General features: G+C 42.9%; 1 protein-coding gene across 7 annotated transcripts; it reads right to left on the reverse strand.

Moving 5' to 3' along the window:
• Positions 1–1,518: 1,518 nt before the first annotated feature.
• runx1t1 (RUNX1 partner transcriptional co-repressor 1) lies at positions 1,519–59,724 on the reverse strand. 7 transcript variants are annotated; one of them, XM_058619356.1, is made up of 12 exons: positions 56,161–56,339; positions 25,485–25,588; positions 23,935–24,072; positions 21,827–22,068; positions 19,346–19,435; positions 16,038–16,219; positions 12,749–13,011; positions 11,278–11,375; positions 10,523–10,724; positions 9,924–9,992; positions 7,411–7,643; positions 1,519–5,991 (listed from the first exon to the last, which is right to left on the reverse strand). In XM_058619356.1, exons 3-12 carry the CDS (start codon positions 24,047–24,049, stop codon positions 5,611–5,613), a joined length of 1,875 nt encoding a protein of 624 aa, XP_058475339.1. In that variant the 5' UTR covers positions 24,050–24,072; positions 25,485–25,588; positions 56,161–56,339; the 3' UTR covers positions 1,519–5,610. The 7 variants fall into 7 exon arrangements, with proteins under 7 accessions (XP_058475339.1, XP_058475340.1, XP_058475338.1 ...); XM_058619357.1 differs by lacking the exons at positions 25,485–25,588; positions 56,161–56,339 and adding an exon at positions 59,609–59,724; XM_058619355.1 differs by lacking the exon at positions 25,485–25,588 and having other exon boundaries at positions 7,411–7,601; positions 11,287–11,375.
• Positions 59,725–72,089: the final 12,365 nt, after the last annotated feature.

Consider the following 72,089-nt stretch of genomic DNA (forward strand, 5'->3'; position numbering starts at 1 on the left):
ATGACGTTTTTGACCAATTTTGGACGACATACTATACTATGACTTTTTTGACTGATTTTGGACGACATTCTATACTATGACTTCTTTGCCTGATTTTGGACGACATATAAACCTATGACTTTTTTGTCACATTTTGGACGACATACTATACTATGACGTTTTTGGGTGATTTTGGACGACATACTATACTATGACTTTTTTTTCACATTTTGGACGACATACTATACTATGACGTTTTTGACCAATTTTGGACAACATACTATACTATGACTTTTTTGACCGATTTTGGACGACATACTATACTAAGACTTTTTTGACCGATTTTGGACGACATACTATACTATGACTTTTTAGACTGATTTTGGACGACATACTATACTATGACTTCTTTGACTGATTTTGGACGACATACTATACTATGACGTTTTTGGGTGATTTTGGACGACATACTATACTATGACTTTTTTGGGTGATTTTGGACGACATACTATACTATGACATTTTTGACTGATTTTGGACAACATACTATACTATGACTTTTTTGACTGATTTTGGACGACATACTATACTATGACTTTTTTGACTGATTTTGGACGACATACGACTTTTTTGTCACATTTTGGACGACATACTATACTATGACCTTTTTGGGTGATTTTGGGCGACATATAAAACTATGTATGATATTTTTGTGACATTTTGGACGACATACCTATGACCTTTTGGGGTTATTTTGGACGACATACTATACTATGACATTTTTGACTGATTTTGGACGACATACTATACCATGACTTTTTGACTGATTTTGGACGATATACTATACTATGATGTTTTTGGGTGATTTTGGACGACAGATAAAACTATGACATTTTTGTCACATTTTGGACGACATACCATACTATAACGTTTTTGGATGATTTTGGACGACATACTATACTATGACTTTTTTGGTGATTTTGGATGACAAATAAAACTATGACATTTTTGTCACATTTTGGACGACATACTATACTATAACATTTTTGACCGATTTTGGACGACATACCATTCTATAACGTTTTTGGATGATTTTGGACGACATACTATACTATGACTTTTTTGTCACATTTTGGACGACATACTATACTATGACTTCTTTGACTGATTTTGGACGACATACTATACTATGACTTTTTGGTGATTTTGGACGACATATAGTCTCTGTGCGGTACAATTCATTTGAATTAAAAATTATCTTTGAATATATTTCAATATTTTTCAAAATTAAAAATGGACCAAATAATGTTTGTTGAACATTTTGAAGATTAAATGAAGTCTCTGCATTTAAGTAGAACTAGTGAAAAGCTGGTTATGTGTGTTTTTTTTTTTACTAGTTTTCAAATCACTTTATTTGGGAATTAATTCATAAAATATTGAATATTTTGAAAATTACAAAAGATTCCAATTAGAAGTTTGTGGAACTGGACAAATAATGAAATAATTGCTGCCGAAGAGCAACATGAAGAGTGTCAAATCTCAGGTATTAACATATTTATTACACCGTAAAGAGAACAACAATACCAGAATTATACTGCAAATTTTCACAGACTGACAGACCATAGTTTACAGCCCAAAAAGAATAAAAAAAAGAAACTAAAAGAAAAAAAAAATCAACAAGAAACCACAGTTCTGACATAGTAGACTGGAAAGCTCTCTAGAGGACACTGACCCTAAGCGATGGAAAGACCGCTCAGTGTCAGCCTACCACTAACCTGTGGTTTACATGTCTCAATTAAGTATTGCACAACAACTTCAAATCATTTGAACTCTTTTTTTCCACAATAAATTTTCTTAAGAGAATGCAAAACAAAAACAAAAACAAAACAACCCTCCCACCCAATAACTTCAACTCACTCCCCAGATTAATGCTACGGCCATTTCACTGTTGGCCCCACATTATTATGTCCCCAATGTTTCCTGTTGAGTAAGAAATTTAAATAACATTTCCTCCCATTGTGAAAAACAGGCATGCCTAAATTCATAGCCTTAGTCTTTTTTGTTTGTTTTTTTTGTTCTTTTTTTTTTTTTTTTAGCAGTTTTTCCTTTTTTTTAATATCCCCCTTTTGAATTTACCTCAGCTGACAGGTTGACAAGCACTTTAGCATGTCTTTACAACAGAGAAGAGAAAAGGAGAAATGGAGGGGACACAGGGGAGAAAAAGAGTGAGAGCGAGAGAAACACTTCTGTAACTTTAGTTTGTGCCATTGTAATAGGATTCAACAACACCTTTCTTTAAAATTAGCACTTTAGAAAAAAAAAATATGTTCAAACACTTTTGATGTAATCTAGAAATGCCACAGGCATAAAGGAACGTAACAAGTTTGTTTCCCCCCGTTTTTGTTTTTTTTTCTCATTTCTATTCATTTATGTTTCATTTATTTATGAGGTCTGCATTGTTACCAAGTAGTGATATGGTTTTGCAGCTGTATGAGCTTCAACTTTGGGTTTATTTTCCTGTTTTTCTTGTGCCCATTTGGTTTCAACTAGACCAGTATCAGTGCCATGACTGACGCTCTTTTCGTGCTGTAAGAGGTAGAGTGAGACTTGTTTGCCACCGAGGAATTTGTAGCAAAACACACATAGAGGAGGGAAGAAACTAAGAAAAAAAAGCTTCTCAAAGAATCACCGAGCAATAATATTTGTCTTCATTTTTTTTTTTTTTTTTTGTTTAAACCCAGGTTTTGCCCTGATAATGATGAACACACATTATTTGTTGTGTACTTTCATATACACAAGTGTAAAAACAGCTTGGCTGTTCCTTCACAGCTTCTGAGGAATTGTGAGTCGGGTGTTAGACACCTTTTTGGATTGTTTAACCCTTTAAAAAAAAAAAAAAAAAAAAAAAGCAGGTGTGTAGTTTAGTTAGACAAGAAGGGAGAGTTGAGGAAGTACAGAGGGACAAAATGGCCCAGAACCTTTTTGGGCTTCCACTTATTCCTTGAGGTCAGAATTTGCAACGCGCTTCTGTGTAGCACCAAGGTGTTTTGGGGTGAAGAGCCTTTGTGTGCGTCAGGGTTAAGTGCTCTCTTACTGTGAATAAGAGGTTTGCGTGAGGATTTACAACAAAGCTGTGAATGATTATCTATCCAAAAAAAAAAAAAAAGAAAAGACATAACTCTGATATAAATAAATATAAAACAGCTGTAAATGGTGTTGGGAGTGAAAGCTCCGCTTCACATTCACCTCTTTATAAATAAAGAAATTAACTGCTTAAAGCTGAAATGGACATTTAATCTGTGAAATGAGGAAATGCACACGAGATATCGAGGGGAAAAATGGTCACAGGAGTTATGAGTGTGCATGTGACATTAGTTATTATTGCTCCAGGTAAAATGTAACACTGCTGTAAAAACGTCCGCTGTGTTCCATTCACACCTTCCTCACTCCACAATGCAAGATGAGTGCTTCCACTTTCCAGAATAATAAAGGATGATTTTCATGACACTAGACGTGGATTTGTTCTGTGAATGAGCAAACGATGTCTGGCAGAAATAAATAACCAAATTGTTTTTATGCACAATCAAACCTCTACTGAAACTTTTTTTTAAATCAGGATTTTGGTCCTTGGTGTCAGTCTTTGGCTGTTTTTTGTTGTTTTGTTTTTTTTAATCTACTGTGTGTGTGTTACCTGGTGCTTTGCAGTGTTAAAGCTGTCAATCGGAGTCTACACCTCTGTATTTGGAAAGTTCCTTTGTTAAGAGTACGTTTTTTGTGTTTTGTTTTTGCCTTTTTTTTTGGTCACTTTTGAGTTTTTCTTAAAAAATAACAAACACTTTAACAAACGCTCAGTAATGTGCATGCACTGTCTGTAAGTTTAAATATTAGGGAAAAAAAAACAAAAAAAACAAAAACAAACTTTATGGCTGCTTTTCTTAGCACGGTGAGAATAACAATAATAATAATAATAAAAAAAAAGTGGGTTTAGTGATTTTACATCCACCCACCCCACCCCACCCCAACCCAAAAAAAAAAGTAAAACCGGATTATGCTACCACTACATACAAAATGGCAGAAGAAGTATGGCTCTATACCGACAACACAAGTATGCTGAAAAGAAGCATGCCGAAATAACCTCTGCGACAGTGCAAATACATTAATGTATGTCCCGTGTACAAAACATTTAGATAAGCATTCCGCGCAACATGCTAGTTCTCAGAAAAGATCAAGGTCGGACTCAAGTAGCAGCTCTGAGATATAGCTTCTGTCTTTTTCTTGAGGACAACGGGAAGTAAAACTTATGGTGACTACGAGGGATCTACCACTGACACACAGAATAGAAAAGCAGCTGGGGGGGGGGGCGGGAGATAACACTTCTTCTTTTTTTTATCTCTTTTTGCACCAGCTAGAGAGAGAGAGAGAGAGAGCGAGAGAGAGTTATGAAGGACTGTGACTGGTTGAAGCTCTATGCGTCGTCACAGCTGTCCAACACATACAATAAATAACCATTGATGACACCACAGGACAGAAGTCTTAAACACCATGACACCGATACAAAAAGAACATGAAGAGACATGAAGATGTCTCTCAGGGTCGAGACAGTTGGGGGGTGGGGGGCGGTGGGGGAGAGTGTGTCCCAGTGTGCTGCCTGCGAGGGGACAGTCTCAGCGGGGGAGGGCGATGACTTCACTTCCTGTTAGAGAGAGCGCCTGTGGCCCACCAAGCATGCACATGTGAATTGTAGTCAGTACACCCTCCACATGTGCAGTGGGCAAAGTTTTGTATCCTCTTACATCCTTCAGGGAGACGGATTTGTATTTCCCAGCCCACTGACCTGGATATTATTACAAGTGAGAGGGAAATAACATTGGTTGAACAGCTTGCTCTGCTTGCAATCTGCCGCACATCTGCCCATTTCACGGCAGTCTGTGGACCAGAGATTCACTTCATCCCTCTCCCTTCTCCAGGCAGCAATTTTGTTTATGTATCCATTCATCAGTGTTCCTGTCACTTTTTAAATCTAATTTCAAAGAAAGCTGAACGACATTCCGCCAGCGAGTTGTATTCCCTTGGTATGTTGCGTGGTAAAATGCCTTGTTGAGGTTGACAGATCTCGTGTCCCGGGGACATAAAGTAAATAAGAGTTAATTCAAGGATGGAAGAAAAGAAAAGAAAACAAAAAAAACAAAAACAACAACAAAAATAGAGGGAGGGTCCGATATACTTGTTTAGAGTTCACGGCTATCTCTGCTCAGTCTCAGTCTCGTATTTACAGGAGAAAATAAGACAAGCTACAATGACGGCAACAGCAACAACAACAGGCACAATGACAAACAGACGACGAGAATAGCAAGTGTAAAGAGAAAAGGATGTCAATATTTAAATTCACTCATTCAAAACAAAGAATATCTTTGTGTTTCTTTAAAGACGTGACAAGTCAATATGACCTGATTATGGACCTCCTCCTATGACTGCGCTGCACGATAGACAGAAGCAGCGCCATCTATTTCTGTGAGCCACGGTAGCTTAGCATCTTTGCAAGGCAGTGTAGACAGTCATGCTGTTTGTGGGGGTGAGAGCTGGCTGTTAGCCCTCCTGGGCCTTCGCCTCCCTCCTCGGTTTTCGAGTCTCTTAACGTGGTGTGCCATCCAGGGCGGAGGAGGAGGACGGGGTGCTGGGAGTGGAGGAGCGAGGGGTCGCAGCAGGCGGGGTAGCAGCCGGACTCCCTGTCCCGCTGCTGGGAGTGCAGGCTGATGAGTTGATGGGAGCAGGGTTGTCTGACCCCGGGATGCCCCCCTGCTGCTGACTGGCCTGCTGCTGCTGCTGCTGCTGCTGCTGCTGTTGCTGCTGCTGCTGCTGTTGCTGCTGCTGCTGCTGCTGAGCCTGCAGGGTCTGTCCACAGACGTGGTGGTGCTTCTCCCAGTCCTTATGCTGGCAGAAGGAGCCACAGTAGCGCGCTGTGTTGCAGCCGCTGCATGTCTCGCTGGCCTTACGGCCACAGTTCCAGCAGCTCTGACAAACAGAGAGAGACAAGATTAACTAACACAAAAAGGAATTCGGCAGCAGGATTCAGTGTGTTGTTATGGAGCTGATAAATATGAGGAAACAGCAATGTTTTATTTTAACACTTTAGGAAAATGGAGTGCTGTGGTTTAATGTGTTGTTGCCATAACAAGCTAATCCTAGTTTTAACGTTACTAGTTGTTGCATGTGGAAAAAAAACGACAAAGTTTGCTAGGCCAAAAAGAACGTTAATCTCGTGATAAAAAAAATTGACGCCGTTAAAATGGGTTCGTGTTAACGCCGTTAATAACGCGTTCAACTGACAGCACTAGTCATTACTATGTTGCATTTGTTTTTGTTACCTGGATACACCTGTATCTAAGACCTTAAACAGACTTTTAACATTTATACCATACCATGACCATACTCTTACACTGTTACAAGCAGGATATGACATTAAAAACAAGATGTTACTACCAAAATATTACATACTCTATTGCCATACTGCTATTACCCAACTGTAATGTTAAGTGTTGTGATTTTATTCCATGCCATTATTCACACTAAAACATAATCATATGTCTAATGAATGACAGCAGGCGTCAACCAGAGTGTGACACCAAAATTAGTAACATACTACATCAGTGCACCAGTCTGCACATTAACTGAGCAGGCCTCTGCTTTTACAACACTTAAGCTAAAAACCAACCACAGAAAAGATCAAAAAAAACCATCTCTGAACACACTTAGTGCCTCTTATACTGTATGTCGTATAGAAACCGCTGCATATCCACAGGAAACACGAGGACAAGGTTACGAGCAGCTTTGGAAAGTTCTCCTCTGGGGCGCTTCTCTCTCATAAACATCGCTCCAGCAATTAATGTCAGATGTGAGCCATGTTTCCTTCTCACTTAACTTATTAAACGTCAAGGTCTCCAATGGTGATTAGCAAATGAAGGCTCCTTCCTTCTTTTTCTTCCCCCCCCCCGCTCGACTCACTTGGTGACCCTATTTCTAAACACGCGAGCTACTTTGGAAAACAGCGAGGGTACGAGGCGCTTGATTGACCTTGTTCTACTTTCTTTACAGACTGACGATCAAATAAGCGCTTCCATATTTGAAAGAATGAATTACACCATGATTTGCTTGTACTAATCCGGACGGAAACAAACGGAATCCGTGTAATTCGGGAGCCACTAGAACAGATGGCAACGACGTTTTTCACATTTTTCGGCTTCATAAATGTGAATATTTTCTGGTTTCTTTTGCTCCGTATAACAAAGAAATCATTAAAAGTGACTCATTTTGGTTTGTAGACCAAACAAGACGTTTCCAAAACATCATAATTTCCACCTCGAGTCGCAGCCCTACACGGCACCGCAACTGCGACTGAAGGTTTGTTTTGGGCGTATCTGTACATGTCCCTACCTCACTGGAGTCCTCCTGCTGGTTGATTAGGGAGAGCGCGTCCTCGGCCGCCTGCCGCTTGGCCTCAGCCACCGTGCGCTCCATCTTAGCCCGCTCGGTGCTGATCATCTCGTGAGCCTTGCGCTCGGCCTCTGACACGGCCTTCTGCAGCTCGGACATGGCCTGTCGCTTCACCTCATTCACGGCCTCTTCTGGAAAGAGTGTGGATACAGAGGAAGTCAAGCCTCCCGCACCTGCAATGTAGTTTGCATATATCATCCTGCCGTTGGGACTTCATCATTTCAAAAGAGCAGCATGCAACATTTAGAGAGTGCCCGCATGCTTGTGTGTGGGACACAGTAGGTGTTATTTCTGTAAAATATAAAATAAAAATCTCTCATGCAAAGGAAAGGAAATTAGCATTTTATAATTTGTTGAATTTAGCTTCTTCTTCTTCTTTGTTTTTAAACCACACAAAAATACCTGCCTGCGTAGAAACAGAGTGACATATTTTGTTCATTTAATTCATTATCTGGAATACAGAAACAACCAATGCTTTCACAGATCTTTAAGTGAGGATAAGAAGACATACTCTATCTAGTCCTTTCCTGGAAATGTTGAGAATAATTGCAAGTGGCAGTTATAAAGTGTTCAGCTTTATTTAAAAAAGACTCCACTCACACCTGATTTAACTGAACATACATTTCCTAAAACATAATTCAGCTGTTCATATTTGTCAGCCAAACATAACTGTATCTAACAAGTTTTTCCACAAGATTTAATTTAATCATTAAGATCCTCTAATGTTTTAATAGAAAGGAAAAAAAAGAAAAGAAAAAATAAATCATCTTATTTGAAGAAACTCTCGTCCTCTCTTGATTTGAAATAATTCCTCGGGACAACAGCGTGAACCGATTAATCCCAGGTAATTGCTCAGAAAATGTGCACGCGTGTTATTTTATACTTGTTTTGTGGAGTGAATAACCTTGCCGCGCGGGTGTTAAGCGGTGGAATTCCGACTGTATGTCAAAGCAAAAGGAGGGCTTTTTGTTTGCTCCCATCAAGCCTGTAACTTGACTAATTGTGTATGCAAATCAGGCAATTTATATTTAAATTATGCATTTCCATTGTGATCCCAGAGGCCCATGCGGTGAGGGGAAGTGGGAAACCGGTAGGACACCGTGCGAGGTGCTTGAATATTTATCACCAACTGTAAACATTTTGCCCATTTAAAACAGATGTATTCACAGCCACACTCCATTGTGTCAAAATCCTATTTTGCAATCCTCACCGGGTCACATTTAAATCAGCCTCTTTAAAGCCGGAATATGTGCGACTGAGGAGAAAGGACGGCATGAATACTGAGAAGAGAATTAAAAATCATCTGTTTATCAAATTTACAGATAAAGGATGAACTGTATACGGCTTCTATGTCGAACAAATACGCTCCACTTAACTACTTTTCCTTCATACAAACGGCTCTTTCGTTGCAAATGTAAACTCCATTTCCAAACCAGACTGAAAGACAGAGACATTTTCTCTTCATCGTAACTGAGCACATTTTTCTTTTTCTTTTTTTAAACCCGGGTGGTTTTGTCTTTAACCTACTGTGCTGCTTGAAGTCATGGAAATTGCCCTGGTGCCGTGTGATATATGCCTTGTGCATGGAATTGTGATTACACACCAAATGCCTTAGATGGAAGATCGATCAAAACTGGTGAGGAGCGCTGAAGTGCTGAGGAGCAGACAGAGTCCCGGTGGTGACACTCAATTCAATTTAAATGCATATTACTTGTTCTGAGTATCTCACACATCACGCTTGGTCAAGCAAGGGGACAAATTCTCTCCTCCAAGGGGTTTGAAAAGCAGATCTACTCCATCACTGATCTTGAATACAAAGCGGATTCCTCGAGCATCAAACACTTGAAAGAAAAAATTCTTCCAGTTTTTTCCAGGACGGCGATAATTGTGACTGCAGCTGTGCCCGTGAGTTTAAAAATGCTGTTTGTGATCACTAAACATTTAATGGCAACTAATGAAAGCTGTTAAAGAAACAAATTAGTTTCGATATTTGATCTTAACTGGCTCGACAAATTTACCACGACAATTTTACATCACTTTCTTGGATTGAATAGCTGCAATGTTTATTGCTGTGGGGAATAAAACAATGCCAAAAGTAAAAGGATACCAAATCTTGCTACTGTACTCTTAACAGCGGAACCACTGGACCAGCTGTAATAGCTACTTAGGTCCGCTCATTTGACGGGTGCAATAAAATCATTTTATGACTTGACATCATTTTGGATTGTGGGTGGTGTGGCGGTGAAACCTGTTTTTTTTATTTTTTAAATTTTCCTACTGTATCAAATATAAAAGGTTGATCCTGCTCTACAGGACGAGATGAGATGGGAGAGAATGGGATTTAAAAAAAAAGTACCTTTAGTTATCTTGGTGACAAAAGTCTTTAAACAGCATGAGACATGAAAATGAAAGAAGGGAGAGATGATATTGACTTGTATCAAATTGCAACTCACCAGCTTTCTTCCAGATCTCTTCGGGGACATAGCCAGACACAGGCCGGTGCATCAGCTCCCTGTGAATTTCTGTGAAGACAAAAACCGCATCGACCATCAGAGAACAAACAATAGCTTGCGTGACACAATGTTTCAGACTGGAGAACAAATCTGCCTGTTTTTGTGACAGATGCAATAAACTAGTGAGGTGTAAAACAAAACGCAAAATTATATGTGGCAATCAAACTCAACAGTAGAGGGCCTAGAAGTGAACCCTGGGGGACTCCACATTTAATATCAGAGGGACTCATACATTTGGATAAATGAGAGAAATATCAATCCCTTCCTGCAGACCACAGACTGTTAATGTTGAAATTTCATATCTACTTTTAAACCTACTACTACTAGCTTGTGTTTTGATAACTGCATATTTACAAAAATATTATAGTTTTTATAATACATGTGCAGTGAAATGTGCCTTGTGAAGTAAAGAGTATTTTTCTTTTAAATAAAAAGCAATAAAAAGTCTAAATTTCTTAAAAATGTAAGTTGAATCCATTAAATTCAAAAATTAAACTGGTGTTTTTGTTGTAGCTTCGACAATGCGACCCCCCCCCTACCTGGTTGTGTTGCATTTTCCTGTGCCGCGGGGCTCTGCTGCCTCGACTGCCCGCTAGCAGCAGCACCCTTCTTCAGCTCCTCTGCGTCACTGTATCGTCGGATCCAGTAGTTGAGCTCCTCGCGGTCGGCTTCCTGGCACCGCCGCAGTACAGTCAGCGAGCGCCTCGTTTTCTCCACCATGTCCATGATGCAGTTCAGCAGCTGGGGGGGGGCGGGGCGGGGTGAGAGGGAGCAGAAATGCTGCTGAGTTTACACATAGACATTGTTGGATGTATTTTAAGCTGTTACACTACTCGTGTATCCTCTGTATGTTGGGAAAGGAGAGGTTAATGTGATCAGATTTGTAAAAAAAAAATCTTACTCCATTCCTTCAGTTAATGTGCAGCTAAACAACAGTAAGCTGTGTGTGTGTGTGTGTGTGTGTGTGTGTGACACTAGATGTGTTCATATCGTCATAAATCCACGTACAAAAAGACTTAAAGAGGCTGAATGAAGAGGGTGAAGACACAAACATTGCAAGGATGACAAACACATTCGCATGCAAACATGCACAACTCAACTCTTACAACTCTGACTGACAGTTTTCACACACACAACACAGACTTCTCACAACATGTCACTGTGAACCCCCGCACAATGACATACGGTGTTCTCCAATCTCCATATGATTTCAAAAACGACTGAGATGAGGACTTTGACAAGCTGTTACTTACAGCGACAGAACTGTAGGGTATAGTAATAAAAATGTTATTACTTTTCTTACATGGTCAAGGTGCTTCCACTCCTCAGCCCACTCTCTGTCCGTCAACCGATGGTCAATCACTTCCTCCTGCCTGGTCCCTGCATGCATACCTGTAAGACAGACACGGAGATAGACAGACAGACAAGTAGAGAGATAAATCATTTGAAAAAAAGATCAACATGACACACAGGATCAATATAATGATATAATAAATAATAATAAATCTTTTTTTTCCGAAGGCAGGACTGAAATGACTGAGCTTCATGTCCAACAAACATCTATCACGAGGCACGACGTTCTTAATGTCTCTACAGCTTCATCGAGGGTCCACACAGAACAAAAACACTGTGCCTAAAAATCTATTTCTAATGTAATGTAAAATGATTAAACAGTATCAAGGGCCTTTCTGCATGGAGTTTGCATGTCCAAAAAAATGCAATATGGGGATTAGGTAAATTGGACGCTCTAAATTGACCGTAGGTGTGAGAGTGAATGGTTGTTTGATAATGGAATAATCGGTTTAATGTTTTTTTCATGATTAAAACCAGATTTCCGATTGTTTAAGCTTCTTAAATGTGAATATTTTCTTCATTTCTTTGCTCTGGATAACAAAGAAATCATTAAAGGTGACATAGACCGGAAGTTCCAATTAACGCTGCGTTTGTGTGTGTATCTGCGTCATTACCTCGTTTATGAAACCCTAAAGTTTCAGAACAAACAGTTCAGCCACTGCTGAGAAAATAGTGTTGTATTGTTTTCCTGGGCTCTGCGAAGCGGATCGACACTTCCTTAATTTGATGTCGTCATCAGAAATCCTCACCACCGTAGCGCCTCCCGGTGCGGGCACTAGTCCGGGCACATCCGGTTGCGTACATTCAACCGCAGAAGAAGAAGAACTACTCTCGTTGTAGCTGCTGAGATGCAGAGCATCCACCGTGCCAGAGGGGGAGCTGTGTATCTGAGAGCTGGCCTATCTATTACGTCACTTCCAGGTACCTGGCCAATCACAGGACAGTTGTAAAGCTCTCGTTGGCTGGCCAATCACAGCAACTGTTTGGTCTGAAACAGCGCGGCTGACGAGAGCGTCAGTGAGGAGATATTTTGATCGGCTCGTTTGCAGCGATTAGGAGGTTTTTAATCATGAAAACATGTTAATATATGTAAGTAGACCTCCATAACTAACATATATGTGTGATACAAGCATTCTATGTCGCCTTTAAAAGTCAATCATTTTGACATTTGAGAACATCATCATTTCCACGTTTGACGAACACCGATCAACATTTTTTAAGGTTTTCTGATAATCTGAACACCAAGTGATTAATCGCTTAATCGAGAAAATAACCGATAGTTGCAGCTCGACATTTAACAGTTGTCTCTATAATACGACTATATCCCACACAATAGGATAAGCAATTGTCCCCATGTACTCACTTACGCACGCACACACCCATACTTTATAAACACACATGCATGTTCTCACCGATGGACCTGGCCCTCTCCCTGACCTCGCGGTGATTGGAGGCGGAGTGTCTGTAGTTGTCTCTGTAGTGGTGGGCGATGGCCATGTCGTCCAGCCTGTAGTGCTGCGGCGGGAGCGGGCCTGGGTGTGGCAGGCCGTTGGGTTGATAGGAGAGACCATTGGACGGGCTGAAGCGCTGGGCGGGGCTTATGGTGCAGGGCCGTTTGCTGGGGTGAACGTCTGGGTGCAGGGCGGCGTCTCGCTCGAAGCCATTTTCTTTGGTTCTGGGGTGGAGAGAGACAGGGATATGTTTGGATTTTGTATTTTAGCGTTAGCACATCGAGCCCTGTGTGCTAAAAGATGATTTCTAGATGTAAAATTGATTATTTTTCAACTAAAATTGAAAAAAATAAAATACAAAATAACTAAAATAACCAAAGTTTTTCTTGTGGATCACTGGATGAGAAGAAAAGTAAAAGGATGTACAAGTACGTGAGTTTTGTAAACATAGCTGATTCCAAATGTGCGTGTTATGCATTACATACAAGAGCCACATGTGAAAACAAAAGATCACAAGTGACCCTCTGTTCTTCAATTTATCCTCTGCGCAGACAAAGGAACTTACATGAAAGACTTTCATTGAAAACATGTCCATTCATACAAAACACACACATGCACCACGAACTGAAACCTGAGTGTGTTTTCACATGAATTACACGCGTGCACACATTCATACTCGCACAAGTACCTTCCAGGGAATCAGGTGGATTTTTGTCAGCCTGCTTCCAAAGATTAATGTGACCAGGTGTGTTTGTGTGTGAGTGCACGCGTGCACGTGTGTGTGTGTGTGTTCTTAGCTTTGTCAGTTCACAGTTAAATCTTGCCAACCTCCCCTGACTATCTGCAGTTTCCTCTCTCTCTCTCTGTCTCTCTCTCTCTCTCCCCTCTTCGTCTCCACCTCCCTCTCCGATGAACAGATTGAACTTCTTAATGAGCTGTTTTTATGGGCTCCTAATGCTCATCCACAGCTCTCCATATGCTCTTTCCCTCCATCCGTCCGTCTCTCCCTGCCTCCCTTGACTCATCCATCCATCCCCCCCCCCCCACCAACCACACACTCTTATCTCTCCAGCCTTGCTGCCACAACAATGCTCATATCTACAGGCACACACACACACACACACACACGTTCACAGTCACCTATGTGTACCATATGTGCACATCATTTAGGTACTTTGGATTAAAAAAACAAAACATGCCCAGTTTACCTGGACATGTTATGAAAGACATGGCTTTTATTCGGGTGAATGTGGTTGAGCAGGTAGACCAGGCTTTGACTGTGAGATTGTGTGCGAATGGGATGTGATAGAAAAGCGCTATATATAGAAGCACAATATGAATGAGTGAGTGTGACTCATTGTCTAATAAGAGTGGTAGCAAAGACAAAAGAAAGCGCCTTGGTTTAATAAGTAGTATCACGTTTTGGTGTAAAAGAAAAAAAAAAAAAGCATCACTGTTTTTCTTTTCACAGTTATACAAACTCAACATTTCACACTGAATAACCTTTGTTGTTGTTTTTTTTCTCCTGGGTCTATGGTATGTGTTGTCTGGCATGAACAGAAGCAACTGACTCTGTCCAAGATTAATCAATTAGTGAGTGTGAACAGTGTCTGTGCGAAAAACAGGAAAAAAAAAAGAAAAGAATCCCAGAACAATGGGGTGCTTGGAATTGTGTCATTTTTATTGTATCCCATTGATAAAAATGAATTATAAGAAATCTGAATTTACCATTCAGGCAATCAAGTAAATGTCTCTGTCATTCTGTGCTCACGGCTCCAGTTATTGGTGAGAGATTTTAAAGACTACGCTACTTTTTCCTTGTGAAATTCCTGGTCTAGCTTCTGCAGACAATGGCATTATTAAGAACGCATTAACGATGCATTATTGTCTCTAATTAAAGATTCCTATTCAATTGCCAATGTTGTGAATGTGCTCCGATATGTGGGAATGCAGAGCATAGGTAAGCAGAAAGCAAAGGTGCTTAGCCAGCCGTATTGGTGCTGGAGCCTCATCTGTATGTGTTATCAGCCCATCTCCCTAGGTAGACACACACACACACACTGGTGCACACACACACACACACACACACACGAAGCATCTTTACACTTTCACACTGGTTTGAGAATTCCTGCACACACGCATTCACACAGACAGACACTTCTTTCTCACTGAATACAGATGCCCTATTACTTTCTCCACCTCCTCTCTCTACATGCATTCTTTCTCTCTTTCTCACATTTACACACACACACACACACACGCACACACTTCCCCTAAGCTCACTCCCCAATGCACCAGGCGGCCTGCAAATATGCAGGTTTCACAGAAAAAGTCTGCCTATCTGACTGTTGGAGGTGAGAATTATTAATATTGTGTTCAGCATTTTTGTCCCTCAGCAAATATAAAAATTACATTTTCTCCTGCCGGTATTAAAAATGTTGGACCCAAGCAATTGCTCCTTATTCCAAAAAAAAAAGAAAACATGGACACATTATACTCATAGCACAGATGCAAACAACTCACTATTTATAAATTATTGATGCTTATTAATGATTCAAATACATAATTTGTGCATGCTGCATATAATTTGTTCAATGCTTATTAGCCGGGTAGTATTATTCTAATTAGTTGTTAGAACTAAAGTCATGTTTTAGTCATATTGAAAACATTTAGGCCCTGGGACTAAGCCACAGTCTTAACCAGGCACAAATGTGCAGCAACGATCTGGAGAGGGGGTTTGCGCTTGTTTTCTTCTCTGCTGCTGCGAGGGGAGACTGTGGTGGGACGGAGGACAGGAAGGACTGTACGTGGTTACAGGGCTGTGGTCCTGTTTGTCCATGAGAGCAGGGAATTATCACCAAACGTCCACAAAGACAACAGGATTGGGATGATTTGGCCGAGGCGCTCTCACCCGTCATGATATCAGAATCACACACAGCTCAGGAAGCGTCCATACACATCTACGCTTTTCATTATGCCACAGCTGTCTTCTATCTTTGCTCTGTCCTCAGGATGTGGGTGTGTCTCTCTCTCTCTGAGTCTACTCTTCCTATCTCCTCAATTCTGCTGTGTTACCCTCAGGAGCTGAGAGCTGACACGTCCGGCGGAGCACGTGATGAGGCCTGGAGATGCATTCTCACACAAGCTGTACATGAACACACACTCACACTATCGCCTTATGTCTCTGGACTAATTAAGGGAATTAAGAGAAACTGGATGGAGATTCACTCCCACTGTGGGATTCACCCACCTGTCTGGTGTCCTTCTCTTGCCGTTCTCGTTGACGTCCAGCAGGAGCTCAGACGAGTCGACTGGGGAGGTGGTGCTGGTGTCCAGGAGCAGCTGCTCATGCTGGGCCAGGTACTGAGCTGGGTTCTGCTTGGCCAGCCTGGCACAGTGCAGCAGCTCTCTCTGAAGAAGAGGAAGGTTGGCCTAGAAGAGAAACAGCGCAGAGTTATTATTTATTATTTATTATTTACCTGAAAAACCTCTTTTAAACCTTTCGAAAAATATAAATAATAATAATAAATACATTTGTTTTAATCAGTTCACTGATGTAATCTTCCTGCTAAAGTGTGCTTTGTTTCCTTTCCTGCTAATTAAGGAGAACAATTGCAGTAAATGATGACAGTGTGAGCTGCCTGAGAGCCAGAAAGTGCTGTGAGAACACAACAATGAACTTTGGAAATGAAATGCAAACGTGCATTATGAGAAGAAAAATTGGAAAACACAAATTGTTTTTGACATGTCATCTTATAAAAAGACAAATTAGATCACACTGAAGCATTATCACACATGAAAACTCTACTATTCCTTCAAAATATTAAGTTCAAAATGCACATAAAACATGCCGTTGTAGGATAAAAGTCATTTCCTTCCAAATAAACCAAATCTGCGGGAACACAGATCCATTTTCTTCCCTGCTGTCTGCCCCCTGTTTGCTCATTACTGCTGAACCATGACCACTTCCTGTGATCTAGAGTGAATTAACACCTTCTCTATTGTCACAAATATCCACTCTGTCTCTTTGACAAAACAAGGGGGGGTCGGCTTTCTTGCACGGAGTTACAGGGTCATGCAGGTACGCGAGCATCCACTTCAAAGACATCTGATGGGATGCGTTTTGAAGCAAGAAGATGAAAGTGTTGCGTCAGGCGGGCTCAGGATGGGAGTGGGGCTATTTTGACGAGGTGCATCGCGAGAATCTTTTGATGGGCCACATTGAGTACGTTTCTCAACAACATAAGTCTCTTGCTTATTTCCTACTTTACTTATTTTTGACTTTACTTATATCTACTTACTTCTTGTCCCACATTAACTGATCATTTTCTCCCCGTGTGACGATTCAACCTTGTTTTTGCCTGAAGTGCATGACGAAAACAATACTCAGAAACACAAGCGCGGCTCTGTTTGAGGTATTTATGCTTCACAATCAGACACAAATCTCTCTCCAGTAAGTGGCTGTGGAAGAAATGCCAAACACTGGCCTTCACTTTACCTGCCCGAGGTAATGGTCCGTTAATAGTTTATGGTCGTAATTATCCTCGGCCAAAAAAAAAGCATAAAATAGATTGCTTTGACCCCCGGTGAACTCATCTTTCATTAATTAGAGGTCATACTAATTGCCAGAGATATGGGATGCATTAAGACTGAGCCGAGTAATGCAGACCACTAAAGAAACGGGATCATTTTTCAAATGATTAAGTATGGAGATTTGCTTCTCGGTAGTTACGGTAACCAACACCTACTTGCAAAGAAGAACCATTTTAAGATGTTTTCATTCGGCGGCTGCAGCTAAAATCTGCTCAGGATGATTTATTGTGAAAATGTTGGATGTGTCATTTTGTCAAATGGTGCCAAAAAACAATTCAGAATATGCCGCGTTCAAGATACGCAGCACTTCATCATTGTTCAGCTCTGTTTCTGTGTAATTTGCTGGAAGAGGAGAAAGAAGGTGACTTCATTTTTGCACATCTATATCATCCTATTTCAATTATTTTCTGTCACTGCTCTCCCCCGACACACACTTTTTTCTTTTCCTCCCCCAGCTAAACGTGTTTATTCCTCTGTGTCACAGCACTTCTCTCGCTTCTGCGCGGCAAAGACCAAACTTCCAGAAGCACAACTTGAAAAAAACGTTGAGAAACGTTGCTACTTGCAAAGCCCGTTGTCTCGTGTGGCAGGCGTCCCGCCAGTGCATCACGTCACTGGAGCTGTGTGGTTTATGATTGCCTCCTTCCAGTAAAGAGTCCCAACCAATTTGTGGTTTAGTATATAGAGAAGGGGAAAGGAGCTGAGTGGGGCGGGTGAGGGTGGGAGAACTGGAAGGGTCGGCTCAGTCTAACATTAGTGTAATGAAAAACTCTGAGCCCTGACACGCATTGTTGCAGCTGTGCTTCGATGCACCTATAAAAGCTCCCCCCACACCTCCATCCACTCCCTGCTACCATATGGTCGCTGGCATTAAAGGCTCCGCAGTGAGAAGACACCAGAATTAGACCAGAGAGAGAGAGAGAGAGGCAGTGAAGGAGAAAAAAAAAGAAGAAGAGTTGCATCTTTGATTCTGCAGCCACGCCTTTGATACACTAACCATCTGGCGAGGAGAGCAGAGGCGAAGACGGGACTGAAGGATGGATAGAAAACAGTAAATAAACACAATACAAGAAGGAAAAAGGACAAAGATAGAGAGAAAGATCAAATGAGAAGGTGAAAAGCAAAGAGAAACGAGAGGACAGGGGAAGGATGGAAGAAAAAATCCCTGTTTGTGTTGTTAACAGCCAGTAATGGCAGTTCTGGTGGGGCCAGTTCGTGCTGCCCACATTCACACAGGACCTCAGTGACTCATATAATGGAGTGAATGTCACTTCACATACTAATTCACTAGCGCACCAACAGCAGAAAACGACACATCACACGCTGGACTCAGAGAAAACCAACCACATTATATTGTCTTCATACATGATATATAATCTGTGACTCAGGCGAAAGAGAAATAAAGAGTGATCAAAACGTGACACAAAATGGCCACTATTTCACCCGTACATGTGAGGGATAAAAATGGACAGTCCCTCTTCATTTTTATGGAATAGAACGAGGTGAACGGAACACGATGACCGGGGGACAAACGGCTGCTTAAGAGAGTGCTCCTTCCTCTGGTAATACACCGTGCTAATGGCCGATAATGGGACATGCTGGCTGGAAAAAAAACCTAGTGGCTTAGTGGGACGAAGAATCAATGACAAAACACGCCTGAGAAAGAGAGAAGGAAAAAAGACTGCACATAAACGAGGACGGTGCTCTGTTCCAGTACATGTTAAACAAGTTTCTCCTGTCATTGTATGACTGTATGTGTGTAGGTGGAAAAAGAAAAGGGAAAATGAGGATGAAGACCAAACAAGATTTAATAAAAACAAAGGGGAAAAAAGGAATAAATATCAAGAACACTCATGTGCTCGCCTCGATCTATGCAGGATAAATGTATTCCAGCCTTGTTTGCCGAGGCAGGGAGGAAGGGAGGCAGACTAACTCTTTGTAGTAATTGTATATTTGAATGCTTACCTTCAGAAAGGGGATGACAAAAGGTCGCAGGGGGAAGTTGGTGGCTTCTTGGAGCTTGGAGTGAAATTCTTCTATGGTTAGCGTGGAATTCTGGAGCAGAAAGAGAGAGAGAGAGAGACAGTGAGAAAACACATGAATCCATGTGGAAGGCATTAAGCTATAATATTACTTATTGGAAGCTGAGCTATATCCTGGCCTGCAGTGAATGTTTTGGGTTTTTGTAATAGGAAGCACATGTGCGGGCCGCGGTGAGAAGAGCCACAGAAAGCAAAGACACACATCTGCTTCAATTAACAAAACAAATACACTTTAAGGAGTCACATCATCAGAAATATTCCGGTTTTAAATGCTCTGGTTTTTAACAATGGGCTTGAATACGAATGTTGGTGAATTCATCGCTCGCGTTTAACCCTTTAACACCGAGCGTATCGCAGACGACACATTAGCGCTAACGCACTTTGCATTATCGCATTAACGCCAAAGCCCACAAGTTTTTCTTTCTTTTAAATTGTTAATACACCATTTTTTAACATGCAGTAAATTGGAAATAACTGCCAGATATTGAAAGTTATTCTGGAAAAATGGACATTTTCTGGCCTTTTATGGACATTTTGAGACTTAGGTGTTAAAGGGTTAAAGAAAATGTGAAATCTATTTTTCAAATCAGCACAGTTTTGCTTATTTGTGACATGACTAAAGTGTTGTCCATTCTTCAGTCCAATGCAATGACACATTTCAGTCATACAGGTGCTTCATCAGAGCCAACTGAACAACTGTCTGCCTCTTATCACAGAGCAGATAAGACCAAGGTGAGTTTTACTGCAGCATGGAGGCAAATGTGCAGCAGACACACGGCGTGTGTGTGTGTGTGTGTGTGTGTGGATGGGGTTGTTATTTTAAAGGGCATTTTTGAGAAAGTGACTTAGACATTTCAGTCTGTAAATCCTCCACACCCAAACAAAGTCTGGCCCCCTCTGTGATGCACAATAATGGTTGCCAAGACAGCAATAACACTATTTTTAATTTCCAAACATGAAGTATTTCCAAGATGCAGAGAAAGAATAAAAAGGAAAAAAGTGGTGAGCATACACGTGGGAGAAGAAAACGACTACATAAACAGCAAAAATACAAACGGGGGGGGGGGGGGGGGAAATCAAGTGAGACCAGGAACATAAAAAGGTGGTAGATATTATTTTTCCTCCTCACACTCTCTGCTTTATTTCCCAGACCTGAATTTTGTTACATTCAGCCTTACATCTGTTCGCCCAGATTGCGCAGGGGCTGTACTTGACAGCCAGTGAAACCTCCCGAGTCTCTCTCTCTCTCTCACCAGCACACAAACCAACTAATTAACAGTGTCACTCTTTTCAATAAGGCAGGGGGAGGGACAGAGAGAGAGAGAGAGAGAGAGAGAGATGGAAGATAGAGATATGGGAGGGGGTGGGCTGAGGTTTGTAAGCCAAAAGGACACAGGAGAGACATGTGCGTGTGTAGACGGTGAGAAAAATAAACACAGTGAAGCCAAAAGGAGGCTATGCTCTGTGTGGCTAATTAAAAAAAAGAAAGAATCCTCCGTCTCCTCTGCACAACATTCAATCACTATTTCTGTATTCCCCTGCTCATGATGTCCAGAAACTTCTCAGATCACACAGACATGCGCTACATTTTAACACTTACATGTGTATTTTCCACCGATGGTTGTGAGAACGTCAGTTAAGCTGCACAATTCACTGCGTCTTTGATACGTTTTCATTTCGATTTTTGCGGGATTAGCTCGTATTTAGCAGGTTTTTCCAAAAGGCAGGATCTCTGGTGCATGCTGAACAGATGTCCGAGGCTGATTCTTAGTATCGTGTGTATCCTCTTTACTATGAACTGTATTTATGAATTCATAAAGTCCTGTTAAGTTCTCGGCGCGCTAAATAAGAAGCCTAATCTGTATTACCATGTGCCCGTGGTTGTTCTTGTCCATGCTGCAGTGTGCTGTGGTTAAATCTAAATGAAAGTAATGTAGTTAAACCCAGCGTGGATCAGCTGTTTGCAGTCAACAGCATACTTTGAGTGTTTTGTCTGGCACTGAAGTGCAGCAAAGCACTAATGGATTTAAAGATTTAAAAATATAAAACCTCTCCAGGTGTTTATTTTACGCTTACGCCTGAAGGACCAGATGTGCAAGGTGTTTTTTGTTTTTTTTTATTATTATTATTCCAAACAAAAATAACAAAAACACCTTTCAAATAAATCCTGCTTGGTTTTCATGACCAATGATACGCATTTGAAAGTTATTAAATTCTTTGTCTCAACTAATCTGACATCATGAAGTAAATCATTTTCCATGTGGTTCTTCAGGTATGCTGAAGAAAGTATGATCCTCCTAATTGGTTCACTTAGAGCGGGTGTCGGCTTTCACTCTGCGAGCCCTTTGAACTACAGCTCTCACACACGCACACACACACACACACACACACAGTGGCCACTCACCACTAGTCCCAGCACTAATGTGCGGACCCGCTCGCCGATCTCAGGTGAGATGTCGTTGCCAAACTGCTGTAGAGTGGTGAGAAAGCGCTTGAGCTTGCTGAGCTGCCGGGCACCACAGGCCGGCGGCAGCTGCTGGTTGGCCAGTGAGGATGAGGAGGAGGAGCTGGGGCCGTTGCTGTAGCCGTTGGGAGGAGACGGAGCGCCGTTGAGCGCCGTCGGAGAGTGGCTGCTGCCATTCGTTACTGCAAGAGACAAGAGCGGGAGCATGTTTTTTGGTCAATGCGATTCCCATGGAAACAAAGTGTTGTGGAAAAGTAACACTGTGTGTTCCCGTGCGCTGTGTACGAATCCCTAAAAATAACTCTGATTGTACCGTTAACAAACCCCAGGAAAGGGAACAACGTAGGTCAGCTTCACGGAGACCAAACCACTGATTTCAAATGATTTACATTCCCCGCCCCCCCCCCCCCCCCATCCCCGAAAACATTCACAAGACTCAACATTTGTTTCCAATCATGGCCACTTGTTTGATCCTTTGCGGCATCCTCTCATAAAAAACATATTTCTACATTTGGAGACATGTTGCCTCTCTCCACCTCCTTCTCCCGTTCCCCCCCTTCTCTGCAGTCTAAACAAGCACGACAGTGTAGTGTGACCCCCCGTCTTGCCAGAGCACGGGAGCAGTGTGTGTGTAAGTGTGTGTGTGTGTGTGTGTGTGTGTCTACAGGGGAGTTGGTGTACAAAGAAATACAAGGCGGCATAAAGCTTTCTCTCTAATGAGATTAGGTTTTGACTAGCAATCCACTCACTCCCCCTCTGGCCGCCGTCCAAAGCCGCCACCATAAAGAGGGGAGAGAGACGAGATACTCAAACTGCATCTGGTAACAATTACGTCGGGTGGAAATCAAAGCATACTGCTTTGTTAAAACCTTTGGCATGTGTAACGAGAGAGCCGGGCCATTCCTCTCTCATCGCACGGAAGCCCCGGCATTAATTGTGTGGAGTGTGAGCGTTTGCAAGGAAGAGAGAGACAGTTACAAAGACAGAGAGGGGGGGGGGGAGTAGGAACCAGAGACTAAGGAAGGGTGCGCAAGAGACTGAAAGAGAACAAAATAATGCCTTTGTTGCAGAAAACCAGCGCCATAAGCATTTTGAACCGCAGGGTCTTTGATTCTTTGATTCTAGTGCTCTTCATCCAAGTGGTTAAGTATGTACTTGTAAGTGAATACTAGGGTGTAATTTGCTCGTCACAGGCGATGTGCGCATCGTGGCAAAGCTCCAAGGGTTTGTAAGCGCGGGCGTTAATGAACTTGTTGAGGGAGTCGTTGGGAACGACTGCAATTTGGAGACGCTCAGTGCAACTTGTTAAGAAGGTCACGTGACAATGTTTTGATTTCAATCCTTTCAACCGCTGAATATTACCCCGTCTTTTTTGGCAAATTACTGTACATTTCCGCACAACAGCGGGGTTTACTTGGTGGGACATGGAACTGAGACACCACATATTTGTCCAATTAATCAATTCCCACCTTAATTAACAGCAGCAGAGCTGTTAGCCGAGGGCGGATGATGTGCATACAGAGACCAGGGTTCTCCTCCACAGTCCTGACTGTGGTGCAGCCGTGAGTGATGGAACGATGGTGGTTGTGCTCAAATGTAAATTAGTTAGTTTTTGGTCTTTTTTAATCTTTTCCTGAGGGGCTGAACATAACTATATGAACATGTTTCATTACGCCGCGGTCGCTCTACGTGGCGACTGTACTACTGCAAGATCAGACGTTTGCATTCATTAATAAAATACCCTCATGACATTAACAATAAATGTAATCTGGTTGCCGTGTGGTACAAAACAAAACTGTTTCCCTGTTAAAGTTTAAGGGAATAATAGAAACACAATTTGTAGGACACACAGCTGGCGCGCATGTGTATCTGCCGATACCCCCCCCCCCCCATTGATTTATAATTGAGCCTCATCATTGCTATATTTTAGACATGAAACAATGCAAATATCACTGTATCTCCACCAGCACCAGGAAACCTGACCGCTAACATAGCTGTTGAAACACACAAGTGTTTTGAGTTAGGACTATAAATCTGGCTCCACTTACAAGTGGTGGGGGTGTAGGAGCTGTTGCGTGGTGCTCCCTGCGTGCTGGGTGGGGGCGGCATGGTAGGGGGGGTCAACCTGGACTGTGTCTTGACGTCCGCAGGTGAGTCGGGCATGGTGGAGCGCTTCCCAGTGCGATCTGAAAACAGGACAAAGAGGAAGAAGAAGGAGAAGAAGAAGAAGAAGAAGAAGGAGAAGATTAGAATGACACGCCTCCATAACAATTTACAGTTCAAGGCTACACATTAAACATCTGCACACATCTGCACAGTGGCAGGACTTTTGATAACAGCCTTTCGTGAGGCGCATTAGACATTCTCGATGTGGAAGTAGAAGGCTCACCGCCGCCATACGTCTTGCCACAATGACACTTGTGACGCCTTGTGCCGAGACTGTCAAATCAGAGACGAGCGAAAGGAGAGACTCACAGACACACAGACAGATGCCCGAGAGAGCTCGCGTAAATCTGCAGCGAGTGCGAGTCTCATTCCTCCACCATCTGTGCCATCCTGCATGCCTGCTGTACAGAACGGCAACAGAACGCCCCTCCCTGCCCGGCTAACGACTGCAGTGCTCATTACACACACACACACACACACACAGACACACACACTGCCCTAATGCTTGTATCTCTGGATACTTTAGTCACATCTGTTCAGAAAGGGAACACTGCAGACGGCCAACTAGTCAATCAAAAACAGACCCAAACTCTTCAGACTTCTGTCTCCTTGTAAGATAAAACATTAAAAAAAAACACGTTCTGTGATCACATGACCTCTGTGATTTGGCTGGGTCGCTCGAATGACTGTACGGTATAGCATGTGCACGACGAGAGCATCAAGACATTATCAGCGTCTTGCACTCGTGGGAGGGCTGAGCACATACTGAGCACGATAAGCTCCACCACCTCTCCCTGCAGTGGTATAGTGAGTGTTGAGCCTATCACAGAGTCAACAGACTCTTATCACGTGTCTCTGTGGCACATTGTTATAAAAAAGAAAAGAAAAGGGAAAAGATTTAGGAGGATGGAGGAGAGGGAAGGGAAGGGAGGAGCTGCAAAAGAAACAAAGGCACTATCTACATTGGAAACATACACAGTAGTTCCTCTGTGCCGAGTGTTTGCATCCACAGTGCCAGGTTTGGACAAAATAAAAGAGAAACGGGCGAGACAGGATCGTCTAAGCCTGTTATAGCAAGGCCCTCGTCTCAGTTAGCACTTGCTGCTGCTGCTGCTGCTGCTGCTGCTGATGTGCACTGTGACTAAGTCAATTAGTTACACCAGCTTTGCTTCAGCAGCCCGGCGAGTGAGAGATGGAGTTGTCACTGAAAGTCAGAACAGGAGCGGGATCCACAGCTGCATCTCTGAAGTCAACGTTTAGGTCGCTTAGGTTTAGGCTGTGTTGACTCATTGAGAAAACAGCACAGGGAATACAGGGAATCAGAATGAAACGAATCGAGCAGGCGACAATTCCACAAGTGTCATCGTGTCCAGGAAAAGTAACGTTCATTGAAAGCTTTAATAACAATTTAAACTTGCAGTTCTATTTGTACCTCTCAGACCATGAGCTAGGAGGGGTTTCGACTGGAAAGGTGGGCTTGATCTGGCTTCCACCAGTGTGGGTGAATTTTAGGATGAAGCCGGAACACAACAGAACCTGAAGGTAAAAGATTTAACATGAGTTAGATCCAGTTTTGCCTGATTCATTCACATTTAGGCTTTTGATCCATCCATCCATCTTCTACCACTTTACCGCATGCCTCTCTCGTGCAATTTATCATTCATTCATTCACCTCCTACCACTTTTATCCTCCACGTGAGGGTCACTGGTGTTTGGCTTTTGGAAGTACAAATCACAAAAGTGTTGCCTTACAACAAAAAGACCCGGGTTCACAACCTGATCTGACCCAGAGCCTCTGTATGGAGTTTGCATATACTTCAGTTTTCTCCTACAGTCCTAAAACATGCAGACGGTTAATTGGATAAGCTAAATTAGCCGTAAGTGTGAATGTGAGAGTGAATGGCTGTTCGTCTCTGTACGTTGGCCTTATCTACTTTCACCCTATGAAACAACTGGGATTGCTCCAGTGGCCCCGCGACCCTCATGTGGAGGATGAAAGTGGCAGTGACAGTGAATGAATGAAAAGGTATATCTCTATACACACTGTGAGCTTGAGCTGAGAAATGAGGGAGCGAAACACAATGGGCAAAATTGCAGGAGAGAGGAGGCATGAATGGACGGTGAGTGGAGATTGATGGGGGAAAAAAAAAGGCGGACTGATTAGAAAAGCAGAGGATGGAGAAATGAAGGTGAAAGACAAGTCAATATAAAGGAAAGACAGACAGACAGACAGACAGAACAGCGCGACTGTCTAATGTTTTAACTGTCTGTCGTGTCCACTCTGCTGCACACACACACACACAACCACTCTCCATCCTTCCAACCTGGCCAGACACAGAAAGGTTTACTACTCTAATTTCACCACAGTAAAAAAAAAAAGAAAAAAAAAGAAATCTGGATCTTACTATTTATTTTATAAACTCAGACTATAGCGGAATAGTTGGAGGAAACATATAGTCTTACCTCTGGCTGCCAGCTATCATAGCCTGTATGCCTGCCTCAAATATGATCTATGAAAATATATGGTCATTACAGGAGATGGCCAGGTGACAGGGCCCGAGGTAATTCATCATTTTCCAGTCAAACACAAAGACCTTATATGTGTACACTTAACAAGCCAGCGTTAAATTCAGAGAAGTCGCCGTATCACACATGGTTGCACTTACTCCGTTTTAACCGATCTTTGAGCTCATGCTTTTCCACAATTTCTGTGTATTGCTTTTTCTAATTGTGTGGTCATTTTTGGCCCGGTGGACGCAATCCATTATTAGGTAGTGTGACGTCATTTTAAGGATCAACATTTTTTATAATTGAGGAAATGGAATAGTGTAAGTCACGTATCGACCGAGGTTCGATTTGGAATACGACACTGACAGTTAGCTGCGCGTCGATTAAAGAAATGGCGATAAAAAAAAAAGAAAAGAAACCTTTTGTAAAAAAACACCTTTCAAAGTAACTTGCAAAGTGAAATGCATTAAGAAGGAATAAGCAACACAAACCCTGGACTCAAGATCCACCTGAACTCCCGCATGGATGTTCCCGTAGACCCTATGGCGATATGAAAAGATGAGTTCGGTTACAGCCTCGTAATTGGGGATTAACACCTGGGTCAGTTTATCATTGGATGGCAGTCGTTGGGTAGAGACGAGGGAAACATAAACCCAGAGAGAAACTCATCCGCGATCCCTCAGGAGAGGAAGATGAAGGATAAAGAAAGAATTAGCGCGAAATTCAGGCTCGGAACAAACACACACTCACCTACAGGCAACAACACATTCTCCCCTCTCTGCACTCATATACACACACGCCCCACGCATACGTCTGAGATTATAAACACCATCTTCTCTGTTTCTGATTTGATTGAGGGCCTTGCAAAGCATATGAGCAGGGCAAAAAAAAAATCAATGGCTTCATACTAACCAACAAGGGCTGCACCTAAGCATTCACTCAGCAATTACTATGCCACTTGAATCAATAGCCATGCTGCCTCCACAAAGTCATTTATCCTCTTTTGGGGGGAAAAACATCTTCCAGTTTGAAGCACATTATTTAAAACACTCAGCCGGGGCTGTGTTTTCATTTTCACCAGCAAAATGTGACATGTGTACGTTAAAATGCTTAAAACGCTTGCCAGTGTCAGACGAGCCTGACTTTCATCGCGGCTGAATTATGCGAGTGACTCCATGCATAATTCAAATCAAAAAGAACAAGCATTCTTAAACAACCTTGAAAACAAAGTCGGGCGTCTCCTCCAGCCTAACACACCGGTTAAAAGTTAATGGCTGGACTTAAATGAGCATCTATTGTCCATTTATTAGCCGCGCTGCTGCCCCATCAGTTGCATATTGTAGTCAATGCAGCGGATCTGCGGCCAGACGTTTGGAGTGTGTTCCAGAAACAGGACAGATATCGACGTGCAGAGCTTTAATGGACGGGGGGGGCGGCGGGGGGGGGCGATGAGTGCTTTGACTTTGTCTAACTCACTTTACGACAACTCAGAAGTGCTGCTGTCCAGGATTTAATGGATTGGTTGGAAGAGGTTGAGGATGGGCGAAGAGGCAGCAACTAGCACTAAAGAAACAGAAGAGGCTTCCACGTGTGTGTTGATTCCTCTGTGCTCTCCACACACGCACGCACGCACACGCAGACTCCAACGGTGGCCTTTTCCACGGACGACAGCGACCGAAGCCACGGCGAAGTGGTTTCATGTCAAGCAGCATGAAGGAGCTCTTAGTACAAATATTTGTCAAACACTTGGCCATGAGAAAAATCTGGGACCCGGCTCTCACATTACACGCGCGCGCGAACAGTAATTAGAATGATATCTAACTGAGTTTGTGCTCCCGATAGATTTGTACAAACAAAGTGAGGATTACACTAATAGCAGAGACTTTTAAGCCCTCGAGCATGGTGAGAAATGTTTTTGAATCCACACATTTTTATTTTTTTTTTAATTCTTTATTCTTTTTAATTTAATTTAATTTGCACCAAGTTTTGGCAAACAGTGCCAGGTCCCAGTGCTCGCATGACACGTCGCATGTGATGTTGAGCTGTGAGTGGTGAGGTTCCTCTCCCACACTGTCTTGATTTAATTGTTTTTTCAAAAGAATAAAGGTTTTTTCCCTATATTTCACATAAAAAGGTTAATCTTTTGAGCCACTTCTTCTACTATAAAATGGAACTTAAAGTTCTGGTTTGTAACTTCCTTCATTTCTATCCAAAAAAAAAAAAAGCTCTGGACAACTACCTGCCACTCACAGGAATGTCTTCACACTTACATCACCCGCTCGCATCGTCCATGATTACGTGATCCTCGGTGTTTATAAAAATCCCCCTTTCTTTCCTACGCCTTTCTCTCTCGCCCGCTTCTACCCTCTTTCAGCCGAGCTCAAAGAAAGGAGATTTCTATCCCCCCGCCGACTTGTGATGCACGCCTTTTCCAGGGTTACACAGAAGTTACATCACTCGCCTAAAACAAGGTTGTTGCAATGAGCGATATCTGTGAGCGGCGCGGTCCCTGAGAAACAGTCGAAAATGTTACTGAAAGGACTTCAGCTAATCCGCGAGTCGATGCATAAAACACAACGTAATATCGAAGCCTCGCGCGTTTCATCATCCCGCGCAGAGCTAGAAGGTCATTTTATATTCAAATCACCATGAGAAATGTGGACAACGCTGCCTAAACCTTGGCTTTTCATATCATTCATAAAAGGCAACAATGATTTCAAAGTCCATCATCGCCGAGATGGAGTCAAACAATCTCCATTACACACTTCATGAGCTACAATTGCTTCAGCGCGCATGTACGTGTCTGCACGAGTGTGTGTGTGTGTGTGAGACCCAGAACATGATGTGACAACAGTGGCAGTAATGCACCACCGGGGAGTTCTTCATACAGGCAAATCCCATTCTTCACAACCACAATGGATTTCAATCACGCTGGGCGCATTTCTGAGAGTTGGCGGCTGCTGCAACATAAACAATTTGCAGTGCACTGGCGCCTGTGTGCGCGGAATTGTATTAGTCCGACATAAGATATCGTCATTATGGAGTTAAATGGAAAAAAAAAATATATATATACAGAGTTACTCACACACACACACACACACGGGCAAACATATAATCAAGACATGCTTAACATCTGCAGCTCAACACACACACTGATATGGAGCTGGTGAGGTGACAACGGTGAGGCAGTGAAGCCGCAGGAAGCTTGTGAATGAAGCAAAGTGGTGCATACACACACACACACACACACACACACACCACGCAATAATGTGTGAAGCAAGGGAGAGCGACAGATAGGTAATGGAATAGATGAAGCGATACAGAGATGGTGGTGATGGCTCTGTGTGCTGGCACAGATATGGAGAGAGAGAGGGAGAGAGAGGGAGCACAGGACAAACATAAGAGAGAGAGAGAGAGAGAGAGAGAGATGAAGATGGAGAGAATGAGAGGACAGATGCTGAGGAACACAGCTGAGGGACAGGTGGGACGATTGAGATTCAGGTGGTGTGCAGGGGAGAAACAAGAGGCATCTATCGGTATGCAAGTGTAGTAACCCCTCTTCTCTTTTCCATCATCCCCTCCTCTACACACACACACACATACACGCACACACACGCGCGCACACACCAACAAGCAGATGGAGCAGTATGCAGAACATGTCCCATCAAACTCCGCCCGCATGTCAGGAAGATGTATGGATGTAACGCCCCACCACAAACCCACAAACACACAAATACATACACAAGCGCTGCAAGGAGGCAAGGACGCACACCCTGAAAGCAAAACAACACAACTCTCTCTCTCTCTGTTTCTCATACACACACAGATCACACACAGATTTCCATCATCTCATTTATTTCCCTCCCCAGCAGATGCAGGGTGCCGAGCAGAGCTGCACCACCATCAGTGTGTCCCTTTGGGCTTCACATTTGCTCACTCTTTCTCTCTTGTTTTCAACCTCCCTACCTTTCACTCTCTCTCTCGCTCTCTTTCTTTCACTCCCTCCCTTCCTTCCTTCTCTCTCTCTGTCACTCCTGGGCAGGCGCACAGTTGTAGATGTAAAATAGGGTCCTGACCTACAGTATATGCACGTCATATTCTATAGACTGAATGAACCATTTTTGTTTCTCACAGGTCGTCACAGATATCGCACGGTGTTCCTTTTAAATGTGTTATTCAACTGAAAATGAGAATAATGATGTAAAAATGACCATTCTGCAATAAGATATTTATTCAAAACCGTCCAGTCGTCATTGTTGTGAGTAGTAACTGATATTGGAGTGATCTGACTATAAAAACACAGACTATGACCCAAATGAAGTGTAAAAAAATGTGTCATCAGCGGCCTCCACAGATGTAATGTATGCAAAGACAGGCGGAAGAACAACAGCACAACTACAGTATTTTCTCTCACTGCAACACTGTGTATTTACACTCTTTTTTCCAAGCCAGCACAGACATAAGGAGATTTCTGCACCGCACACAAAGGTCTGAACACCATCTGCTCCATCACACAAACATTAACATGCACACACCAGTACATGTGTGTGCAAACACAATCATACACACAGAGAAATCCCACAGAACACACACACACACACATACGCAGGCACACTCTGGACAATAAAACATATGTGATGTATAACATTAGTGGTTCTTCATGCTTCTTTTTTTTTTTTTTTCAAACAATAGATTTATAGCAGTATCTGTTTTACCCATCTGCAGAGAGGGAAAGGAAGCAAGTGTTAAAGAACAATAAAAATGATTCACGGTGCCTGTTACAAGTCCTCTCAAATCGAACCAATTCCTGCCACATCTTGTTGCCAGGCAAAATTGAACTACAGGGTCTTATAAAAGAAGAGACAGGCAATGGGAATGGATTGTGGAAAAAAATAATACACTAAGAGCGAGTGGAAGGAGGGGAAGAAGAGGGTCAGGGAGAGGTAAAGAAAGCATGAGAGTACGTACAGCCGCACAGAACGAGATACAGCGAGGGGGGGGGGGGGGAGTTTTGTCGTCATCATGCGAGAGGCTGCACCAGAATATAATATCGCCATTAGATGTTTTTCCATGTGGAGCCCGACATATTTAGAAAACCATCGGAGGAACTGTGTTTATTTGTGTGAAGCCGCTCTGTCATTACCATGAACAACATGATGTCAGAGCGTTGCTTTCTGGAGAAAACGCGGTGGTTATCAATCACATGCACGCCCGGTGTGCGCTCTGTTTGGCCATTCGGTGGAAGGCGGCCCATTGAAAATTGCTTTCTCTGTACAGTTTGGTTCATCCGCGATGCCACGCCGACACGGGGCCAAGTGGACCCAAATGGATCTGGGTGTTTTCCCAGGCAGGACGCTATGCCAGCAGTGGACCGCTCACACTAAACACACTCAGTGCACGTCCTAATGATGAAAACACATGGCCATATTTCCCTATGTGTCATGCACAGCTAGAGGCTTACCTTTCCTGCCATTATGAATGTATATATATATATATATATATATATATATATATATATATATATATATATATACATATGTATGTATAAATATGCTGTGTGGCTGACGACTAACATAGCTGCAGCAAATATAAATAACCCACCAGGACGAAACAGCTCATTGTGAGCCAGACATTTTCGGCTTTCCTGTGGGTAAAAGTGTAGCAGCGTTCACACCATGAGCCACTTGACCGCTGTAGGAACTCATTTAAAATCACTGGTGCATCCACTCCATCTTTTAAACACAAACACACTGATACACACTGATTAACCCTTGGTGTTCGCGGGAATAATACACGACTCCTTATATGGACATCCTGGGTGTTTATAGGTTGCATATTCAGGCTTTAAAAGAAGTGTTTTTTCGTCTGTATGAATGTGTCGTTGAGTCGTTGTGATTCATGTCATATCGCATCTTTAGTCGGGATATAATGTAGCGATAATTGTGCAGAAGTAACAAAATAGACCGTTTTTTTTTTCTTTTTCGTATTTCCAAGTGTCACAAACTCAATCCGATTTTAAACATTACAAGTACTTTTTGCTCAGGTGTGTTTACATAATTGGTGAAAACTACAGATTTTTTACATCAGATTGTGCTGAGAAAAAAAGGGATATAAGACACTCTATATGGCACATTCTTATAACCTCTGCATATACTGTACGTTTTAACATAGTAATGTAAATAAGCAGCCAAAATTCTCTGTGTTAAAATCTCTGTGTTAAAATCACACACACACTGATGGCAGTTTGTATATGCTCCTTCAGCGACATATCATTTAAATGTGTGTGTGTGTGAACATGTGTCCATACTAAAAGGAATCATACTCCTGTGCTCGAGAGCAGAATCAATTTTCAACAGTCAGTAAAGGCCCCTCATGTTTTACATGTCAGTTATCTTTTACTATGTGGAGACAGGCACAGAAGCACAGAGGGAACTGAAGGACGGAGGATAGATGGAGAGATGTACAGTGCTGGAAGTTATTGTGTGTGATGTGTAGAGAGAGAGAGAGAGACAGACACAGAGAGACAGACATGTGGGGGGGAAACAGAGTTCAAGAAAGAGCGGGCGACAAGTTAGGAAAAGAGAGAGCGGGAGACACCGACGAGAAGGAGTGAAAACGAGAGATAGCGTGAGCCTGCGAGAGACAGATGGGGAAATCAAACACAAAAGGCAGAGGATGAGCACAGAAAAAAAAAGGGAGGCAGAGGCTAACAGCAAGGCAGGGAGGGTTCCTGGAGGGACGGTGGGGGGAGGGAACAAACTGTTTGCCTGGTGTTTTCAAAATATCACATGACGGCTGCCATGTGTTGGAAATTACTGCCGCTTAACTATCTTCCCCAAAACCGCTCTGAAAAAATATGTCTGCAATTTATGAAATGTGTTCCAGGACTCTGTTAAGTAGAACCAGATTTGCAAAACTGGAAAAAAAAGAAAAAAAAAATCCCATTGCCCCCTTCACCACCACCTCCACTGAAAACCGCTACTCTTTTCTCTCGACGCTCCCTCTCCCTCCTCTCCTCCCGTCACTCCTCACCCTGCAGGAGGAGATGTTTAAAAACAGGTCTTAGTCACATCTGGTGAGCAGGGAGCCAGGGAGTGTAGGCTGCTGTGACCTAGCATCAGGGCATTTTCTGAATTTCTCTGTGTGTGTGTGTGTGTGTGTGTCATATGGTGACCATGGTCATTGTTCCAGGTCCCAGTGTCATTTCACCTCCTCCTCCTCCTCCTTCTCCTCCTCATCACCAGAACAAAGACTTCACAAATGCATTTTGTTAAATGTATACATTATTTGGGATTCTATTTTTTTTTTTTTACTCCAGTAAAATATATGCATTTGATTTTAGAGTATTTGCATATTTTGCTTGAAGATGAAGTTGAAAATATAAAGCCCCCCCTTTTGCTATAAATGGCAGTGACCTTCTGCAGCTAAACAACACACAAACAAACAAACAAATAAACAAACATGTGACTGTCAACTGAGCTGCTCGAGTATATTTCAGGGGGGACTGGATAAAGCAGAAATTGTGGAACAATAATGACTGTCAAATAAATATCGAATGAACAAAACTACCCGTGTGGGTAGCGTCGATTACTTCTGTTGTCTTCTTGTACATGTGTTGCCACAGTCGTTAGAACAGAGCAGGGAAAAGTTTGCTCAGATGCTGTTAAAGTTAAGTTAATTTGTTGCACACGAGGCGCCTCAGACGAGTGACCCTCCCATGGCAACCTCCCACTCTGCATAAAACAACAGCAGCTTTTTCAACCAGCACAACTCTGAACTCTGTCCCAAACACCCACCACTGATACTACTAATAGCTTCACCATGACAATCATATTGTTTTTCTTTGGCATAAACACACACACACACACACACACACACACACACACACAGATTAGCTGAGCCACACAGCCTAACAACTCTCCACTGCTACAGATGGATGCCACCACTCTCTCTGGAACATTGCCAGCGCCCGCTAGTGAACAGCTTGCCTGGCACGGTGTGTGTGTTTGTGTTTGTGTTTGTGTGCATGTGTGTGTGTGTGTGTGTACTTGAGCACGCCTGCAGAAACAGTAGCAAAATAGCCTTGCACAGATGGGTGGCCAAAATATCCCCCCACAGACGCATGCTCGCTCGCACGCATGCACACATGCACACACACATGCACACACACACACACACACAGTATCTTGGTTATGTTTTCTAACCTGCTACTCGCTACCTTGCACAGCTGCTTCCTCAGAGGCACGTTACTGTACACACTTTCTCCCCGGCATAGTATTCACATAGCAGATGATTGCAGCGACACATAAACACACACACACACACACACATATATATGCGTAGTTACTTCCTGTTTAAAATATGGGAAGTATGAGCCCACACAAGCCATACACACACACAAACATTACCATATTGCCATTGAACACACAGACAAGCATATGCATTCTGCACACACACACACACACACACACTCTCACAAACACTTACTAATATGGTCCTTTATCCTCGCTAGCTATTCAGCCTTGTGTGTAGCTGTTTGTTTTTTTTCCAGCACACGGAGAGAAAACATCAAGGCGTTGAGCTGGAAAGCCTCCAGTGCTGCGTGGCAGTCTGCCAGCGGAGGCCTATAGATCGGCATGATCATAGGAGTGTGTTAAGACACATCACTGTTTAATGATTTGACAATGAAATTAAGACATGAAAGCTCTTGCTGGAACAACAGAAGCAACAGAGTGCTGTTGCGAGGCAGCTGTGTACAGTTGAAGCTGTTTAAAAAAAAAAAACCCCGCTGGAGGTGTGATGTGAATTCTCGTGAAGGCAAGCTGACATTTCAGGCGCTGACTCCGTTTTTTTTTGGCTTTTCTTTTTGCATTCGCTGCCACCGTGTAGTCACGTAATTCACAAAGTGCTGATTCAGAGCAGACTTCTCGATGTCATGGAGACGTGTCTTCATCCAGGGTGAGAGGACACTCTTCAAGGATTCATCCAAGGCACAAAAACTTTCCTAAATGAAAAAGTCAGTTGGTCGACAGCCTGCTAGTCAATGAGCTTAGGTTGCTGGCAGCAGGTTCCCTCACCCCAGTACATAGGGGAGAGCATGGTGGCTGGCGGTGCCAACTGTGCACTGCATATCTGTGCCAACTCTGCCAGCCTTGCAGTGTCTGTGTGCCAGTGCCATCTGGGAAGAACAGCTCTGTGCTCATACAGTAGCTCTCCTCAACTCAGAGGGCACAGACGCACACGTGCACCGCTACGCACAAGAAAGCAAGGGCAGCGTGCACAAATATGCATGATATGAACACACACACACACACACACACACATGCACATGCACAGCCGGCCACTGACAGCTCACCATCTGTGAGCTGCCTCTGACTTCTCCCTCTGCTTCCCTCTCTGCCCTTGTTTTTTTCTTTCATAAACTCTCAGTCCCTGTCCTCACTTCCTCACATTCTCTCATCAAGTCTCGTCTGATGCATTTCCAACATACACACGCATGACACAACACGTGTTGTGTCATGCGTGACCTCCTGGATTCTGACATTTTACATACAGTATTCTTTGATATTACAGTAGTGTCAATTTAGTCTTGTATAAAGTACCTTAAAAAATGACTTTGGTGGACCTCAAAGTCACTTTTGTATTATAATATTACTTAAGTAAAAGTCTTAAAGTATAAAGTACTGTACTTAAGTATCAAAAGTCATTTTCTGATATAAAATGTACTTAAGTTTTAGAAGTAAATGTATTGAAATGAGGAGTTAGGTTTGAGTCATTGTCGCTCAGTGGTAGGTCAAGTTGTCTTTCAACTGGAAGGTTGTGGGTTCAATTCCTGGCTCTGCTAGTCTCTATGTGTCCTTGAGCAAGACACTGAACCCCATGTTGCAGAGTGTGTATTGTAAAGTAGCTCATCAAGACTAGAAGAGACCATAATACCAACTCTTCTTCTTCTTCTTCTGATTTTATTTGGTAGAGTAACAAGTAACAGAGATATTAGAGGAAATGTAGTGGAGTTTCATTTTCTGGTTACTTGAGCAAAGACAGTGTCTGTGTACAGATGAGATGAGGGACCACGAGACGAGCGGTTCAATCATACTGAAATACTGTTCTTAATAAACACAATTAAGCAAAAGCAAAAAGAACGTCAGACTTCCCATAACGCATTACTCGAGGCCTTTGAAAAAAAAACGTGGAGACAAAAGGAGTGGATGTGCCTCAGTGAGGAGTGTTTCTGCAGAGCAGATTGAGTGGAAATGATAACAGCATAAAAAAGAAGAGAACAACAAGAGGATGAGACAGAGGAGAGGAGACGAGGAAGAGGAGGCAGTATGAGTTCAGGACCGTGGAATTTACATCAAAGAGAAGCTGAAACAGGTCTTTAACAGTTGTGCCTTGGGTGAAAACGCTCGCTCTCATGTGTTTCTCATTTAAAGCCTCTGAACCACCGTTTGAAAATGAAGGCTAGAGAGAGACACAAGTTTTTACTTCTGTGGGAACTGCGTGTGTGCACATGTGATTTAGTCAATTAGCTCATTTAGTGAACAAACGTGGATGTGAATATTAAAAAAAAAGAAGAAATAATCCATACACTTTTCCAGATGGTGTTTCATTTATCTCAATATTTCTATCCCTGCATCACAGTTGAACAGCTTGTGTCTTGGAATTCCACCAAGCTATTACTTTCCTCTTCTACAAAACACAACAGTAATATTTTCCATCACAAATATCCGCCTGCTTTTTTTCTCTTCTATTCCTCGCTCTATTTACGCTGTACCCGTTCGCTGCCTTTACCCTCGTCTATATACTGTAACTGATTGTTAGTTCCACCATCTATCATTTTTTCATCTCTAGCTCCTCATTCCCTCAGTCGTCAATGCCCCCACGAGCACTCTCTTTCTTTCTCCTCTCCTCTTTATCACATTCACTCATCTTCACCACTCATCTCTGTCCTTCTCTCAATCCAACCCCCCCTCTCCAAAAAAAAAAAAAACACACCACATGCTCTGGCAGCAGCAGGAGAAGTAGCCTCATTACAAACAGGGAAAATCCATTTGGAGCAGCCGTCTGCTGCTTGTCTGGCCCTCTCTGAACTCTCTGGAGTGGAGATGCCCCACATCTCTCCTCTACCTCCATAGGTTCCCTCATCATTCTAAATTTCCTCTCTTTTTTTTGTTTGTCCTCCCTCCATCTTATGCTTCCTGATCCAAAATATAACAAAGTTCATTTTCAAGCGTGCATTTTAGTAACACGGCATAACCTGTTGACCTCTCATCACTGCTATTGTCGTATTGTTATTTCTTTGTCTGTGCAGTGATTCTGTTTGTATATAAAGTTACAGCATAATGTATTGTGTATTTATTTTTTTTATCAAATCAGGATTAACCCTTTGACACGTAACCTTCAAAATGTCCTTATTTTAACCATAAAAGGGCCATAAAATTATTGTGAGTCCTTTTGCCCATTTATTTACAATTGACTGCATATTAAAATAGTTAATTAACAATTTAAAATGAAGAAAAACAAAAAGGTTTATTGAGAAAAAAACCCACATGAACACCAGATAGTGCGTGTTAAATTTGAAATTGGAACAGTATGAGACATATTTTCTTTTACACAATACAAGTTGTACTTCAATTCCAGAATGGGTTCATCATCATCATCATCATCCAAACCTTGAATATTGAATTACTGCATAGTTAGAGGCACTAATATGGTCTACATGAGACTTATATTGTCAGACGTTTGAAGAGGCTAAAGTACGGTAACAGTGTACTAATATCAGGGGGAAAAAATGAAAATGAAAAACACTGGCGATGGCTAATGCATCCAGTCCCGACAGGAAACATTGATCATTTTTGCTCAGTGACCTCAAACTTATAGTGTAGGTCCATTCAGTTAAACTAATGGACTGGATCGATCCTCAGTAGCAGAAAATAAATCACTGAACCATTTCCTGTCATTTCCTCTGTTCTTCTCCTTATTTCTTCTGTCCTCGTCCTCCCGTGCTGTTTCCTTTCTCTTGTCTCTCGCTATGTCTTTTAAAAGCTCTGCATTCATTTTCACCCCTCACTCCTCCCCTCCAGTGCTCTCTCTCTCTCTCTCTCTCCTTCTGCTCTGCCATCATCACAACATCTGATTAACATATGTCTGGGCTTTCACTCCCTGTCAGCTTGCAGGCATCTGCACACACACACACACACACACATGCGTTCACACAATCTCATGCGCCATGTCTCAGGTTCAGGAGGGTTAAAGACAAAGAATGGCACCAAAATTCCCCGTGAACCACGGTGTGTGTGTGTGCCCACAATAGTGAGGATGAGAGGCAACGCATCTTAACATTATTGCAAGCCAAACACGCCTGATGTTTCCCAGTGAGCTGCTTAAAATGCCAGTAATGGAGGGGAGAGAGAGAAGGGGATAAAGAAATATAATAAGACAGCAAGAGAAATGAGCTAGAGACAGATGAGTGTGTGTGTGTGTGTGTGTGTGTGTGCTGATAAACAACAGCAATAGCTCCGCCAGCTCCTCCGAGACTCGTGGCCCCGAAAATGACTCACAATCACATGCATGTAGTCTCTCTTTAAGCTCATATTTCCTTTCATAAGTAGACACTGATACAACGGGTTCAGTTTATTCAATGAGCAGCAGTTGGAAAGTTGATTTCATATCCCACCTACCAATTACTGTAACCAGAGATCTGCTATTGATTCCTTTCAAACCCCAGTGCCAGGAAGGCTTGCCACGCTAACCAGTACCAGCCCATACCGATACAGATACACGATAAGTCAGTGTAATGGAAGCGTTTTACCTAATAAGGATTCATTGGCTCACAGCGACCAGTGAAATCATCTCATATTTGTGGAGGCGCCACGCTGAAGGATGCTGAGGCTTCTTTTGCAAACCATTTGTTCTCCCTGTCCCAGATTGCCTGGACGCAGTCCCACTTCCACCATCTCGTCCACAACAAAAACAGGGAATAACAGCAACAGACGAAGGCAACCAAACACATACTTTAGTGAGAGGCTGCGCCAGAACACAATCCAACAGACGGCAACAAAAGCTTTGTTGCAGAAACTTTGTGTTGTAATGCCTGCAATTTTCACCTGCTTGTTATAGAAGGCATTCCCCGCCATTTGGAGACTTTTGTTAAAAAAAAATAAATAAAAAAAGGAGGACAAAATACATTTGGAGGCGCTCACATTGCAAATATTGCTAATTGCACATTCACAATTGTGTGCGACATGAGTCGTGCTGTGTTAAATTGCGCTCTCTGCGTGTGTGCGCGTCTGTGAATGAGCATCAGGGGCTTCACTTTATGCAAGTATTAAACAAGACAAATTGTCGAGGAGCTACAACGGCGCGTAAGTCTGACGGATACCAAACATTTATCCCTCCGTTTATCTCGTCTCCTTTCCTGCCTCCTAACACACACACACACACACACAAACACACACACACACCTTCTATTCAGACTATTAAAGAGTCATTCTCAGTTCATGGGTTAATATATGGGCTTAAATTCAAAACAGGCGAATAAAAGGCTGTATTCATACAAATGCATTAACAAACTGAATAGTCACACATGCTGATGAGGACGCTAAGGGGACTTCATTGAAGCGTCAACCGCTGTTTTGTGTGGGACAGATCCATCAGAGTGTGTGTGTGTGTGTGTGTGTGTGTGTGTGTGTGTAAGGGCAGAAGGGGTTTAACAAGAATGAATGGGAGTGACTTTTTGTGGAAGACTTGATAAACTCAATAGAGCTTTGGAGGGCCCACTCAATGATGAGTCAATGAGGTGGACTTGAATAGTGGGGGTGATGGAGTGAGACACACACACACACACAAAATGGTGTGTGTGTGTGTGTGTCCTGTGAGAGCCTCTGGCCACTCGATATGTGTGTACATTTAATGTCACAGTGTGACGCGTGAGCAAGGACGCAGGGAGAGAACTATGCAAACAGAGCACCGATGCAAACGCATGGAAATATCACAGGGGCTTGTGTTTGGACTGGCACGCCACCACGCCACCACGCCACCACGCCACGCACCCACATAAACCTCCTATTCCTTTTCCTGTCTCCTCTGCCCACTAATCCTGTGCTGCCTAAAACTGATGTGTGTGAGGTGTGTGTGTGCGTACACACACACCTCACACAGTTTACACCCCAGTGGAGACCATTACTGATTCTCTGAGAGAGAGGGAGACAGGAAAAAAAAGGCAGAAGTGTAGAGAGGGGGAAGGTGGGGAATTAGAATCAGAGAGAAGGGATGAGAGAAAGAGACTGATATACAGACACACACACACACACAGATGGAAAGATAAAGGAACAGATATTCTGGCGGAGCTACACAATACTGAGAGAAGAGGAAAGTGAACATCAAGCCAAACGTCAGTACTCTTCCTCTCTGTGCCTTTCTCTCCCTCCCTCCCTCCCTCCGCTTTTGGTGTCAGAGCATCGACCAAAGATGGCCTCAGCTTTAGTGCATTCTGATGTAACTCGCCAGAAATGCCAGAAAGAGTCTCAACAGAGCATATCAAACACAGTCATACCCCCAGTCATCACTCTGAACAACGAGGACGTGTGAATACTGTCCAAGATCTCAAACTTCAACCGGACAGACAAAACTGGACAGTTAAGAGTATCTGACAAACTCCAGCCTTTAGAGGATGAGGAGAGGATGAGGAGAGGAGAGACAAAGAGGTAAGAGGAGAAGAGGGCCTATAGGAAGAGGGAAGGGCAAATGACAAGGTGAGAGGATGAATGAAGAGAAAGAAGGAGGTTGAGAGGGGGATGAGAGGAGAGGAGAGGAGAGGAGGAAAGATGGGAAACAGCTTGTGTAGAAGTGTAATGGTCCACAACAAGCACTCCACTAGGCACCTCTCAACCGCACTCTGCCTTCTGGTCACACATATCCCCTGTGTGTGTGTGTGTGTGTGTGTGTGTGTACAATGGCTGCAAGTGAACAAGATCTCAACTCACACAAGAACTCTGGAGGAAGGGAGGTTACGTGTGAACTTGGCTTTTGTGTGTGTGTGTGTGTGTGTGTTGATGGAAGTGAGAAAACGAAGCAGAACAACAACAACGAGTGAAACCGAGTGAAGTCGAAATGGTGCAATCAGCGGAGGAGAAGAAAAAAAGCAAAGCAAAAAAAAAAAAAAAACGACTCCCTGTGTGTGCGTCAGGTCCCCAGCCATCTGGACACTCTCCTCCCCTCTTCCTCCCTCTCTCCTCCCTCCTCCTTTTCCTGCCCTGTCTCTCCCGACTGGTGTGCTATTCATGGCGGACCCATTTCACCTTTCAGTGTGTTACGCCTGCTCGCCACAATACATGCTAATGAGGTAGAACAAATGACTTCTCTGCTGTGGGTGCACGGATGTGTGCGGGCCCGTGTGTGTGTGTGTGCGTCTGAGAGTGGGTGTGTGTGCGTCTGAGAGTGGGTGGATGGGTTGCTGAATTTTTTTTTCCAATCTCAGCTGCTTGCCACCAAACCAGTTGCTTAACTGCCGTTGGAGTTGTTAATGGTGATGCAGCAGCCATTGCTTTTCTCACCTGAAGGCACCGATAGCAGCAGATTACTCAAACATGATCCGAAGCCTCTGCACGGAGATTTCTCAGCCAATGGAAACAGTGAGCCCTCAATAAATCCAATAAACCTAAGCGTCTGGGGAACTGTATTTTAAATACCCTCCCCACTGTGCCTCAAGGATCAATAGCAAATAAACCATATGATTACAATAGGGCACTCACTCATTTCCAGCTAAGGCAGCCTGGACCAGTCCTATAAATCCTCACTCATGGCCAACTTCCATTTAGCCAGCACTGAGTGACTTGGCCCCGTTCCAATCTGATGATAAAGTGGAGAGGTGGCTGTCAGAGCAGACAGAGGAGGGGAGAGCCTGCACATGTCCACTTCTCTATAGCACAGATGACATGACATGAATGGAGCACTTGGTTTGTTGCAACAGTTCCCGAGACAGCGCGACCGTCGCCCGAGTGGCTGCATGCGCTGGGGAGAGGAAAGGACAAGACAACAGAGACATTCGGGGAGGACAGATGAGAACAGGGACAGTGTGTGTGCGGCAATACAGACACAATGACGGAGTTTTGGAGAATGAACTGCTGCTACTCTCCTCTCTGTGCATCACTAGGTGGCGCTAATGACACATCTGTACACCTGCCAACTCTTCCCCTCTTCCTCCCTCCCTCCCTCCCTCCCTCCATAGTGAATCACAGTGACAGCCTGGCTCGGCAGTCAAAATTAACCGAGGGCACTAGCTAGTGTAACGCCTCATGCAGAACACCACACTGAGCACAAGTCTCAGAGGGAAGAAACGCACTGAAGTCGCAGATCTACCTGTGAAAAGGAAACTATAAATGTGACTGTGTGTGTGTGTGTGTGTGTGTGTGTGTGTGTGTGTGTGTGTGTGTGTTCCTTCAAAACAGAGGACACTCGAGCACAAGCGCACGTCTCAAGCACATACATGCAATAAATGATGTGCTTTCATCTCATTGTCAACTCAATGACAAATATAATGAGCGGTAGAAAAAAAAAAGAAAAAAAAAAAAGGTTCTTTTTTTAAGGCTACTGTCATTGTCTTCTTAATGGAAAACTATTGCTGCTCGGCTGCTGATTAAAACAGTCTGGGGCCATAAATTATCCTGAAAATACTGCTTTGTCACCCACCAGCATGATGATTGACACAAAAGATTTGTATCTACATGAACCTAAATCAGAGTCTCTCCTCTGACTCCTGACTGGAGCCATTCTTTATTTGTACACACCACTGCAAAACATGTAAAACACAGATTTGATCTGTGAAAGAAAGAATTCTGCTCTGAAGTTATTTGAACACCCAGGGCGTCCAATTAAACCAGCGACTTCTCCAAATCAAAGCCACAGCTCTCCCAAAGCAAATGAGCTGCTTACACAAAAATAGACCTAAACACAGTCTCACAGTAGTTTGGATGGAAACGGTGCCACAGTTCCTTTAACTAGTCCAGCAACAGGAACCCAGGCCATTCCTGGCTCGCCTCCCGGGCCCCCGGGGCCCAGGGCCCAGCCCAGCTCACCACACAATAGGCCGGCAGAATGAGAGGAACCACTGGCCATCCAGAGATAGCCCCGCTGGTCAGGAACCAGAAAGGGAACCAGAAGGAACCTGGGAGGGGGGGATGGGGGGATGAGAGCCCAGAGGATGGGAACCCAGAGAGAAAGGGAGAGCAGAGAGGGTGGGGATGGCTGGGGGTCAGGATGCGTGTGAGGGGGGCAGAGTCTGTGTGTGTTTATGTGGAGGACAGTACTGCGCTGTTCCCGTGCATAACACACCATGGTTTGCACATATGAACACACAGCATCACACACATTTTTCTGTTTTCTCTCTCTCTCTCTGGGTCCAGGATGTTTTTGCGTGTTTTCAAGTAATTAAAACTGGAACAGGATTGTAGCATGGAAATGCGGATGAAGGACAGTTGTTGGAGCAAGGAAAGGAGGTGGTGGTGGTGGGGGCGGGGGTTGGAGGGTGATGGAGGGACCGGTGGCCTTGGACCTGACCCCAGTGTCCTGGCTCATGCCCTGGGTAAGCGGGGACCGTCCTATCTGCCTTCCTCAGCCTCTGCCCGGGGCCATTTAACAATGCCCCAAACACTGAGAAGTAAATGTGAATTAAATCTGAACGTGGCCCTGCTCTTCCTGACCAGACCTGCTCTCTGCTCTATTCTTGGTGGGGGGGGTGGTGGTGGTGGCGGGTGGTGGGGGGGTCTCTCGTGAAACACACACACACACACACGGTGCCCACTGTTTCCATGACAACAAGAGCAGCAGTCATCCTCTCCCAACTGTCAAAGGACACATGCACAGATGTGCTGCACATATATGCACACACAGGTGAGTGGTAAATGTGGCCGTGACACAAAGGGGGAAAAAGGACGTCGGCAGATGAGGAGGAAAAAAGGCCCGAAAAGTCTATTAAACCGTCTGCTTCTCCATGGTAGGAGGAAACTCTGGATTATATTACCGGTAATTAATTCAGTGTGCAAAGGCTCTTTTAACACATCCGTGTGACTACTGTACTGATAAAAATCTTAAATCTAAAAATGACATCTCCTTTCTCCCCCCGCCCCCCTGTTTTTTTTTTTTTTCCTTCCCAGAACCAGACTCAACATGTGTCTCACTGGTAAAATAAAACACTGTGTCATTGCCTTCTTCCTCTGGCACAAGGGCACCATTACTGCGAGAGAGGGAGAGAGAGGGAGACAGGGACTGTCTGGCCTGTCCTAAATCTAAACCACTCAGCAGTATCAGAATGAATGGTTTTTCAGGGATGCAGGGATGTCACAGTGCGTACATCAATATCTAAGTGTGGCGGAGCCGTTTCGTTTTGGGTTATAAAGGACGAGTCATGTCTCTATTAGAAACGTATACTTTGGAGGGAAATTGTAAAATAACAAATCATATCGCGGGCCTTCTGTAAATGAACTATTTAATCACCTGCAAATTCATTGCTGGATTTTCTTCTCTTCCCCCTTTTACAACGCGGCATTCATAGTGTAACTGAGACACCGATTGGATTCGCGGGGTGTGAATGAAACACGTTTCCAATGAGGCGGCGTGTGAGCGAGCGCTCACACAAACCAGGTGTGTGCAACTCTTGTGTCTCTTCTCTCCTTTTTTTTTTTTTTCTTTTTTCTTTTAAAGAACAAAACAACTGCCTCTCTACGCCGCCGTCGTCGCGGAAGAAGGCGACCTCGCACTGGCAATCATTCGAAAACCATCAAGTTCTTTTACTGCGTGGCGATGTAAGTCATATTTTGCAAGCTATCATCTACATACCATGAATACAGAATTCTTTTTCTCAACCTCTTAATCCCCAGTTGCTCTATAATTTTCTGTTACAGTGGAGCAACTATATATAGTGGCCTGCATGTAGCTGTGGTTAAGGCTTTCTGTGTGAACTCCTTGACATGGGCTAGTTAAATATAGGCTGACTGATTTCATATGTTATTTTTCCCCCAAACACTGAAATGCCTACAGTGTTGCAGCAGTTTAGAGAGAGGGAGAGGGAGAGAGAGGGGGAGAGGGAGAGAGAGAATCTCAAAAACACATTAGAGGTCTGAAAGCTGAAGCTTGTATCCAAGCTCAGCAATCTGGAAACTCATAAATGTTGTTCTACATCTTGTACGGGGTATGTTCTTGTTCTCTCTCTCTTCTGTTGTCTCCCGTTCCCTCCCTCTCTGTGGCTTCTGGTGTCAGACTCCTTGCGGTTTAAGAGACACTCGCGAATGTGTCCCACTTGCTTTTTCCTTTTTCTGTTCCCCACTTTCTCTGTTTTCAAGGGTTCTTGTTCTCTGGCAACGGTGGCACAGACACACAAACCTCAGTCACCCTGTTTAATCACCTGAAAACCCAACAATCTCCTTTCAGATTGCCCGCACTGGTTCAACACAGATAGAAGTGTAAAGTCCTTGGGAATATCACACAAATAACTTTTAACTCTTCCTTGTACAAATTAGCACGCTGAATACTACAAAAAACTTTATAAAATATTAACTCTTTAACACCGAGCGTATCGCACACTTTGCATTACTGTAATTATGTGACGGTTTGTGCTATCGGGAAAATTCTATCAGTTTCTGAAAGCTGAGAAGTTGCACGTGAACGTCAATGTGTGGTTATTACGGTAATTTCACTCAAGCGTACTTACAGTAGTTTCAACTTTTTTGGCCTGTTTCTGGACATTGAGACAAAAAAGACTCAAACAAACATTACTTTAAATATATTTATACTGTTGAAAATTCAAATTGAACACGCAAAACCTGGTGTTTTTCTTCATTTTAAATTGTGATACACTATTTTAACATGCAGTAAATTGTAAATAACTGCCAGAGAATGACAGTTATTCTGGAAAAATGGGCGAAAGCACTTAGTCACAGGACATTTTCTGGCCCTTTTATTTTTAACACATTTAGGTTTAGTTCTCGCAACTAATTGCTTGCATGTTTTTCCCTCACATGGCTGATCTTTTCTCCTCATTTCTCCTCTCTTCTTGGTATCATTCGCCCGTCTTTCTATCCCCGTCTCAACATTTTGTCCTCCCACTCCCCTTTTGTAATCACCGTCAAATCCTTGGCAATAAATTCCTCATGACGACACCGCCCATCATCAGAAACAAAGGTCACCGTGGACCATTCTGTAAATAATCCACACAGCATGAAAACACACTTTGTACAATAATAAAATAACGGCCTACTTGCAAAGATTATCATTAAACGGACACAAGTGTGTTGGGGAGTTGCACTTAATTATTCAAACTGAGCATATTTAGCTACACGTGTAATCCCTCTTACATGTTAATAGTGAACAAACATGGGCTGCGTCTAATCAAACACATGTGCTTGAGTGTGTGTGTGTGTGTGTCCTCCACTCTTGATCAGCTGGTGACTTAGTCCTGTTATTGTGCTACCAGACAGAAGCCCGGGGCAGTGCATGACTAATGCATTAGTGTCTTTGGCATTAGGGGGCATCTGTCATGTGTGGGTACATGTTTTTGTCTGATTGTGTGTCATAGCCTTGGGCAAAGTGGCAAACCCTCATAAAGACTCTTTTTTTTTTTTTTTTTATCCAAATACAGAGGCTGTATGTGTGTATAAGTGAATGATGTGGTTTTCACACTGTATTTTAGTGTTACATTTTCCATCCATCCATCTTTGTCCTCCACATGAGGGTCGTGGTGGGGGGGTGATGGGCGGGGTACACCCTGGCCACATGGGAATAAATAAGCATCCACTCGCACACCTACGGTCAATTTAGTGTCCAATTTGCCTTATCCCCATATCGCATGTTTTTGGACCCGGAGAAAACCCACACACACACACACACACAGGGAAAACATGCAAACTCCATGCAGGAAGACCCATGTTCCAATGAATAATAACCACTACGCCATGGAGGTGGCAACAGAGGCTTGAGTCCATGTTGCTTACCCTATCAAACACACACCCCACCTTACATGATGAGATCAAAGCACCCTCTGCATTCCTTCATTTAGGATGGAAAACTCTGCCATATGCCGAGCTGCAAATCTCTGTTTGAATATTCAACATCTTCCTATGTGTGAGCATGTGAGATAGCAACTCTGTAGATGTGTGTGTGTGTGTGTGTGTGTGTGTGTGTGTGTGTGTGATATGAAGTTCAGGCCCATGTGTGATGTGGTTAAATGCACAAACATAAAGTCACAGCTGTGCCACAATACACGATCCCTGCACAGCTGTGAATTACACATGGACAATTTAATACTGCCAAAGAGGAAATAGCAAATTGAGATATTTTTTCTTGTTGCGCCGCTTAAGTGTGCAGCAAAAAAAAAAAAAAATAAATAAATATATAAATGTTTATCTGCATTAATTCCCAAATAAACATGTCGTCCTTCCCACAAGTGAATTGATGTGATGGGTCTCTGATTCTATCACCCCTGCACTCTTTACTCCTGAATGGGCAGTCAAAGTGCTGACAGAGACCCAAGGGTCCTACTCAAATGTTTAAGGGAAGGGGTTTTCCTCTCACTAAAACATCCTCCAGCTAACATCGAGGCAGTAATTTGTCCTCTCACAGGGGAGGCATAAAACAGAACCCCAAATTCTTTGCAGTTATGGAAAAAATGAAGAGAGAACCAAAAAAAAAAAAAAAAGGCCAAATACTTTATCTCCCCCTCTAACTGAAAGTTATTACATTTTCTGAATGGTATGACTCTCTAATGGTTAGCACATGTGAATGTGTGTGCACAGACAGAGAGCAGTAGTTGAGGATAAGTTAATAGCACAAGCAGAAGGGGAACTGCGAACCCTTGGCTTATAAAGGATACTTGTTTCCCTGCTGCACCAAAAACCAGATGTTGATAAAGAGGCATAGGGGGGAGGAGAGAGGACAGATGGGCAAGGAATTACCATCGTTTGGGCCAAACATCTTGAAACATCTGCAAAAAAATTTCGGACCTTACAAGGAAAGATGGATTTACGCTCTCCTGGATTTTTATTGCTCCGTGAGAGCCCGTCTCTCTCCCTCTCTCTCTCTCTCCTCTGCTCCGCGCCTTCCCTGTGTAACCGGGACTTAAGAGGTTCGCCGCAATCTGGATCTGTTTAAGTCCTGAGAAAAGATTGGATTCTTCCACAAACGGCTCTATCGTGGAGAGAAGACAAACATGTCTGTGCGCCGAAGGAGCCGTAAAACTTCAGAAGTGTGCCTCGGTATCAAGTCGGCACTGCTTCACTCTCGGAACACCATAAATGTCAAGGTGCATTGCAACACACACACCAGCGTGTGTGTGTCTGTGTGTGTGGACACATCAGGCCCATGTGAGGCTAAAAATATAATTCATATCCTATTTCTAAAAGATGGGTTTGGTTACCATGGAGACACATCATCTATGGTACCATAAAACGCGCAGCTGAGGATGACATGTCCATATGGTGGGACTATAACAGAGGGATGGAACAGATGCTTTGATGAAAGGGCTGTCAATCGCAAATCCATAAGAGCAGCTGGGGTCGTGAATGTATATCAGATAACACAGAAAGACATATACACGCAGTTATGTCTCATAGATAGACAAATACACAGACAGAGACACAGACAAGACAGATGTCTGCTATATGCAACAGAGAGGCAGCTCTTGAGATATCCATCTTTTCATCAATACAAAGCTCACACCTAATCCCCTCATCCAACTGAATTGCGACAGCTTTCTTCACTTAACCAACATTTTGAGCCAGAAAAACCAAGAAAAACCCAGCGAGTGTGATTATTATTATTTAATCATTTCAGTTGAGATAAAAATGAAATGTAATGTTATCTACTCGGAGGATACAAACACTTAGAGAGGGGTGGCAACAACGATTCAGATTTAAGGGGAATGCAGAATGCAGCTACAAGTTAAACACAATTTTGGGCAAATGGACCAGCTCCTTCCATGTCTCTGTGTAACCCCCACCACTGTCTCCTCAGCTACTCTGGCTTTTTTTTCCCCCCCTCTTTGAACCAATTTCTAAAATGGCCCTTCCTTGAAATAATTGACACTCCGCGTTTATCATCCGAGGCACCTGCTGTCGGTTTGACAACAAGACAATCAGATGGAGCAAGAGACTGTCGTCCCATTGTCCCATCGCACTGTTTGTCTGTGACATTAACTGACAACAGCTGGAAGCCTCGTCTTCACCACAATAGCCATCATGCAAGTCAAATTCAACCACAAAAGAAAAGAGCCCCATTATTTGGCTGCAGTGGTGTGATATTAACCAGCAAACGGAGGAAATGATGATTCAGTCGTGATGTTAGATAAAAGGCTCGGAGCGACTGGAAGTCCTGAAACAACAGTGTCTGCCGTGTCTGCCGCGTCTGCGCTGCCGTTTCCCCCAACTGTGTTTTATTATGAATATTAGAGGACACACATCTTAAACGCAGATGTGCGTCGGCTGTTTGCACTGACTGGGAGTCGACATTTACAATCAGACGTTCACAAAATGTGAGCACACATCCAAGCGTGCACACTCCCACACAAACCCCATCTCTTCTTCTCTCTGGCTGTAATTGACTGAACACGTCAATACTCGCAGGGGGAGAAAAAAAGCGGAGGGTCCACTGTCTGCATCTATTGATCCGCACTTCTCTCTTTCTCTCTCTCTCTCTCTCTCCATGTCTGCTGATCTTAATTACACTTCTTTTTACCAGGCTGGCCGAGGCTTCACTCCTGCTGCTGCTGCCCTTTCCAGCGTGCCATCAGAATCCATATATCAAAATTAATGAGCGAGAGCGGAGCTGTAAATCAAACATCGAGGTGATCCACGCCGATAAGTCACGATCATATGGTCTCTTCAGAAAAACGAGGAGAGAAGGGCAGCGAGGGGATTCTTTTCACACGCTCATGCAGGTCAGCGTTAACAAATGAATGTTTTTTTTTTATGCAGGAAGCAACCTCGGTTTTAGGCTATTAAAACCGCTGAGGCGTGACAGGGCTGAGGTGACGTTTCTCCTAACCTTCACTTATCCACTTCCTCTTTCTTTGTGTCTCTCGATGTCAGTGTGTGTGATTTTCTGCCTGTCTGTTTGTTTGTTTTAGGAGACACATGTGCCCTTCCCTTCTCCTTTCTCTCCAAAAAAAAAAACTTTTATGGCCCGGTTTTATGGACTTGTAGCAAAGCGAGCTGGTCCATTTTTCAACAATTGTCCTCTTGTGAACTATAGGATCCTAATCGCACAGTTTCACGGCTCACGCTGCCCATCAATCAGTCCTGTCTGTGTCCTCAACATCTGCATGTGTAGGGAAGAAACAGGAAGAGAGGGAAGAAGACAGGGGGAGCTGTCATCACACCAAACCTCTGCTCTACCACTAAACTAAATCTATTAGAGACGACAGTGCAGTCATCTTTTTCCACACACACACACACACGTTTCCTTTTTCATACCAGCCTTTACGAAAACATGTGACGCACACACATGTGCATGCAAACAAACTTCCTCCACCACCTCTGAATTCCTTTCCTTTTTCACCATTTAGTGTTTAACCCAGGGGTGTCAAACGTACGGCCCGTGGCCCAGAATCCGTTCAATCCGGCCCGCAGGATGAATTTGTGAAAATTTCACATTATGAATAGAATCTAATCATCTGATCATGTGCATTATAAGTTGTAATTGGTACATTAAGCATAATATTGTTATTTTTCTAAGGGAATTACAGGTTGTTCATACTATGTTTTGTACAACAAAGGGAAACAAAAATGGGAGTTCTTGATGTTTATAGGTTATTATGATATTGTTTTACCGGTCCGGCCCACCTGAGATCAAATGTGGCCCCTGAACTAAACTGAGTTTGACACCCCTGGTTTAACCCCTGGTGCACACGTGGCACGAATCTGTGCCGCAGGTGCACCCACGGTGATTTGCCGTGGGAAAAATACACAACTCCTTATATGGACCTCCTTGGGTCCATATAACGTAATGTATTATGTGTGGTTGAGTCAAAGTTAGGATTCATTTTATATCACATTGTCTTTTTGTTCATAAAAATTAGCCAAGTGAACTTTGAACTGTGACATATTTATCATTTCGCAAATTCAATCCGATTTTAAACATTTTAAGTACTTTTTGCTCAGGTGTGTTATTATATAGTTGGTGAAAATGGAATTGCCTATAGGTTGTGCTGCAAAAAAAAAAGGAAATAAGACACTCTATATTGCACCTTCTTATGTTTAAACATAGTAATGTGTTCTCAGGGTTAAATGTAGACTGGGAGGCAGGTGGATATCGAGGAGGGTGAGTTATAATGAGTAACATCTTCACTCGGCCACATTATCGCCACACCACGTCACACAGGAGGTCCTATTCAATATCGTTACCTTTTGGTAAGAGAGTGCAGGGAGAACTACCGTGTTGTGTCTGTCCTTTTGTGTTCTTTAAGGCATATTGTATAGACACCTGCATGTGCACGCACACTCACACGCACGCACACCCTCGCACACACACACACACACCCAGTGGCTTATCTTTTGGAATAAGAAAAGGGGCTTGTCAGGATGGCACATTGTGTGTGTGTGTGTGTGTGTGTGTGTGTGTGTGTGAGGGGAAGGCAATGTGCATTAGGGCGATTACAATATCAGCCGACTCCAGATGGAGGCAGGAAAATAAACAGTGGAGAGAGCGGGGGAACAGACATCATGAGAAGAAGCCTAGAGAGATTCTGTGTGTGTGTGTGTGTGTGTGGCAGTCTGTCTGTATGTGATACACTTAGAGAAAGTGAAGTTAATTAGCAACTCAGTCCCAGTCTATATACAGAGGACTAAGAGGGCAGTGTGTGTGTGTGTGTGTGTGTGTGTTTACACTATGGTGCCCTTCACAGGTCTATCAGTGTGTGCCGTAGCCACCGTGAACAATCGTGGACACGGGGCTACATCCGACGCCACTGCGCTTTTATATGATTCAGATGCATTTCCAAGTGCAATCGGCTCCATATCAGAAGCAAAAGTCACTGAAAGTAAGTGTTAACAGAGCTTTTACTCCAAAGCGGACAGTCAAGTCGGAGCCAAGTCCAATCTGGTTGTGAACGCAGGTTCAAAGGTCTCCGAGGAAAAAAACGGAGCCAGCAGCATTTTTAAGATTCTTTGAAAATGCCTGTGTTGGTTTATAAAAACAGGCAATCTCTGGAGGTAAGTGCAGTGTTGTGTGGACGCAGCCAAGGGTAGCCATTGTTCACCTGTCTCTATGATACTGAAGAAGGTGGAGACGTGTCACGTGTCCACTGAATTCATATCAAAACAATGTCCTCTTTTGCTAAACAGCTCTGAAGTGTGAAAACCCGTGAAGACTTTACTGCGTCTATGAAACGTGATGAATCGTCACACTCTGCCCTATCGGCTTCTTCCTCAGTTGCCCTATAAGTCTCGTGTTATCTCGAGTAAAAACATGAAAAAGGCCAATAAAATCGGTTTGTAGTGCTCACTGTTGACTTTGACATTAAATAATCCCCCCGTAAAGGCCAACTCACAGCCACAATAAAGCGAGGCCGCTGCTCGCTTTTGTGAGCACACGAGAGCGAGTGCGCTAAAAAACGAACGTGTGCACGGAAAAAAGAAAACACATACCTGCGAGTCCTTCTATGCCTCTGCTGCTCTTTCATGGGTGATGAAATTCAATAAGCACTGAAGAGAACTGCCCTCACGCTGATAACCATCAATGGGCCTATTGATCGACAAGGACACAAGTGTGTGTGTGTGTGTGTTTGTGCGCACGCTCACACTCACACACACACACCAGTTCCATCTATTATTCACTGTGGGACTTGGTAACAGACGGCTCTGAATAATCATAACAGATCTATACATCTGGACGGAGTGCACGGAAATAAAAATCCAAAACACCGTCCACCTTCACCTTCATACATTACATCACAGCTCAGTTACTGAGCAAACATGACAATCGACAGCATTTATAGCGACGATCAGACCAGATTATACTAATCTGATATTTGTAGTGTATAGGATAGCAGTATTTAATGTTGAAATCATGGATAAAGTTGTTTAAACTGTCTCCATTTGCTTCATTTATCCGCCCTATAAATAAAACTATGAATTCAGGTAATGATTGCAGCCACTCCAAGTAAGGTAACGTGTATTTGTTTCTGCATTAAAAAAAAAGAAAAAGAAAAAAAAAAAGATGTCTCTACATAAGCACAGTTAAACAGAATATGTTTCCGGGCAACATAGTGCACGACTGCATAAGGAGAGCTTTGAATAAACAGGCGTCCTGGTGGGTGAATCATTTGTCTAAATGTAGCAAAGACAAAAAAAAAAAAGAAGAAGCATAAAACCTTCCACCTGATACAGAAATACACAAGGGGGCTTCACCGTGTGGCCTGCATATTAACTCTGTTGAGTCATCATCACTTTCTCATATTATTCATATATCAAATCTGGAGAGCTTCCAAATGCACGCGCTCGTGTGTGTGTGTGTGTGTGCGTCACACTTAAAAGAAGAGCTTTGTAATAACATCCGTGCACTTTTTCCTCTTTTTAATAACAGTCATTTATTGTCTGAAGCCGTGCTGTAAATGCTGTGTTTGGGTGCACTACCGCACATGAGCTGTTGCTATAAAAAAAGAAGAAGTAAAAATGCAGATGGAGGAGTGTGAGTGTCATCACACTTTTTTTTTTTTTCCTCTCCACTTGACAGCTTTTGGTTTTCTGTGCAACTGTGTGTGTGTGTGAAGGTGATAATAAAATGGCTGCCATCATTTTTTTTTGCAGGGCCACATCCGTGTCTGCGAGCAGTGGTCTGCTGCAGTTAACCCTCCAGCCTGGGAGCGTGAGGGGGGTGGTGGGTGTGTGGGGGGGACAGGTGTGAGGCAGGCTGCCCGGCTGGGCAGATGGCTGAATCTGCAGAGCCCCAAACTGTTAGCAACTCACATTAATACAAGCCTGTTTATACAGCGCGCGCACGGCGAGGCGTGCGCGTGCGTGCATGTCACAACGTACACAGTGACAGCACTGATCACTGACTCTCCCCACTCATCACCAGCTTTGTTTACCTTTCATTGACTCCTTCTCTTTCTGTGTTTCGCCCGCTCTTTATCTCCATAAACACACACACTCCAGGTATAATGGTCTTTTCAGCCAGGGCACTACTTTAATGGAAGTCCCAGTGATTAAAGAATAGTTAAAAAAACAGTTAATGGTACCCAATTTGAATTGTATGGTCACTACAGCAAATAATAATGAATTATGTCAATTATAAGACTGGAAAATATTGACTTAAAGGACACAGACTACTGAAAACATCTGGCTTTCCTACATGTAACACATCACAGGCTGCAGCAGCAGTGGGTCAAGCTTTTGGAAGCAGGTAACAATCGCCCTCTTGGATGCCTACAAAGCTTTGCATTGGACTATCTGGCCTGCATCAAAATATCCGAAGCTCTGTGTGTCTCCAGGAGAGATGTTTTCCTGCCTCTCTAATCCAAACCATGACAACAGTTCAGCGAGAACATGGACAGGATTGAGCCCAGCAGCCTCCCTGGCTAACCCGCATGTCTGCTCTTTTCCCAGTTGGGGTAAACGTTCCCACCGGAGTAAAATATAGCACAAACCCTTCAATTGCAACTCTACGCCACTCCATTTAAAAAGGAATCTGTTTCCTTTTCTTCTTTGTTTTTGATGCCTTCTCTCGGCTCATGGTTGTGTGAGGATGACAAAGTCGCAGCGGGTGGAGATGGAAACTTCACATGGACCTGAGAGGATGATGGGTTTGACGGTTTGTAACAGAGTGTTTGTTTTGTTTTGTTTTTTTAAATGAAAAAACAAAACAAAAACTGCTGCATTAAAAAAAAATTCCACCACAACACCAAAAAACACAGTTTCTGGGAAAAGAATGACTAATCACAAAACATGTAGACGTTTCTTCTTATTTTTAAAAAAACAAAACAAAACTAATTTTATCAGACTGAATTGACAGAGACTACTCAGCTGTTCACAGCTCAGAGGTGAAGGTTACTTTCAGATCCTCATCTTATACTTGACCAGTCAACGTGAGTCTCCTGTTGCCCAAGGACGTCTCTCCGTCCTGCACAGTTCAAAGCTCATGAATTGATAAGTGCTTTGACTGTGGCACAGCGGGGACAGCTGCGCAATGATGTCTCCATTTAACCATCTGAGCTGGTCATTTGTGGAGAGCTAATTATTCTGTCACGAGCCGATTATTGCCCGATCCTCAGATTCCAAGTGTCCAAATTGTTGAGTTTTAACGTCGTAAAGTCATTTCTTTAATACACTGATATGATTTATAATAACAAAAAGTGATATAACCACAGCATTACTGGCACACGTTGTTCGCTAAAAATAAAATCGAATTTTGAAAATGAATTAAAACAAAGAAGAATTTGTTTGAATTCCACGCGTGTACATTGTCACTGTTTACCGACATAAACAGCGCATATGTTAATCTACAATAAACACAGAAGGAAATCAGCGTTTTCGTGGCGCTGCTGTTCGTAGTTTGGCGCACGACAAGGCGCAACTGTGGACACGAGAAGCAGCGCAGAAGGAAAGAGCTTCACTTACACTGAAAAGAGGCAGAAATTCCCACCATACGGTTCGTTGATGTGAGAGGGCTAAATAATTTCCAGTCCTTCTGATTACGCGCGAGCTCCAGTCTTTGATCCACTTGTGTCGGGAGGAGGAAAGCTGCAGAGTCCGGCCAGCTCTCTGCTTGTACACTTCCAGCAGCTCAGAAACGTGCTTCCAACTCCGACTGAAGAAGGAGGACAGTGAAAGAACAGCCACTGGGTTTACGCAGGATGGAAGAGTCTTGTAAAAAAGAGAAGGAGGAGAGATGAGAAAGAGATGGAGAGGATGGATGCAGCAGTGCGCACGACACCCTCGGATTCTTTTTCGGCTCGTCTTCGCACTTTCCTCGGGAATCTTTCGAACGCGGAGTTAATCAAGGTCGTAGAAATCGGTCTTTAAAATGGGAGAGAAATAAATGCAGACAGCCTCGACACCGGGGCTCCCTGTTCTCTGCGGAGTAGCTGCACTCTGCCTCCAGTCGGCGGTGCGCAGCAGAGCCAGGTGGCGGTGGGCGGGACTGAAGGAGGAGGAGGAGGAAGAGGAGGAGGAGGGGGGAGGGGGGGGGGGGGGCTAGGGAGGCGACTGGGCAGCATCTGTGTGTCCTAAAACAGGTTGGAAAAAGCAGGGTCAGGTCGAGTCGAAGTGTTTTCTACTGTGTCAGTGGATCCAGACGCGTTTTTCACGTCAAGGGCTCTCAGGGAAACGAAAAGAAAGTGAGTGTAATCAAACTAATAAAGGACAAGTTTTCAAGTGTTTCTTGAACGACACGTTTCTTCTGTTCATGCAACCTGGTTTATGTTATATGAATGTTTTCATCCATCAGATCTTCTACCACTTTCTCCTCCACATGAGGGTCACAGCGGGCACCGGTGCCAACACCACCCCTGGACAGGTCTCCAGTCCATCACAGGGCCACATAGAGGGGGTTTCCTGTTTTTTACGGGGATCTTTTTGACAACGGCAGAGAAAAAGATCATCTACACTTTGTGCCGTTTACGTCTGGAGGTGGCCTTAGACCGTCCAATTTGCCTAATCTCTAAATCTGCATGTTTGTGGACTGTGGGAGGAAACCGGAGAAAACCCACGGACACATGGGGAGAACATGCAGAAAAAGCCCTTGTCTGCTGTTAATCAAACACTGGAAATGAATTCACTAAGAGATAAGCAGTAGGTGTGCAGTAGAAAATACAGTTTACTGTAGAAGAAGGACAAGAAGGCGCAACTAGATGACGATGAAACTAAGAGCTGTTGATACATGTAGGCATTTTGTTGCCGCTTTTACACAGTCTTCAGTTTTTGTATGAACTCTCTGACGCGAACCAACCTGTGTGTTGAAGTTGCTCCCCAGTGAAAGTGATGAAACAACAAGATGTTTCACACATGCCGCTGACGCTCACATGAGGCTCCAGCAGCCTTAAAATAGACAAATCCAAGCGTGCGTTTGTCAGAGTTACAGCCTGAAGGACCTGAAATAGCACCCCCTTGTTGTCTTGGTTGCACTGATTAACACTGGTTATGGTGAGGGATTGGTTATGTTATGACTAAGAAAAGACCTTGGTTAGGTTTAGGGCAAGATGGCGGTGCGGGTTAGAATAAGTACGTTGGTTAAAAATAACAGGCAGCTGAGTTTGAGGTGTGTTTGAAACAGTGGAAATCATTGGTTTCAAACGGAGGACAAACAACAGCCTTTGTGTGAAAGTCGCGTCGGGCGCGTCGACAAAAACACAATCCATTCAAATAGAATTCTGTAGTTAGCGAGGACAATCTAACAGACACCGACGAGGAGATGAAACAAAACATCAGACCTGCGTGAAACAATGAGACTGTAACTTTCTATCAGACAGATGCGAGAAAACAAAAACGGCAACAAAAAGAAACAAAAACACCATATTTACATCTTATATTCATGGTTTGTGTGTGTTAGTTAGTTTGTTTCTTACTTATATTATGCAAAGACGTGCCCAGGTATATGTATACAATTTTCTGGATAGTCTTGGACTGTATTTGTATAGACACTTGACTTCTGCTTGTGAAAATAGCTAATGTCCACTTGACTCGCCTCACTCGACCAGATTAAGCCTCATATTTGCAAAGAATAGGATTGGGGAAGTCTTTTCTGTTTTGTTTTATCATGGGCGTCATTCCTGCGTGGACACAATGGGACAGATAAGAACACGACGGCGTGTCCTTCACCACCACATTCACACAGCTTTAGTGGAGCTTCAGGACAGCCAGGAGCCAAAATGTCATTTAATGCACATATAGGCACATTTAAATCTCATTTTTGTTTGTTTGCATTTTCTAATTTTGGACCCCGTGGTGTGAAACACTTGCTCGGACAGCAGTGGGGTGTCATGGACACTGACCAGCACGTTGAGTGCTTGAGAAGCCGGTTGGCTGTTGTGAGTGTGTGCAAAAAAAAATAGAAGACCTGTATGTATGCATGTCTACACTTAAACACACACACACACATACACTGTATCTCCCTGAGCTGAATCAGGCACAGACACACTGGCCTGCAGTAACTTAAGGCAAACACTTTCCCTGCACCATCTGGAAGTCATCTAGCCTGCAGAGCCAGTGAAAAGCACAGAGCATAAGCTACGTTTACAACTCGGTGATAACAACTGGTCCACTTGAACTGCATGGCTGAACAAGTCATGCACCATAGCCCGTTCATAACATCTCATAAAACATTCAGCTCGATGTGGTTCTCGTCTTTTTCTATTATATTCTATACTGCAGTGTCTGCATTCTGGCTGAGAAGATCACGTCGGCGTTACATGCACACGCAGAACTGAACTTCACTGCTGCTAAAATACATGTGAAATGTCCTTCAGTGTGTTTTTACTGGGGAATTCATTTCTTTTCTTTCTTTTTTTTAAAAATATTTCTTAATGGAACCGTCATCAAGAGGAGCTTTGACACTTATCTGCCGGTTACCATTATGTAAAACAATGAGAGAATTGTTAGCGAACCAACATGGAGCTCATTGTTCCCTCAACACCATCTCAGTGGGGAGAAGATGATGCCATTAATGGCAATTGTTTGCAACAGTGCCATTGTGCGTTCCTCTCTTTTAGTTTGCCTTTTCCCTTTCACCCTCATCTCTCCCGTGTCATCTGGAGCACTTCAGCGCTGGGTTGCATTGTCTTCAAAGAAAATACGGATGGATACGGTGACTCTTACGAGCACAGAGCGAGGATGATTTGCTTCTATATTCCATTCTCGATTTCCCTTTGTCAGTGTCGTGCATCGGCAGGGAGCGACGTGAGAAGGTGAGGGATGGAAAGGAAAGAGGAGGGGAAGGTGGAACATCAGAAAAGACAGAAAAGACGAAGTTTGTGGCAAGAAATGTGTGACCTTCAGAAGAAGTGCGCCCCGCACGAAAATGTGATCAGAAAAGCCAGCGAGGGGCCGCGTGGATGCCGTCACTTCTCACCTCATTTGCGTCTGCTGGTTTGTTCTCAGAGAGCTGGTCCTTTCATGACAATCACAGCGAAACATCTTGACGGCCGGAGGCACAAGGATAGGCGTTGAGGAAACCTGCAAGGGAAAAGAGAATAGGGCAATGATCTGTGTGTGTGTGTGTGTGTGTCCTGTGATAACGGCGCGTGAGAGCAGGAAACACACAGGGCCTGTTTTTCTGCAGGGGTTCCTGGAAGTCAGCCGCCCAGTGTGATCGGCGACACACACGCACGCACACACACACACACACACACACACACACACACACACACACACACACACATACACAGGATACTTCGCCTCTGAAAGGGAAAAACATGCTGTGCCTGATACATGTGCACATAGACAAGCAGACTTCCTGCATTTTCCCACCTACTGGGCGGCCACCTGTAACACAGACACACACACACACACAGTCACACAGTCACACACAACTATAAGTTGGGAGTTGACAGTAAACAAGTACCAATCGAACCCCTCTAATTATCTGACACTGGATCAACAGCGCCTGAGGCCGAGCAGCCGAGCAGCCGATCGCCGTCACAAACACAACAAAAGACTAAAAGCAACAGGAAAAGAGAGGAGAGGCCATTTAAGTAAGTGAAGCAGAACACATAGTTCTGCATGTTGTTGTTGATACAGGACATTAAGGTAAACAGGACAGGAGTGAGGGAGTGGGGGAGTGGGGGAGGGAGGTGGTGTCAGTGCTTAAAAGCTGCTATTTCCATCGTTCATAAAGTGGAAGCTGATGAATATTTCTTGGCCTCTAAGCCAACAATGTTCTCCACCTTACACAGCCGTTGTTAAGTATACAAAAGAGAGGATTTAAAAAAAAAAAAATAATTAAATGGTAGAAATGAAACTTTTTCTTAAGTGCCCACTTTGTGCAATGCATGAATGCCGCGATTTCAGAGTCCGGGAAAGTTTTGAAGTGATGTCTTTTTTTGACAGAGGAACGCTCAAGGTAATGATAACAGAGACTCAAGAGAGATTTGACAACCGTGATGAATCTGTGGCAGAAATAAAAGTAGCATTGATGAGACAGAGAGGTTACCAATCTGTCAAGGGAAGAATTCATACTTTTTTATTGAATTCAGTTTCAAGATTATTTGGTTGGAACATGCACATTGAGAGAGGCAGAGATTTGGTCAACCACTTAAGATTTAACCCTTTGACACCTGAAATGATCCTGTGACTAAGTGCTTTTGCCCAGTTTTCCGGAATATCTGGCAGTTATTTACAATTCACTGCATGAAAAAACACTGCAGGTGTACATGAACACCAGATTGTGTGTGTTAAACTAGAAATGTGCGCAGTATGAAACACATTTAAAATAACATTTGTTTTTGTCTTTGTCTCAATGTCCAAAAACTACGTACAGGCGTTTTTCCAACTCTCCTCTGTGGTGACAAAAGACGCTGATTCGCCGGCTTCCTGCAACAGCGTGAGTGAAATTACCGTAATAACAGCTTTAAAGTACAACTTCTTAGCTTTCAGAAACTGTTTTTCCAATAACACAAACCGGCTAAAGCATGGCTGTTGCTCAAAGTACATATTAAAGGCCTATTCTTAGGCTATAAAAAAAGCTTCTATTTTTTTATTTTAAAGCAGTTCTACACTGATGTAAACAGACCTGGGTATCTTCACTTAACTTGTTTTGACTTTATTTATTTTTATTTATCCTCCCGAGACAAGACAATTTCAGGAATAAAACTCACAACAGAATAGTTAGAAAAAAAAAAAAGTACACTCATGTATAGTTTAAGGGTTAATATTTGAAATACTATTAATACATTAATGACAGTCTGTGCATATTTTCCTACAGCTCATGAGTTATATCTGTAACGCACTAAGTTTAACAAGTCAATTTATTAACCCACGTCAGACGAAAGGGGATCGTGGGGAGGGAGGGATGGAAAGAAAAGAGGTGCACGGTGGGATAGCAGTTGCAGTGCAGCAGCATCTTACACAGGTACAGTGTCTCTCTCTCCCTCTCTCTCTCTCCCTCTCTCTCACGTAGGAATCATTGAGTTGAGCCCACTGTCTGGCTCGCAGCGCAGGAATAAGTGGGCGACAACATCCATGTTTCCTCCATTAAAATGTGAGTGTTCACTTCTGCAGACCAAATATCAGCATATAAATATGAAAGCTAGTAACTTTTAAGATCCCTCATGAGTAATGTCGAGGCCCATTACCAGACACACTCCATGTGGACCAAACCAACACAACAGTCACCTGAAAGAATAAAGAAATAGAAAATGTTTCTTTTGTGAAAGTGTCGAGAAAAATACCCCCACTCTCAAAATGGCAGTTTATGCATATATATATATATATATATGCCTGTCATTGCTAGTCTGCTGAGGCTTAGCCGGTATCCCACAATCCCTTGTGGCGCTGTAGTTTTCCACGTGCATTTGATGTGAACATGTGAAAAACACATCTCCCCTTGCAACCACGCCGCCGCCGCCGCCGCCTCTCTCTCTTCCCAAATCCCTCTCCTCTCTTCCTCTTCACTCCTCTGTTCCCACCGCTTGTGGAGAATGAAAGGGAAAAAGTCGACACAGAAGACGCGAGAGACGTTCTGTTGCGTTCGCCGTCAAACGCTCCGACAAGAGAGTCTGTGCGCGCCTCTCAAAGCGAGCAGCACAACCTCTGAAAGTCAAGACCTGGGTTTCCACCGGGGACGAGGGAGTGGATTTGTCGTCTGCCAAAGACGGGGGTCTGTGTTTTAACAACTGGAAGTGCACTCAGTCAATGAGACCTTTACAACACCTCTCCAGAGGGTTTTCAAATAGCGTGGGTAAATTAAGAAGCCAGATATTCTTTATGCATCGTTGGGATGTTATACACACACAACAACGGACAAGGGTGTATAACATTTAACTGCACGTACACTGGAAACAACACTAGGTTTGAGACTTTTGAGGCCACATGTTTTACAGAGGCTCCCGTCATCCCCACAATTCTCACCCACTAATTCATAGAAATGCCACACAGGCGTTTCTCTGTAATTCCTACCACTGTTGCTTCCTTCTGAGAGCCGAGCGACTAATCCCTTTGTTATAATGTCACTCCATCGATGAATCACTCTCTGAGCCTCTTGATGTTTGCAGAACAAATGTACAGTGGGACACAAATGATAAAACTATTCATTCATCAGCTCAGAAGGTAATTAACCACCTAGCATTACTCCTTTGTCTTGGGAAACAGAAGTGTGTTGTTTTTTTATAGCCTCTCTGTTTATTCATGCGGAGAAAGGACGTTTAATACCCTTGGATATATGAGCGCGAGACATTTCATTCATTGAAGTTTCACGACCTCATCAGCACAGCGGTGATGAAATGTTTTCTTTTCTTGCAGATGTATTTAGACTGTTTTTTATTACTATTCCGCTCATTGAGGTCCAAAGTTCAATGCACATTTTTGACATTCTGAACAACAAAATGTTGTTGAGCAGTGTTTTCCAAGTTCAGTACACCGTTAATGTAAATTCCAACGTTACTTATGTTACATAGTCTGACTCTGTCGAGGACTTTTATAGCGCTCACAGGTTTAACCCTTCTGTGACGGCATGCGTACTTCTCATTACCGTAACTGCTAGACCGTTTGTGATATCTAGAAAATTCAAAAACTATGGACTGGGCGATCTGTCCAGGGTGTGACCCTGCCTTTCACCCTATGTCAGCTGAGATTGGCACACCAGCCCTCATGTGGAGGACAAAGCTGTAGAAGACGATGGATGGACTTCCGCTGAACGAGCATCCAATCACAGACGAGATTCACCAGCGCGTCGCACGTCAGCTTCTCAGTAACGCAATTACTGATTAACTAATTAATCAATCATGTTGACGAGTGATCAGTTTGTTTGTTTGTTTTTTTAAATAATTAAAACAATTTTCTGTGATTTTTCAGAATATTTTTTAGTTACTTGATTTGATTTTTCAGCCTCTTAAAAATGTGAATATTTTCTAGTTTCTGTGATTTTTCAGCCTCTTAAATGTGAATATTTTCTAGTGTCTCTGATTTTTCAGCCTCTTAAATGTGAATATTTTCTAGTTTCTCTGATTTTTCAGCCTCTTAAATGTGAATATTTTCTAGTGTCTCTGATTTTTCAGCCTCTTAAATGTGAATATTTTCTAGTGTCTCTGATTTTTCAGCCTCTTAAATGTGAATATTTTCTAGTTTCTGTGATTTTTCAGCCTCTTAAATGTGAATATTTTCTAGTGTCTCTGATTTTTCAGCCTCTTAAATGTGAATATTTTCTAGTGTCTCTGATTTTTCAGCCTCTTAAATGTGAATATTTTGTAGTTTCTTTGATTTTTCAGCTTCTTAAATGTGAATATTTTGTAGTTTCTTTGATTTTTCAACCTCTTAAATGTGAATATTTAATAGTTTCTTTGATTTTTCAGCCTCTTAAATGTGAATATTTTCTAGTTTCTTTGATTTTTCAGCCTCTTAAATGTGAATATTTTCTAGTGTCTCTGATTTTTCAGCCTCTTAAATGTGAATATTTTCTAGTTTCTGCGATTTTTCAGCCTCTTAAATGTGAATATTTTCTAGTTTCTTTGATTTTTCAGCCTCTTAAATGTGAATATTTTCTAGTTTCTTTGATTTTTCAGCCTCTTAAATGTGAATATTTTCTAGTTTCTTTGATTTTTCAGCCTCTTAAATGTGAATATTTTCTAGTGTCTCTGATTTTTCAGCTTCTTAAATGTGAATATTTTGTAGTTTCTTTGATTTTTCAACCTCTTAAATGTGAATATTTAATAGTTTCTTTGATTTTTCAGCCTCTTAAATGTGAATATTTTCTAGTTTCTTTGATTTTTCAGCCTCTTAAATGTGAATATTTTCTAGTGTCTCTGATTTTTCAGCCTCTTAAATGTGAATATTTTCTAGTTTCTTTGATTTTTCAGCCTCTTAAATGTGAATATGTTCTAGTTTCTGTGATTTTTCAGCCTCTTAAATGTGAACATTTTCTAGTTTCTTTGATTTTTTAGCAACAAAATACAAACATTGGATGAATTTTTCTTCACCCCTTCAGTTAGATGTGAACGAGTGAAATTCAGACGGCTGCATACTATGTGATCATGAAACGGTGTGTTTATGAACGTATTTATAATAGCTGCCAAAGGTTCCTGTGATTGGCAGCAATACTCCCGGCCCCATCCATCATCATCATCCGCCCTGCTATAGCGCGCTCGAGGACTCGACTTTCCAACTTCCCCCAAATCATCGTCCAGATGGTCCTCTCCAACGCTCGCCCGCTTTACACACCTGATATGAAGCTATCCGTCATCTAATAACGACCAAGCTTTGGCGGTCCCCCAGCTGGGGCCTCTGCTGCAGCACTGGGCACTGGTGGGTAGCGGGAAGGTGAGGTGGTGGGGTGGTGCACAGCCTGACTGCCCCTCTGATGGATTAGTGCCAGGTAGTGTGGCTGGGGAGGGGCTAAGGGTGCTGAGGGGCGTCCCCTAATAGGATTCACAGGAATCCAGTGGACCATGGAACAGGTGGAAACAGAGAGAGGGACAATGGGGGAAAAGAGAGGTGTGTGTGTGTGTGGTAACTTGCTGTTCACAGGAATGGAGAGATGGCAGCGAATGTAAAGGGAATGAAAAAAGCAGTGGAAATATAGCTGAGAGCAAACAAGGAAACAAATGACAAGAGTCCGTTTTAACACATGTTGGCAGACTGTCGTGCATGTGGAGCACGGGAGGAAGTACTGTGACATTGTTACAGTCACAGCAGACAAAGACGTGCAAGACGTGGAAGATGGCACGCCGTTTCCTGCTTCCTACTATCAGTCAATGTTTGTTTAAAGCATGAGCCGCATTGTTTAAGAATTAGAATATGACCCCCATGTTAATTATTGTAACCTTGATGATGATGATGACAGAATATCCTTAATGAATTAGTCATTTTAATGTTTTCCTTACCTTAACAATTATATCTCTACAGAAAGAGTCCAAAAAAAACAACGTGTTTCATTGATGGGGCTTAAGTTAAGATTATATTACACTATATATTTACACTTCCTCAAGGAATGTCAGGGTGTTAATAATATCGTTTCATAAAATGTAAAACAAAGGGAAACATTTGGAGTTCTTGTTATTCTTGTTATATACATACATATTATTTTACTGTTCCTGGCCCCTGAACTAATTTAGACTTTGACACCACTGCTCTAAACGGAAAGGCATTAAAAAGTACTTTGTCATTTAGTTTTTTGGTTTTTTTTTTGCTTCTTTTTTCCTGCAATGGCTGCAAATATTGGTTTATTTTAACCATGACAATAATTCCATTTTAATGATTTCTTTGTTATATGGAGCAAAGAAATGAAGGAACATATTTACATTTAAGAAGCTACAACAATCAGAAATATTGTTTTAATAACATAAATAAGCTTCAAACCGATTCATCGATAATCAAAATAGTTAATTTAGTAATCGATTAATAGTTTCAGCTCTGGATTAGAACAGATGTTAGAGGTAGTTAAGGATTACATGTAAAATTGAGGGACAGAGAAGGGAGGTGGTTTAAGAGACTTTTTAAACAAAAAAAACCAGGATGTATAATTTTACAAGAAAGTGCAAAATAACATTCACCTACTAAAATGATTGCCATCCACACATTACACTGTAGTGCCTGGAATTATAAATAAAGACTTTTTAAGCAGTTGGATGGAATACTTTTCTTGTTAACAATACCTTGGTGTTAGGGTGATTGACACGAGAGAAATGACTTAATGGCTTATGTTGAGCCTAATGTAGCAATGTTTCCGACTTTACACATGCCGCTGCACAGCGAGGGCTGGCAGCACACAACAGTATACACAATCCCACACACACACACACACACACACACACACCAGCGGTTCTCATTAGTGAAGTGACTGTGCTGTAGGCAGCCTGGGCCCCTGCAGCAGTCTTCAGGAGTCAGAGGAGCCATTTGTCAGTGGAAAACAATTAGCGGGGAATGATCCATTCCATTGGTTTTAATGAGTACAGCCAGGTCACTCCGCTCACAGCGGCAACACGCAAAGGTCGTCAGAGGCTGAGAGCGACACACGCACACACGCGCGAGCCACATACAGACACACACACACACACACACACCTTTGTTCATTGCACACTGATGCAATCACACACAGACAAACGGACACACTTTGCCTCTCCTCCCACAAACCCCATCTATTTCACATCCCAGTCACACAATCCAGCTCCCTCCACTTCACTGCAGACACTGAAAAGTCAGCATGCTAAGTGAGGCTTTGTATTATATTCGTAATTATTGTGCCTGTATTTGACCTTGCACGGAGCCCGTATGGAACAGTGACATATGTAATGCAAACACCACATTGTGTGGATGGTTAGACGTGACATGGTCGCTATAGTAACGCACACAATAGCCTCATACTTTCCCTTTCAAAGTGAAATAGTGGTGAATTTAAAAGGCATATCAGGAAGGCCGATAAATGAAAGTTGATTATAAATCTGTTGATGATACCGGAGCCACATGACGGAGGCCAATATCTCAATAACGGAACGTTTTGTTTCGTAGACGGTGAAGCAAACAAAAGAAGTTCATTAATTTAATTGTGACTGAACTGTAAAACAGACCATTATCTTTGAATCTTCGGGGTCAAGTGTTGAATGACCAAGTTACACAAGACTGAGCCAGTATTTAGGTTAACCGTATTTTACCTGAGGCACACGAACCCAAACAGACAGAGAACTTCCCCCAATTTACTGGATTGTGACAGAGGCTGAACGTTACAGCGGGATAACAGCGCTGCTGCAGCACAGTCACATACAAACGCCTCTTTAAAAACATGAAAGAGTGCAATACTAGTTATATTTAAAGCGATAAACTAAGATTTGATTTTCGCAATCTGAGTAGCCATGGCCACAGAGGAAGAGGCGCAGGCATTCAAAGCCAGAAATAAATATTCAAAGTCGCTTGACAACGTGTGCAAATAAATGAATTTAGTATTTTTTTTATTTTTTTTTATATATATTTTAAAATACAAATGCACACAGAATCCATTTTAAAGCAAGCGCAGTAAATGCCACACACTTGAATAATTCTATCGGGGCATGCTTCTGCATTTTCCCATCTTCGTTGTTGAAGTAGATCAAGACAAGGTTTTGTTTAATATAATCATATATTCAGTTTACATGAGGTGCATTATTTAGCGTTTACCCTACTGAGACTCTAATTGCTCGGTGACCTTCAGCTGCCCACACAAAACATGAAAAGACTGTTCTTCTATCCACTCAATACAAACCACTTTAAATTCTATACCTGCTGCTCTCTCCCTTTAACACACAGATGTACATATATATATATATATATATATATATATATATATATATATCTAGAGAGAGAGAGACAGAGAGACACCGGGGGGAAATGCAAAGTGTCAAAGAGTCATGAACCACATCCCTGGACGCCCTGTCGGCATAGGCGGAACAGAGCAGCGGATAAGAGAGGTAAGAAGAATGGGGACCACCAATGGAAACACAGTAGGGTTCGTACACTTTTCACATAGGAGAGGGTTTGTCCAACAGTATCACCACTTCACTGCCTTTAATGGGCACATTAAGCGAGCGGCGGCCATTTAGCAAAGAGCCCACCTGGTGAAACTGCAGCCCTCGGGCCCCTCCCCCATCACACACTGCCACCAGCAGAGAAAAGACCTCATAACGGTGTGGGGACACTGTGACAAGTAAAATGGGGGTGGTGGTGGTGGTGGGAGTTAGGGTGTTTAAAGGTGGTGGGACTACAGCTCACGACTGAAGTCATATGGCGCTTTTCCACAACCCAGTTCCAGCACGGCTCGATTCTGTGACGACGTTTTATACGCTCGTTGTTTTCAGTGTCACTGGTCATTACAATCAATCCATTTAAAAGATTTGTTCACATAATCGTTCAGTACTTCCTGCATGACGGGAGCGGACACAGTCGCTGAACTGAGATAAGATGGAGATCAACACATGTTTTCCACATTTTTAAGTCTTTTTAACTGACCTCCAGCACGGCACGGCACGGCACGGCACGGCACGGCACGGCACGGCACGGCACGGCACGGCACGGCGTGGGAGCCAATGGTCCCTTCAGACCTTTTTTTTAACAGTAAAAGTTACAAATGCACTGTTTTATAATAATTCAATATTCTTTGTCACAGTTATCATTTTTTTAAATGGCAATGTAACCAAATCTAAGCCATGCAGGAGGCTTTCTTTCACATCTGGAGTCAAATAACCTAACAGGAGAATGTCCGTCACAGATGAGTTTTGAATCCAGGATTCTGGTTTCAAAGTACAACTCCTTTCCGTCCCGGTCCCTCTTGGGCCATAAATATTACATTCAATTATTAATATTATAAACATAAAACAGAGGCTGCATGCAAAATCTGACCGAGGGCCTTTGGACATGGGCGGAGTCATCACAACACAGCTGCATGACGACGTGCGAGATGCAGATTGACACGTTTTCAGGATTTTTAAGTCTTTTTAACTGATCTACAGTTCGACATTGTTCGGCTGTCGCACTTGTGACGACACTCTTTGACCAATCAGCGGGCGGCAGTCTGTCCACGTCACATACAGCATCGGCTCAACTCGCTCGGAACCTCGACAGAACAGGTACCAGGTACTATCGCTAATGGAAAAGCACAAAAAAAACCCTGCTGGAATTGGGTAGTGGAAAAACGAGATGTGACCATATTAAATGATTTGAGATCAAATATGAATGTATCGTTGTTGTATTTTCTCCTGGAACATAAATATATAGATTTTCCCTCTTTTCCTTAATGAGCAGAGCTTCTTCACAGTCTTTTAGCTCCACCCTCTGAGGGAATCCATTTTAGCTGTAAATTCACCGTGTTTATGTTTATTTTCAGTTGCTCAACCATAAAATAATCCTTTAATTAAACAGAATGTTGGATGTAGAAAAAAAATAAAGAAAGAAACCAAGTTACATTTACTGACGATGATAATTTCGTCCAATATAAATGCTTTATTGTTTACGTAGATTTAAGAGAAAGGGATAAATTGACCATCTGCCGTTTCAAGAGGTAGAGGAAAAATGCATAATTGATCTGACTCTGTGTGTGTGTGTGTGTGTGTGTGTGTGTGTGTATGACATTCATCCAGCTGGCAGTTTATCAGGAACACCTACACTGTTGTGCAAGATTGAAGATTATAAAATTCAGAAAAAAGTCGGGGCCCAAATGGACATTCTATTTTGTTGCAGCTTTGAAACAAATCTTCATCGGAGAGGAAAGGGGGTTCTCTCTCTCTCTATCTAGCTCTCTCTCTTTTGCTCAGTCTCTTCTTTTCTTTTTTTTGCACACACACGCATACACTTGCAAAGTGCATCAGCGGATGAAAGGATGTGTCAGGGCAATCAGAACAATGTAATTAGAACTGTGAGAGAGGTGGAAAGTGCTTTATGGTGATAATGTGGCACGGTAATTAAATGGAAATATCATGACCCTAGTGCCCACGGCATTTTCAAAAAGAGTCACTTAAGCCCGAGATTACGCAGTGATTGTCAAATCAGTGGTGGAGAAGAAGAGGTGGGTGGGACGGGGAGGAGTCGGGGGGGTGAACCTGTCTTGGGGACCATCGATAGCCGCGAGACGGGCTGACAGTGCGAGCACATGTTGTTGCATGTGTGCGAATGCAGAGTTCCTGCATCGCTGCAGAGTTGAGTTGACTTACCAAGCGTATAAATATGTCCCGTTTTGGCTTAATAATCAAACCCGCATGCAGTATATCCAATGCACGTTGTGTTACGGCTCTCGCTAATATTGTGACATTGTCAAGCTCCAGTTGTAGAACAACCTCAACCACGAGCGAGACAAAGGGGAAGGGGGTTACACAAAGGGAACGGGGAAAAGAGAAAGGGAGAGATCCTGGTAATGACACACACTTCACAGCCAGATCCAACCTCCCTCTACCCACGCTCCCCGGTGAGATAATTCCTCTCTTAATTGCAATCAAAGCTCAGAAAAACTCTTGAGGAGCAGGATCCCTTTCAGCCATTAACTCGCCAGGTACTGGGGTGCAGCTTTTTAAATATTGCAGTTGTTTTTTTTTTTTTTTTTTAATTCATTTCTGCATATTGTTTTTCTTTCTTAATTGTTATTCATTGTTCTCCTTGTCGTCATCACACCATTAAAACTGTTTGGGATTAATTTCATATGCAAGGTGGGTAGCTGCACTGACAGGGGCTTATTCACTTGTCACCTTTTTTTTTCTTCCCTCAATCCTTTAGGATATGCTCAGATTACCCAGCTCGACTGTAAGAGACGCAGAGCTATGGCACAAACTTCATTATTTGTCTTCTGGTTCTGAGTGGGCCACGTGGTGCAAGAAGACCAAGAACAAGGACCTTTCTGCATGGAGTTCGCCGTGTGTGAGAGGCTTTTCTCAGGGTTCTCCGGCTTCCTCCCACAGTCCAAAAACATGCAATATGCTGATTAAGTACATTAGAAATTCTACATTGACCATAGGTGTGTGAGTGAGAGTGAATGGTTGTTTGTCTCCATGTGGCCCCTATGTCAGCTGAGATTGGCACAGCGAGCCCTGACGACCCCCACGTGTAGGATAAAGTGGTAGAACATGGATGGATGGTTCTGAGAGATACTAAGAAAGACACAACCACAAATGATACACTGTAGGAAGCACCACAGGGATGTCACCACTGTCCGTCATTTCAAATTACACATCTTAGTTGCTGATAATGGTCCATTATCTGCTGTATAATCATTTATATTTCCAGGATCCAATTTAAGAAGTTAGACTCAGTCTCACAGAACCAATAAAAGGGAACAAATCTGAGACCTGAGGCTGGGAGTGAAAGTGAGAGTGAGAGTGGGTGAAGAAGATGTAATCTTTTAATCTATAGTTAGATTAGACACAAGCGACACGTGTGTGTGTGTGTTGCGTGTGTTAATCCAGCATAATCTCATTTTGTGTTGTTCTTGTGACCTGCCTGCACAGATACGTCTATACAAGATTTGGAATCAAAGAAAGTTAAGCTCGCTCTCTCTCTCTCTCTCCCTGCTTTAGATTTGGTGTCAAATGGCTGTATTTGTTATCATTGTGTGGTTGTAAAGGGAAAGTCTAGAAAAGGGGCTAATCAGTCTGATTTAATTAAGTGCAGTCAGTCATTTGAAATGAGCAGAATAGAAATGAATAAGCACACTATGAATTTGCATTTTAACTGATGTAATTATGCCAATTCAATGACCCTACAAGCTCGTTCAGAAAAAAAAAAAAAACCCAAAATGAAACAGCACTTGTCATTTATTTTCCTTTGCGTGTTTCTAAATCAATATGCAGTGAGAGGACGTGGCTTAAATAATGGAGATGCTATCTGATGGGTCGGATAGGCATCAAAACATTCTGTCCCTCTTGAATGAGGACACTTTGATGCTTAAGTAA

The sequence above is a fragment of the Solea solea genome, chromosome 20 (assembly GCF_958295425.1).
Source record: "Solea solea chromosome 20, fSolSol10.1, whole genome shotgun sequence".
NCBI lineage: Eukaryota > Metazoa > Chordata > Actinopteri > Pleuronectiformes > Soleidae > Solea > Solea solea.

Coding starts and splice junctions, on each gene's coding strand:
- runx1t1 (XM_058619351.1), bottom strand. CDS start 56,188: ATGGTGGGAATTTCTGCCTCTTTTCAGT. Junction 22,069..23,934: donor CTCCTACACCCCCACCACTT/GTAAGTGGAGCC, acceptor TGTCTCTTGCAG/TAACGAATGGCAGCAGCCAC. Junction 5,992..7,410: donor AGCAGGAGGACTCCAGTGAG/GTAGGGACATGT, acceptor TCTGTTTGTCAG/AGCTGCTGGAACTGTGGCCG.